This window comes from Primulina huaijiensis, chromosome 16 (genome assembly GCF_012295235.1).
Source record: "Primulina huaijiensis isolate GDHJ02 chromosome 16, ASM1229523v2, whole genome shotgun sequence".
NCBI lineage: Eukaryota > Viridiplantae > Streptophyta > Magnoliopsida > Lamiales > Gesneriaceae > Primulina > Primulina huaijiensis.
Window position 1 is genome coordinate 14,426,717 of NC_133321.1, and position 70,781 is coordinate 14,497,497.

At 33.8% G+C, this 70,781-nt stretch overlaps 9 protein-coding genes across 12 annotated transcripts in view; 6 read left to right on the plus strand and 3 right to left on the minus strand.

Annotated features, from left to right (window-relative positions):
• Window positions 1-733: 733 nt before the first annotated feature.
• Window positions 734-7,043, minus strand: LOC140961733 (serine hydroxymethyltransferase 2, mitochondrial-like). Its single transcript, XM_073420405.1, has 16 exons — window positions 6,812-7,043; window positions 6,669-6,719; window positions 6,509-6,595; window positions 6,213-6,334; window positions 5,701-5,777; window positions 4,754-4,878; window positions 4,569-4,661; window positions 3,715-3,807; window positions 3,417-3,614; window positions 3,077-3,181; window positions 2,936-3,001; window positions 2,638-2,715; window positions 1,791-1,902; window positions 1,595-1,705; window positions 1,291-1,457; window positions 734-1,040 (listed from the first exon to the last, which is right to left on the minus strand). The coding sequence occupies exons 1-15, from the start codon at window positions 6,896-6,898 to the stop codon at window positions 1,312-1,314; spliced, it is 1,551 nt and encodes a 516-aa protein (XP_073276506.1). The 5' UTR covers window positions 6,899-7,043; the 3' UTR covers window positions 734-1,040; window positions 1,291-1,311.
• Window positions 7,044-7,859: 816 nt separating this feature from the next.
• Window positions 7,860-19,007, minus strand: LOC140961486 (uncharacterized). The gene is made up of 12 exons (XM_073420041.1): window positions 18,903-19,007; window positions 18,141-18,306; window positions 17,312-17,394; window positions 17,068-17,143; window positions 16,919-16,986; window positions 16,730-16,814; window positions 11,115-11,236; window positions 10,873-10,956; window positions 10,260-10,406; window positions 9,626-9,734; window positions 9,397-9,516; window positions 7,860-8,278 (listed from the first exon to the last, which is right to left on the minus strand). The coding sequence occupies exons 2-12, from the start codon at window positions 18,229-18,231 to the stop codon at window positions 8,205-8,207; spliced, it is 1,059 nt and encodes a 352-aa protein (XP_073276142.1). The 5' UTR covers window positions 18,232-18,306; window positions 18,903-19,007; the 3' UTR covers window positions 7,860-8,204.
• Window positions 19,008-22,510: 3,503 nt separating this feature from the next.
• LOC140962097 (gamma-secretase subunit APH1-like) lies at window positions 22,511-26,211 on the minus strand. The gene is made up of 6 exons (XM_073420963.1): window positions 25,983-26,211; window positions 25,718-25,873; window positions 24,744-24,829; window positions 23,662-23,787; window positions 23,191-23,318; window positions 22,511-22,847 (listed from the first exon to the last, which is right to left on the minus strand). Exons 1-6 carry the CDS (start codon window positions 26,093-26,095, stop codon window positions 22,701-22,703), a joined length of 756 nt encoding a protein of 251 aa, XP_073277064.1. The 5' UTR covers window positions 26,096-26,211; the 3' UTR covers window positions 22,511-22,700.
• A 2,580-nt stretch (window positions 26,212-28,791) lies between these two features.
• LOC140961578 (protein farnesyltransferase/geranylgeranyltransferase type-1 subunit alpha-like) lies at window positions 28,792-33,707 on the plus strand. Of its 4 annotated transcripts, none has more exons than XM_073420206.1 (6): window positions 28,792-28,987; window positions 30,054-30,352; window positions 31,432-31,541; window positions 32,652-32,772; window positions 32,939-33,034; window positions 33,124-33,707. In XM_073420206.1, exons 2-6 carry the CDS (start codon window positions 30,110-30,112, stop codon window positions 33,541-33,543), a joined length of 990 nt encoding a protein of 329 aa, XP_073276307.1. In that variant the 5' UTR covers window positions 28,792-28,987; window positions 30,054-30,109; the 3' UTR covers window positions 33,544-33,707. The 4 variants fall into 4 exon arrangements, with proteins under 4 accessions (XP_073276307.1, XP_073276305.1, XP_073276306.1 ...); XM_073420204.1 differs by having other exon boundaries at window positions 28,800-28,987; window positions 29,217-30,352; XM_073420205.1 differs by having other exon boundaries at window positions 28,800-28,987; window positions 29,800-30,352.
• A 921-nt stretch (window positions 33,708-34,628) lies between these two features.
• LOC140961755 (membrane-associated progesterone-binding protein 4) lies at window positions 34,629-39,754 on the plus strand. Its single transcript, XM_073420437.1, has 8 exons — window positions 34,629-34,821; window positions 34,933-35,009; window positions 35,184-35,255; window positions 36,078-36,115; window positions 37,015-37,058; window positions 37,417-37,463; window positions 38,575-38,749; window positions 39,308-39,754. Exons 1-8 carry the CDS (start codon window positions 34,720-34,722, stop codon window positions 39,473-39,475), a joined length of 723 nt encoding a protein of 240 aa, XP_073276538.1. The 5' UTR covers window positions 34,629-34,719; the 3' UTR covers window positions 39,476-39,754.
• A 1,971-nt stretch (window positions 39,755-41,725) lies between these two features.
• LOC140961051 (uncharacterized) lies at window positions 41,726-42,287 on the plus strand. Its single transcript, XM_073419373.1, has 2 exons — window positions 41,726-41,881; window positions 42,090-42,287. Exons 1-2 carry the CDS (start codon window positions 41,726-41,728, stop codon window positions 42,285-42,287), a joined length of 354 nt encoding a protein of 117 aa, XP_073275474.1.
• Window positions 42,288-47,013: 4,726 nt separating this feature from the next.
• Window positions 47,014-53,465, plus strand: LOC140962108 (tubulin gamma-1 chain-like). Its single transcript, XM_073420972.1, has 12 exons — window positions 47,014-47,241; window positions 47,782-47,982; window positions 48,124-48,235; window positions 48,455-48,855; window positions 49,656-49,709; window positions 49,774-49,878; window positions 51,170-51,244; window positions 51,326-51,370; window positions 52,369-52,497; window positions 52,844-52,945; window positions 53,020-53,097; window positions 53,254-53,465. The coding sequence occupies exons 1-11, from the start codon at window positions 47,113-47,115 to the stop codon at window positions 53,086-53,088; spliced, it is 1,422 nt and encodes a 473-aa protein (XP_073277073.1). The 5' UTR covers window positions 47,014-47,112; the 3' UTR covers window positions 53,089-53,097; window positions 53,254-53,465.
• Window positions 53,466-57,156: 3,691 nt separating this feature from the next.
• LOC140961052 (uncharacterized) lies at window positions 57,157-57,753 on the plus strand. Its single transcript, XM_073419374.1, has one exon. It carries the CDS (start codon window positions 57,157-57,159, stop codon window positions 57,751-57,753), a length of 597 nt encoding a protein of 198 aa, XP_073275475.1.
• A 12,440-nt stretch (window positions 57,754-70,193) lies between these two features.
• The window catches only part of LOC140961166 (oligopeptide transporter 4-like), a 5,304-nt gene continuing 4,716 nt past the window's right edge, over window positions 70,194-70,781 (plus strand). The window contains exon 1 of the mRNA XM_073419484.1: window positions 70,194-70,748. Within this exon, the coding sequence (XP_073275585.1) occupies window positions 70,212-70,748 (537 nt within the window). The 5' untranslated portion in view covers window positions 70,194-70,211. The remainder of the gene's footprint in view (window positions 70,749-70,781) is intronic.

Genomic DNA, 70,781 nt, shown 5'->3' on the forward strand with positions numbered 1-70,781 from the left:
AAGTCACGCCAAGCCAAGTCAACCGAGGGTGAGAGAAGTGCAACGCACCGACCAAGCCCGTGCATGGACGCAAATGGTGTATTTATGATGCACTTCTCGCTTCACACGTACACATCCTTGTGATGAGTCCTTCTTTACATGACTAGTAAATGGTGGTTCGATGACGTGGAGGGTGGTGACATGGCACAAGGTACAATAAGCGTCGATGTGGAGGTGATTGGATGATGTGACAGTCGACCCGGTGCACTAGGACGAGTGATGTTGCAATGTGGATTGTGAGCTAGAGGGTCGTGATGAATGGCTGTGATGTTCAAGAGTTGGTGCAATCAGGACCTTTGGATGAGATCGAATTGGCTAAATTGATCTAGATCAAGAAGATGAAATCTGTACCATTAGATCAAGATGACTATTGAGATTTGATAGATCTAGAGTGTATCTAATGAAGGTGACCATCTTGAAGTGATGTGATCTCGACCATTCAATTCAAAATGGACTAAATAAATTGAATCTAATCAAATAATGTGATTCAATTGTTGTAGCTCATTCAATTCAAAATGGACGCACTAAATTGAATCTAATCAAATAGTGTGATTCAAATATTGTAGCTCACCAATTGCAGTGCGATCTACACCATTAGATCAAGATATGTCACTAATCTAATTGATTTAAATGATAAAGACAATCAAGTGTATATATTACATAAATGTAGAAAAATAATTAATGATAACAACCATTAAATAAAATGATAAACTATTAATATCGTACTCATTCGAAATATCTTTGACATACTATACACTAAAATTTCAAAAATATAATTCTTGTTTCAAAAATATAATTCTCATTTGAGTTCTATAAATTACTTTAAATTCTTTATCTAAATTATTGGAACAGAAGTATTTTTGTTCATTTCATGAAATTTTATTGATTATTCAGAATGAATAACTTGGTAGTGGCATAAGTGGTAACAAGTCCCCGTGATAAAGACTTGTTCTTGAAGATGCTTAATAAAGGAGTCTAGGCCTCTTGAGCAACAATAAAATCTGCAAAGTAAAGAAAAGGGTCAATTCTGAAAAGGTAAAAAAAAAATAAAAATGAATCAACACTTCGCAGTACACAACTCTCATCTCTCATCGACACTTCGCAACATAAAATAAACCGATAAACGCTTAATTTTTCTTATAGGAAATGGAAGGCGCTATGAAGTAACAAGTCGACAGTTAACGGATACTCAGAATCCAGCAAAGAAATTTTTTGGATGAGCACAAGCCATCGCACAAAAATGGCATTTACCTCGTGGATGACCGATTGGTTTCACTCCTTGTATTTCATTGTCTCTTTCTCAAAACCAATTGTAGGGAATTGTTTCGCATAATCTTCAACTTCCAGACACAGCTTTCTGATTGAAGATTGATGAGGATCGGACTGCATAGACGTCACAAAATCCTTTAACTTCGTTCCTGAAGATCGTGTCAAAGTATATATTAGAATTAAACTAAGATAAATGGGAAAACTCTGGTTACATTGATCCATTCCTGACATGTATGTCGATCTGAACAGAAAGGGAAAAGGTAGAGAGAATAGCAGAACTATGAACCATTTGTATCAGCCTTAATCTTGAGGGCTAACTTTACAGCAGCATCAAAGAACTCTGCAACTTTTACAAAGTCTTCTTCAATGAATCCCCTTGACGTTAGAGCAGGAGTTCCTATCAGATGGTAAGGAGCTTATCAAGATTTTTTTAAGTGATTACAAATCAAATGGCTGCTGCACAATAAATGCGAAAGACGTACCCATACGAATCCCTCCAGGTACCATGGCAGACACATCTCCAGGTACAGTATTTTTATTGGCTGCTATATGTACAGCCTCCAAAACCTTTTCCACTCGTGATCCATCAATACCCTGTACAAATGAAGATCACATCCCAAAACATTTTAGATTTGAAATTTAGACAAAAGGATGTAGAGGAAAGGGAGAAGTCATAGAGTTACTAGTCCAAGAGAACTTTTTAGAGTAGTTAAATATCATGACAAAAAGATGAAAAACTTCGGATAGAAATTAATAACATTTCACGTTGTCATTTTTTGAGATGCATTTCATTCTTAGTTTTTTTAAGCTCCATAAAAAAAAACCAAAGATATTCCTCTGTGTTTACTTTGCTACCATTTAAGATAAAAAAGAGCCTCAGAACAAAAAACAAAGCAAAACAAAATAAAGATTAGCGCTGATTAAACATGGAAAATATGCAATCCAATATGCTGGCACAGTTTTAAGGATTCTCCTCAAAATTATAACATAAAGAGCTTGTAGATCATTAAAAGTGTAGTTTGTTGATTGATGTCGTCATGTAGTCAGTGAAAGTACAAGTGAAACATTATTTAAGACAAAATCAAAGTTTTTTTTTGAAGCTGCACGTAAAGATAGACTGCAAAGAACAAAAAGAAAAGAACAATAATGGCTGTTAATGTGAATCCAACCAACAATAGTTCATCATTAGCACAGAAAGTGAATCCAATGTACTCATCTAAATAAAATATACAAAAGAAAGAGAAGATTTTCCAGCTTAGCTAAATTAGAGCAATTATTCGAAAAGCCAAAAAAAATATCACCTGAGGAAGATCAGGAATATGTTTATACCTTGTGTCTCAAATTCACCAAGACGAGATGATTATCAGTTCCACCAGATACAAGCTCATAGCCTTTCTCTAACAAAGTCTATAAAGAAATATAAACTTTTGGTTGGAACTTTGATACTACAGGCATACTAGCACATAAACTTGTTCAAAATATAATCTAATAGTTGGAATCAAATTTGACACTATCAAAATGCACCTATTCCAGAAGACTAGCTCGGAACCTATAGACGAATGAGATGTTGGAGGTAGGCAACAATCAACATTGAATGAAACGAGAGTCTACTCTATGTTGGTGTTACCTCTGCAAACTTTGAGCAATTACCAAGAACCTGCTCCTGATATGCTCTGTATTCTGGTGTCATGGCCTGCACTTAAATAATAAACAAAAAATTAAACAGTCATTTTTTATAAAAAATCTAATGTGAGGAAATAAAATTAACCTGTCTTAGTGCAACCGCTAAGGCAGTTATAGTGTGATTGTGAGGTCCTCCTTGAAGTCCGGGAAACACAGCTTGATTGATTTTGTCCCCATAGTCATACATCACCTGTTAGAAAAATCATAAATGTAAGTATTTCTGCGCTATGATTCTAAGAACTAAATTTATTAATCGGACTGAAAGAATTAATCTGCTACTCCACTTGCATAACCGCATTCAGAGAAAGGGAAACAGAAGATAACGTTGGATAAACATGATATACAGACACTCTTGATAGCAAAAAGGAAAAAAGACACGCAGAAGATGAAAGTGGTGAAAAAGAGATTCTATTTGAAAAACACACTTCTTGTCCTTGTTTGTTTGTCTCTTTCACTCCTTTCCTAAAGAAGATCATTGCTCCACGTGGCCCGCGCAAGGATTTATGTGTTGTAGTTGTAACTACGTCAGCGTACTCAAATGGTGATGGGATGACCCCACCAGCAACCAGTCCACTAATATGTGCCATGTCAGCCAACAAGATTGCCTTTTGCTTGTCACAGACCTGCCAAATCATTTATTATTATTACAAAATCGGTCGATTAAATAAAAATGAAAAAAACTCTGATGAGCATTTGGGAACCACATTCATTCATCAAATTTACCTTACGAATCCGGGCATAATCATAGAGACGAGCATAAGCACTTGCACCAGCAACAATCAATTTAGGCCTGAAAAGCACTGCACTTTTTTCCAGCTGCAGTGTCACAAATTGACTCTTATACAATGAGAACAGGATCAAAGAAAATCTCGAGGAACAGTTAATTTGTTTTACAGTGCCAACAGCTTGGTGACAGTATTAAACCAAATAACAAAGATTAAACATGCAGATCGTGAATGACAACATTATAAATATTGCAGATAAATCTGAAATGTGTAGCCTGGGATTGAAATAAAATGAAAAATGCCTCGAAGATTTCAATCTACAATATCTCTCTCACGTCTTCACTCAATATACATGGCATGGGTTCATGCTACTAACAAAAATCATTGGAGGGTTCAACCACAAAAGAATATCAACAGTCATTGCCGTATTTAACGAATATTAATTCAATCGAATGTACAATTGTAAAGGAAGAGTAGAAGACAATTTTGTGTAAAGTATGCGGGAGTATGGGGGTAGAGAAGACGCAAAGGTAACAGATAATGATTATAACACATCGCTTGGAAAATTGAAATGTATTTGATACTCCCATATGATGACTGTGTACTTGAAAAAAAAATGAATAGAAGACGAATTGGTATTGATGGACTTGAAAGTCATGATTTGTGACAGGAAGAACAATAATAGTTAGTTTAGCAGCAGCACTAACAAACACATGAAATGGTTCAGAATCCATCCATGTGCTTGGTAAACAGTAATGGCATAAACAGAAATGACATTTACCATATTTTCGGTCAATCAATAAAGAAGGCAAAGTGCCTTCAAAGCAACTTTTAAAAAACAAACTGAGGAACCTGGTCATAGTCAATATAGCCTGTGCTTTCATCCAGTCTGTAGGGCATTGTCTCAAAAAATATAGACACGGCACTTATTTTCTTTGTGTCAGTCTGTAACACAACCATCAAATTTAATTAAGAGTTGATGGAGGAGACTCATACATAGCATAAGTCGATTCCAGAAGTTAAAGAAGTGGAAGCACCTGATAACCATGTGACAAATGACCACCATGTGGAAGATCAAGTGCCATGATTCTTTCATGAGGTTTCAGTAAAGCGGTATAAACTTGAAAATTGGAAGGCGACCCAGAAAGTGACTGTACATTCACTGTAAAGATAAAGTGCACAATATATATGATAATAGCACATAAGGCTACAGGAAAAATAAGCTGAAAGTAAATTATAATTGGCTATACTAGAACAAATTCTTGTTTTAAAGCCATTGAAATTTCAAGCTAAATTTCATCATCCAAACAATGGTTGGTTAGAAGCTTGGTTGGCATTGGCAATAAGGGTTTAAATTGAGAATCAAACAACAAGCTTCGTTTGCGACAACCATCAACAGAAATTAAAGGGAATAATTATATATGGAGTACTAAATAGATTCTTATACAACTGTGCAGTGGAACCAAGAACTCACAGTTCAAAATATAAATTTAGAAGCATTTGTTTTCAATTCACTCTGATCTTCCAAGTATGAATACTTTTGATTGGTCAACTTAAATTATGTAAGCCAAAGAGAAATGTTTTGAATTGTTAAACTCAATGTTCTTGAGAGAGGAAATAAGGTCATAAACCTGTGTGCTTCAATTTTTTTAGCATGTTTATTACCACTGAAAACACAGTACCCAAGGTATTCTCAACATAATTCAAGCATAACCACCTATATAAAAATTTGGTGAATATGATTCTTTTTTGGGGTATTTTATTTTTTAACCTCGGTCAACCTTTTTTTAAGAAAATGACCTCCTCAAGTATATTTGAAATACACTTGAGGTGGTCATTTTCTTTAAAAAATGGTTGACCGAGGTTATTTAACTAATTTCCCCTTCTTTTTGTCAATAACGAGGGAATTCTTAGTGTTTTGCTCAAAGTGCGAGTTTACTACATGTTTTAAGTTACTATGAAATACAAATAAAAAAGAGCAAACCTCCCCATTTTTCAGGATCCAACTGAAAAGCTTCTAAGGCACGCTTCTGGCATAAAGTCTCTGCCATGTCAATGTACCTTAAAATATATAAATTCAGTACCGGTATAAAAATAATAGCAAAATATACTTGTCGATCAACCTTGGGAGCATTTATGTTGATCATTAGTGGATTTAGTTTTGAAATAATGAGGTGTTCTACCATCAAATTTAAGTAGTCATGGATTTTGTCAGAAAAAAAGATTTTGAAAGTTATTAGACACCAATGATCTATGCCGCACTTGAAGTCTTGAACACATGCCTCATCTTCAAGCTTATAGGCATTGGTGAGGCATACAGTCGCATGACGTTGTCCGTCAATTTCACCAATCAATATGCATGCGGATATAGTCGGTGTTAGCCAGAATGTTCGTGTTTGGCAAAAAATAAGTCAATAGTTAATATACGTGTGCTAGTAGAATACTCATTTAATAAACTATAATATTCTTAAGCATGCAAAATGAAATTAGACATACTCATTTCCTCCATAATATCTGGCTCCAGGATACCCTTCACTGTATTTGTTAGTCATAACAGATCCAACAGCTTGCATAACCGACAATGATGTAAAGTTCTCAGATGGAATAAGTTCCAGTCCCTAAGATAAAAACATTAATTTAATCTAAGCTCGATATAGCAAAAAAAAAAAACAATTTTTTTCCCACAAAAGCACATCTTTACAAAACGAACTCAATAACAATATGCAAAAACAGAAAAGACACACACAAAAAGATACATATCATTATGTATCTAAATTGAGAAATGCGCATACCTTCCATTGCCTAGCCTTCTCTAGCTCAATAATGTCAGCAATCTCTGGATCCACCTCTTCCAGAGGCGCATTCAATTGTTTTGTCCACTGCAGAATCGAAATTTGAATTAACAAAAAAAAAAAAAAAACAAGATCTAACCAACTCAGATTAAAAAATTACGGTAACACGGGGACTCTGCTTCTCTGCCACAGCCTGATTCGACAAAGTCGACTGTTGAAGAAAACACCAATAAAGACAATATCAAAATAGGTAGAATAAATGCAATCGCAACACTTGAAGAATCAGATTCCACGAAAATGGACCATGTAACAACGAAACGAGGTGTTGGAGAGCGGACGCAGGGGCTTGATGGAGGAGAGCCTTCTGAGTGCCATCGCCGCAGCTGCCATTGCTTTTGCCAATCACTTTTCGCTTCTTCCAATCGCTAGTGCTGATTATGGGGTGTTTGTTTGGAATCTTTGCTGTACTTCGAAGCGACCGAGAGAGAGAGAGAGAGAGAGTGTGTGTGTGTGTGTGTGTGTGGCGGAGTTGGTGGGGGAGATGGCATACATACTGTACACTCAACTTTTATTATTATTATTGAAATGTTATTTTATATGATTAATATTTAAAATTATTAAGTGTTATTATTTGAATAATTATTTAAAATTAATTTTTTTCCTAAAAAATATTATTAATAAAAATAAAAATCATATATCAATAAATAATATTTTTAAAAATTCAAAATTTATATAATTTATTAGATAAATAAATTTGGATTAAAGTTTTAATTATGAATCTGTTAAAAATATTTATACAAAGTTCTAATTAAGATAAATGATAATAATAATAATAATTTATGGATTGCTACAACACTATTTTAAATAGTTGAAAAATGTTATATTATATAAAAACACAAAACTAACAATCATAACCAAAATAAATGAAATTAAATAAATAATGCATAAGGCCAAGATTTAAATATCTTTATATGCATGAGGCCAAGATTTGGTATTTCGTCTGGAAATTTATTCTATGCCAGAGATCTTTGATAAGCGACATCTCTGTATATATATTTTTATTATTATAAGGTATACTTCTTTTTATATATAAACAATTTTTTTAAACTTATGCGTAATCCAACAACGAGAGGCAATGTTTGATTTTAATTCCCCAAATGCATTTTTCTTTTATTTCCTCAAAATAAAATAAAATATCATCATGTCCTCGAAAATATATTTATATTAATTTATAAATTTCTCAATAANAAAATGAAATGTAAGAAAGAAAGAAGTCCAGATAATTCAGTCCAAAATCGACAATAACAGAAATATAATATTTTTAGGCACATGACTGTTTAAAAGAAGTAGATAGAAAATGGCAAATTTCATAATACTGTTCCACATGAACATTTAGCACTTCAATGGGAAACCTGGTGTCAAAATTTCGTAACATAGTCAGTCACATTCAAATCTAGTGCGATATTAGCTGGGGTAGCCTAAATTCATTACACTGAAAAACAAAAATTAATTGTTTTCAATGCTGTTATAAAGATACACTGAGCACAAAACCTGAGGGAGTTGGAGTATGGGGAAACAGGGGATACCATTCTTAGCTGTAAACCGGATAAAATATTCACATCTCCGACTAACGCGAACTTGTTTCTGAGGATCATTTACCGTATACTTTTTAATGACAAGCAGTTTCAAACAATAATCATTGTAAACTACTTCGAGCGTTTTGTTTTGTCAATGATTCCATGAACCTGTACATACACTTATCCAGCAATCCTGTCAGACAAACCATGTATACCATGAAGAAAGTTCATTAGTCGCAGATTCATTCCACAATCATATCAAGAACATCTTGGTAGGTTTTATGTTCAGAAATGTATTGTTATGATTATCTCCATACAAAACCAAAAGGAAACTCAATATTCTTTTTGTAAAATTCCCAGGAAATTTTTTAATTTTCTTGACATTTTCAAAGGAATTCTGAATATTTCAGATATCTCGTGTAAATTTTCCAAAATTTAAGTGGATGAAAGAAAGGTGAAAAGAATTTTGTTATATCCATTTGACAACCAAATGTTTCATCATGAGACAGGATACTCAATAAAGTTCAGGTAATACATACGTTTGGTCCCCACAAGACATTCACATGAATTGAACATTAAATTTATAAACATTGTATATACAAAGAAATTTCTTTTGAAAAGAAAGAATTATGTCTAATTAAGTTAGGGTGTCATCCACGGTACAACATAAAAGAGCAACTGGGGGGGTGGGGTCGAGCCTAAACTCCGACTAGAAAAAAGAAGCCAGGACCAAAAGTGTTGCCATCAGAAAATTTGCATATCACAAAAATACTCAGGGATGATGACATTTAATATTGGTGCAGATTATATTCTCTCTATAAAGCTTAGCAAAGCATCACTCTTTTTCCTAATGGGGTAATTGAGGCTCGTCCTAATTTACCTTTGCCTGGCTTTTCATCCATGTTGAATCATCAACTCACGCTCAAACGTAGATTTTGAGATGGATGGGTCAACTAATTACTCCAAGTTCCAAAACTAAGTCAATTATTTAAAATTAATTTGCAGCTATTCATAAGTTCAGTCTGTTAAGAAACGCAACTCTAAAACTCAACCAAGAAATACCAACTACATCAATATTTGAGTCAGATTACCGCATTCTTGTATGTAATCGATACACGAACAAAGACAGTCAAATATGGCTTATTGTCGAATTCTAGAGCACCAGTGCAGAAAAGTGTTCGGGAAATGGTTAATTAGTTAAACATTCAAACATTTTCCACAATTTAAATCCTATCCAGAATTCCAGATAGTATCTCAGTAATTAGGGAACATCTAACTGGAAAGGACATAAAAAGAGAAGAAGAAACGAACCTGTCAAGGCAAATGTACCACCCAGCACAGCACAAAGACGTGTAACAAAATGCAGAAAACTACGGCGTTCTTCCCTAATTGTCACGGTAATTGGCGACAAGTCATACAAAAAGTAAACAGCTACAGCCGAAAAAAATGATATCAGTCCTCCAAACAATGAAGCAGATAATCAGAAGGAAAAAAGAATGGAATGAAGAAGGTGACACATTATTAACTGAACAAAACTTACCAGGCCACATCTTATCGACCTCAGTAATAGGAGAAAAGTACTCGGTGACAGAGAATTGATTTGTGGACAAAACTTTCTTTGAGAGATACTTGTATTCAGTTGGAACAATCTAAATCATAAGAAAAGCAAGATACTCAAAAGGGAGGACAAGAAAGCAATTGTCAAATTCGAATTTAATCACAATGTAGACCAACAGCTACTATGATATCCTGTAAACAATTTTACGCCAAGCTTTACTTTGTCAAGATATTATGATTACCCTGGTTCATCAAACTCGAGAAACTTATACTCGAGCATAATACAGATGGTATAAGCGTAAAACTGAAATAAAAACTTAGGGATATCTCTAATTCCAAAGAGACTCTCATTATTGGATCAAAGACACAATTAGCCAGTTTGAAAGTTCTATTTACAGATCATGAAAACAATTGGTACTAGGAAAGAGGACAATTTCTCTTTGCATAGGCAGCAATGTAGCCCTGAGGTTAGTTCGTGGAGCACTATTGTAATAAGGATTCAAACCATGTCCTAATCCACTCAAAAGCATGTCATACTTTTATCAACCACACATCAGCATCATGTAATAAATGTTAAAGTCTTGTAGTCGCATCAAAAGTGAGCCACAACTCATTACCTTTATATAGTACTTGAATGTTCCACTTGCTGCGTGCAAAATTCGTACTGTATCATCAAGTGGGTTGTGTATACCAGGATATTTGGGCCCAAAAGACAAATCATGAATCATATGACTCACATTGACATGGGAAGCACCTTCAAAAATCTGCAGAGAATCAACTGGAGTAAATACATAAATCTACCTGAACAGAGTTAAGTAAATTTCATTACTATATAAATGCCAATATATAAACTCCTGATCAATAAAGCCAACTGCAGAACATCGGTTTAGAACATTCAAACTTTTGCATGCAAAATATTGGAGTAACGACAATGAAGAAGGCATAAGGCATATATGAAGAATATGCACATAGTCACATCTAGAAGAATGAAGTCTTGTACACTTGGTCACATCTGGAGAAGGCACAAGGAATGTACGGAGGGAATATATAAAGCATCTAGATCGTTGCTTCCCAGATATTTTCGAAGGTTTCCAACTCATCTCACCTCCATGAGTCTAATCATATTCTTCGGAAACATCATCTCTACCAGCATGGAAGTATGATTGTTACTTTAAGTATGTTAAAAAATATTTTCGGACACTCGAATTTAATGATAAGCTGAGCACTTACCATCTGTGCAACAAAAATATTCAATCCGTGCACAGAGATATGGAAGTTCCCAGCAACCCTTTGCACATCTAAAACCCCGTATACCTGCAATAAACAATAAATTAAAGGAACAAACAAGGAGTGGATGTCAAATCGAAGGTCTTTCCTCTATCATTGTATTCTACAAAATTAATAAACTAGCATGCACAGGAAGATTCTGCCAAGCCACTAAAATGAAGCAGAAACTGAAAGAAAATGCATACCCGACAACCTTCGCCAACAGATATAGCGTGCTTCACCTTTTTAATTAACTTATCAGCATCTTCGTCGAGACTGTGGGGTTTAACTTTGTGGTCAGATTCTTCATGGTGATCTTTATCGTCATCTGATAAAAGATATATATAGAATTGTGTCACAAGTCCATTAGCATGATGCCCACAGTACTTCACGAATAATATATGCTCCATATAGTAACACTTTTACTTCTATTAGTATAAGCAGAAAATAAATACAGATCTAGCACAAACTAAGTCCTAATTAAAACAATGAAATTGGTGTGGTAAACAAATTCGGGGAGAAGGATTCAATGCATAACAAGGAAAAGAGAAACACGTTACAGAATCTTGCCACGCAACAATAACTAATAAATAGAAAAAAATATTAAGTAATTTCTCGTTCCAAGCTTCACATACTGCAATTACATTTCAGATTGTTAAAGTTAATATTAGACATTAAATGTCGATGCATGAGGCAAAACAAATCCCCTTTTTTATAAACATTTTTTTAATGAAAATTACTTTCATTAAAAAAAAGGGTAAAAAGTTTGCGTTACAACTATACTGGACATCCCCAAGAGATAGACAAATAACACAACAAATCAAAAACTAGAACTTAATTAAAGCTACAACAATACATGGGCTATAACAAGACATGCACCATATCGTTTGAAATCGGTATGGATCGGAAGACGTGAATTTGAATTTCCTTAATTATATCATCCACCATCGGCTTAGCATGCTCAAACATGACTCTGTTACGCATGTTCCATATCTGATAAACCGTTGCTGCAAGTGCAGTAATCCTCATCTTCACTATAGTCGAATTTCCGCCATAATGATTGCGAAATGCCCTAAAAATAGCCAGTGGAGAGGCCATAATTTTCTTCATGTCAAGCCACTTCCTTATCCCATCCCATATGCTCTTGGAGATCCGGCATTGAAAGAATAAGTGAGAAGCCGATTCATCACCTGATTGACAAAGCACGCAAGTTTTAACACTAACAAACCCCAATCTATCTCGTGTGAGTATTTTCCTGTGTGCTAGCTAGCAACCAAAGAATAAATCAATGATTAGGTAACACGCAGGTTCTGCTGAGAAGAGGTTTCCAAAGCCATTTCCCACTTGCTTGAACAAAAAAGTTATAAGCCTTCGATAATCCCCCATTCGTGCTAAACCAACTGTTAAGTCTATCCACTGCAGCTGTTACCGAACCATTAGAGCGCCCGATTTCGTCCCGGATGGATATAATCTGCTTAATCAAAGGTGATTCATCTTTATGTCAACCCCAATACCAAACACCACCAAAGCAACTGTAAATATGATTAACCCACCTAATCCAAATACTATCTTTCCTCATGTGGATTTTCCAAAGAGTTTTTGCGATCAGTGCTTTGTTCCAGGCTTTGAAGTTTTTCAGCCCAAACCCTCCATCGGCTAGTGGTTTGCATAATTTATCCCAAGCAATCGGTGGGTGATTTGTTGGCCACACAAATTTTCGACATATCGAGTGAATGGAGAAAATTATGCAATTCGGTAGAAGCAATATAGATGACCAAAAACATTTGACTCCTTGAATTACTGCACTTATCAACTCAAGTTTGCCAGCATAAGATAAAGATTGTCGAGGCCAAGAACTAAACTTTCTGTCAATGTTGTCCACCAGAAGACTGTAATCCGATGCTCTTAATTGCCTCGCCGCAAGAGGGACTCCCAAATACCGAAATGGCAACTCTCCCGGATGAAATCCGGTGATATCAATGATATCATGTCTTACATTTTCCTCAATACTAGCCATATAAATATTAGATTTCAGCAAGTTAACTCGAAGGACAGCCATATCACCGAATTCATTCAAGCATCGCATAATCATTCGAACACTTTGCGCATCACCATGAGAAAAGAGTAGCAAGTCATCCGCATAAGCTAATTTTGTTATTCTCAAGTTCCGACACTTCGGGCGAAAGCCGAAATTAGGATATCTAGACATGCGTTTAAGTGATCGCGAAAGAGCTTCAAGGCACAAAGTAAACAAGAATGGGGATAGAGGGTCACCTTGTCTCAATCCACGTTTGCCATCAAAGTGTCCGTGATACTGTCCATTGATCATATTCGAGTAAGAAGTTCATGAAACACATTTCATAACCCAACTAATGAACCTACAAGGGAAGTTCAGATATGTTAACACCTCCTTTAAAAAATACCAATCGAAAATGTCGTATGATTTTTTTGTAGGTCAACTTTCAAAGTGCATCTTGGTGAGCCACATTTACGAGCATATTTCCTCAACAACTCTTGAGCTAAATGAATGTTTCCACAATGGATCGGCCCCGAATAAATGCCGCTTGAGCCCCATCAACTAAATCCCCCATCACTCCTCGAAGCCTGTGAACCGAAATTTTAGAGATGAGTTTATAGAAAACAGTACAACAAGTGATGGGGCGGAACTCATTAATTGAAGAAGCATTAGTAGACTTTGGAACAAGTGCTATGACAGAGTGATTCCATTGCTTGAGAATGCGGCCTGTCGCAAAGAACTCAATGACTGCTTAACAAACGTCTTCCTTGATAATGTTCCAAGAACGCTTGAAGAATAATGATCCAAACCCATCAGGACCAGGCGCTTTATCATTCTCTATATCATGTAGTGCTCCCTCAATTTCCGCCATTGTCACGAGATTTGTCAAACCACTCCACTAATGCCTCGATAGACAAGGTCCCGCCCTTATCGTCTCTGAATCCACCCGTAGCCTCTCTACTTTACAACCCAGAAGTCCCCCTAGTAGAACTCAACAAAACATTGCGCTATTTCCCCATGGTCCATAGTCGTATTTCCATCAGCTGTTTGAATTGCAATAATTGCATTTCTCTTATTATTCCGTTTAATCAAGTCATGGAAGAATTTCATACATCAGTCCCCTTGCTTCAAGTAGTTGATCTTCGCTTTTTGAGCAATGAACAATCTTTCTGCTTCCAGTAATAATTCATTATTCCTACGAACCTCTCTATAATCATCATCCATCACTCCCGATTACAACAAACCCATCTGCATAATTTCAAGTTTCTGTTTTGCTGCACTAGCACGAACCGAAATGTTACCAAATTGTTTCCGATTCAGCAACTTCAGTGGCTGCTTTAGCCCCTTAAAAAGCTGTTTCAGACGAAATTGGGCAGTACCGTGACCATAGAAGCTCCATTAGCCCATTTGTTCTTCACAAGATCCATAAAATCATCACTAAGAGCCCACATGTTAAAGAATTTGAATGGTTTCATTTTCTGTTGACAAGGTTCAAGTATCGAAACGAGACTAACCGTATGGTTGGAGACACATCCCGGAGCAATAAAAGTAGCAAAACCATCAAAATTCAATGAGTTCCAGCAATTATTAACAAGGACACGATCCAATTTGCTACAAACCCTTGGGCTGAACCAAGTAAAATAACAACCAGTAAACCTCAAATCCAACAAGTCCAAAGAAGCAACACAATCAACAAAGTCTTGAATTTCATAATTCTTAAATCTCAATCCCCTTTTTTTCTCATCTTGTGACAACATGTTGTTGAAATCACCCACAATTGTCCACAGCAATGAACATGTGGAGCCAAACAATTTCAAGTCTTCCCAAAGAGTTCTCCTTTGTACAATAGTATTAAAAACATAAACAAAGGATGCACAAAACACAATTTTAGTCTTGAAGCAGTCTATACGGACATGGACAGCTTGTTCAGTGCATCGAATTATATTGACATCAACCTTCAATGGGTTCTATAATACAAAAATACGCCCCTTATTATTAAGCAAGAAATTGTGTATCACTATCATACCTTGGAACCGAGTTCTCATCAAGTTCCTCAGAGCTTCCTCATTGAATTTTGATTCTAGAATTCCAAAACCATCTATATTCTGAGTGCCCATCATGATTTGGACAAAAGAACAATTATGGCAATCCTGATAATAAATTGTTAGGGTTCACACATCAAATGACATATTCGAGGGTTTTGATGCCCATTATTTGGACGAAATGATGGAATCAACGCAATGCGGTCAAAGACAAAACTATACGTGATTCAAGAAAGGCCAAAATAAACAAGGATGCTTGGAAGTTTTATGTGCATTCAATTCCACAATTAAATCAATTTGTTAAGGGCTAAATCTTATTTTAATTATTTAGAAAGACCTTTATTTATTTAATTTTTGTCCCTTAGGTTTTCTAAAACGAATTGTATAGACTAGGCTAATAGTATTTTTAAGTCCGTTATGGTTGTTTTAGTTAGCAGATGCATACATAAATGCAATGGGATGAAATTACATAAGAATTGGACATTGTTTTATAAACAAAACCATGAGAAACAAGGGATAGTAGTTTTGCCGATGCCACAAATTATGTCTTGCTTAGAAGTCAGTTATTATCTTTCTTTTTTTTCTAGGATTTATTCTCCTCCTAAGTCATTTGTGGCTCGAGGGAAAGGGAGAGAATGATGTGCAGAATAACAATAAAGGTTGTCCAGGAGTTGGGAAATGGTATAAGTTCTCATGTTTTAATAACTATTAAATAAAATAGAAAGGAAGTTGTTACGTTGAAGAGTTGGAATACCAAACATTGTTGAATTCACACTACACACACCGGGAAGAAATACCCGCCCCATACCCGTTTCTTTCGGGTTAGGAGCCCCTAAACCGAACACATGGGGATCAAATCTCTATCCCCGTCCCCGTCTCTGCTTCAAAAATAGTAATAGAACGGGGACAAAGGCAGGTTAGGGGAATAACAGAACTCGAACTTATTATTATATATATTATTATTATCATCGGGGCGAACCCGAAAATTAGTCCCCAAACCCGCCCCGTTTCGAACTTTCCTCGCAGGGCCTCGAACCCACGGAGAAAATTGTCATCCTTAGTTCACATAGTCATCATCGAGAAAGTAAAGAAAAACCTGAGAAATGATTGAATGGGTCAGGTCCTTAGAACATGTAAAGGTAAAAGGAAAGTCCTGATACTCGTAAACATGAAAATCATTTCCTCTCCATCAAATTGCCTAATTTCAGTAGAGCTGTAGTGAAATAGTTACTAAAAGATTATTTGAATCAGCCTTAATATTTGTTACTAATTTCAAAACATGGTGAAAGTATCACATGCCATCATGGAAACAGGAAACCTAATAACAGCAGAACAAAGAACCTCTCCAAAACTCTAATTTCTAATAAGATTCATGTAGTAAAACCGTCAAACGCCCATTTACTTTTCTTGTTCACGCTTATAAACTAACAAGATAATTAAGGAGGTGGTTGGTGGCGGAGATGGCTGGAGGCGGTCGGAGGCAGGTGGTGGCTGATGGTGGAGGACCCTTAAAACCAAAAGTAAATACAAAAAAAAGTGAGATGTTTTTATTATATCTACGGTATTTAAAATTGATTGATTTTACTGGTTTTTAAAATTATTTGACTTTGATAATTGACTAGAATTTTAAAATAATTGACGGGTCTGTCTATAGAGACCACCTTAGACAAAGGTAGGGTGATCGAGGCCACCTACCGCCTAGGCCACCATTTAGAATACTGGATAAAAGTAATCTTAAAAAAAAGTTCCCAGACGAACTAACCATGCCCGTGAGATGCATGTTCCTTCTCCACAAGGTCTGACAGATACTCTGAGCCAATAATTTGGCCATCATGATTCAAGCGAAGCTGCAAAAAAAAAAAAGAGGTAATCACAATCAATGGCAATTGGAAACATGACAAAAATATCTCACAGAGAGATGTACCAACGAATAAACATCTAGTAAACTGACCTTCCATATATTTGTGTCAAGATCGACTTCGTGCTTCCCCGACATATCGATAGCGTCAACACTTAGAACTACAAGAATCATAGAGTTTAATAGCAGATGGCTAGTATCAATAAAAACCATAATTCCAAACAATGTGTATGAAGGCTAACCATCACAAGGCAGAGATGGGAATGTCATATTAATGTGGATCGGAAGTGTTTCTCCACGTTTTAAGTCAACAGCCATCTGCCAAAGCATAATATGCATATTAAGAACCGACAAAAAGTTGTGTGTATTGCAGATTTACATGCAAGAAATATGTAAGGTATTGATAAAAATAAACTCTTTAATGATAGTACACAAGTAGCGAAGTACATAATTGAAAATGTGGAACTTGAGAACAAGAAAACTAACCTCATGCACTGTATCCGTTGAAAGATAAAATGTCAACTCATGCAAGAACAATGTAGCCATGATGACTAGTCCAACAATGGAAACTAACAAGAAAAAAAGAAACTTTCTTAACTATTCTTGTCACGGAATTCAATAGACAAACATTGTTTAATTATTTTGAGCCCACATCATTAACACTTGATTTGATAACAAGCAAGTTGAACCGTGTGAACCAGAAACGAACAATTTTTCATTGAGTTATTAACATCTCGTGGTTTATAATCTACAACCATCATATAAAAAAAACTTGATGACCGTGATTGACACATCTGTACTGGGATAAAAACAAGGCTTTTAAGCTAATAAAGGTAGATGTAATAGCTTGAATAACAAGCAGTATAATTCCAGATATTTAAACCCCTGACCAACACACAAGCAAAATGAAGCACCAAGTCTTGAAAGCACAACATCGAGCTACACTTCATACTGCTTGTGAGGGACCAAAGACGTATCTTCCTTGATTTGCATAGAAACTATTGGGTTTTTCATCAGACGTTCGCAAATGCTGCCTCCCAGTATAAGACTGGCACAATGCACCAGGCAATATGGATCTTTTCCCCCACTTGCGACCACCATTTGAATGTTACAAGACCACAATAAAAAACATATTCAAAATCGTATTTGTTTTGATCTCACAAGGCCTCGATTCTTAGGGAATATATTAACTGTAATACTTTTTCCTTCGGGGATTAAATTCTAATCCTTAAACGGCTCTCCCTTTACAGCTATAAACAACAATAAAATAGCAGTAAAATTTTATATGGAAAAAATAAAGAACCGAAAAAAATACCGAGGGCCCCAGATTTCGTCTTCTGTAGCAAATGTTCTTCAGCGCGAGGAAATGCATCAAGACTTTTCAGTACTTGTTTAAAATTACCCATCTTTTTGTTGTCTTTTAACCTATCTCCACTTAAGCCAAGATCCCCCCAATGAAAGAATCATGCAATCACCGCTCACTGTACAGAAAAAATAAATACAGAAATTCTGTCAAAAGACATTCCAAATTCAGAATTAAACAAACTGTGTTATCATTATCGTTTAGATCCATTTAACTTTGTCCTCCCCCACCCCGACAACCTAACAACATGAAATAACCTGCTCAATGCATGGAAAGTAGAAAATTTTGGTCAACCAAACATTCTGAACACCATAAATTAACTTGGCATCATTTTGTATCACTATTTAACGCTCCCCGCACCCAAAGAAAATACAATGTCCACGAAATTATTAGCTTATCTCCAAACCAATAACAAGAATAAAAATAATAATAATAATAAGGTGCAGGGCCAACAACCAATGTCATACTGGAAATCGAATCAATTTTCCATCGTCTTTTACCTATACCAAATTAATAAAAATAAAAAATACGAACAACCAGTTTATTGAATAGACAGAAATCCAGTCAACAAACAATTCGGAATTCGAAACTAAATCACTATTCATAATTTTCTATGTATATTCAACCCTAACCTTTTTCAGAGAAGAAATTGAAATCAGTATACTAACGTATAACAACAGAGAAAAAAACTGCATACGTAGAGAGAGAAATCACCTTCTGTTGGAGAGAGAGTCGACGATCTTCGCCGGCGATGTTCAGATGGAGAGCGATTGAATATGGGGTTTTTTTTAAAAATATTATAAATTAACAACTTCTAAAACTCTGTAAAGCTGATACAATTTGGGACAGATTCAAATTTTTTATTATTATTTTTTTTTTAACTTTTTTAAAAAAAAATAAAAGGGATATCGGTGACGGTTAACAAAAACCGTCGCTATTAGCGACGCTCTAACAAAACCCGTCGCTATTGACGACTGTTTTACAAAACACCGTCGCTATTAGCGACAGTTTTATTACCGTCGCTCTTGGCGACGGTTTTATTACCGTCGTTATTTGCGACGGTTTTACCAAGCACTGTCGCTATGTGCGACGGTTTTACCAAAACCCGTCGCTATTTGCGACGGTTTTACTAACAACCGTCGCTATGGCACGGATTCAATTTCCACCACCAGTCTGCCACGGATTCTGAGTCCGTGGCAGAAAACCACGGATTCAATATCCATTGACCCGTGATCTTTTTTCTGCCTATTTAAATGCGGTGATGCTCTTCATTTTATCACCGAAGCCAAGCAACTTAGGAGCAAAATTATTTCTTTCGATCACCGAGCATCGAACATTCTTTGCAGCACTGATCTTCAGACTTTTCTATTTAATTATTAGCGTAAGTCTTCTGTATTTTTCAGAATATTAATAGCGTAAGTCTTCTGCATTTTTCAGAATACAATTAAAATATAAAAAATTATTGAAATTACCTTTTCAAATGTCGTTGTACGGAATTTGTAATTAAATCATCTACCAGAGTTTAAACAGAGATTCGATTTAGACTCGACGCAATTCTCCCAAATTCTGATACTCAGCACAATTCTCTCAAATCAAATTCTGAATTACTGAGACTCGGCACAATTCTCTAAAATTCTGATATTCGACAGAAAACTATCAAATCAAATTAGGAATTCAGATAATCACACGATCGACACAATTTATAAAGGGAGGAGAATCACGGATTCTTTATAACTCATTCTTATATTAAATTAAATTATTTATATTAAAAATACTAACCTTGAAATATTTTCAAAAATCAAAAAATCATATTTATTATTTTTTTAATATTCAAATTATTTTTTAATATCGCGATTAATATTAAAAATATACTATTTAATTAAATTATACTTAATCATATAATGTTAGTGAACAAAATTATAATTACATTAATATAATATAAATAATACAAACAAAATATTAAAAAAATTAATTAAATTACCTTCTCAGACGTAATTATACGGAACTTGTAATAATATCAATGGACGATGCTAATATCTGAAATAAATGACAAGTATTATAAAAAAATTACACAAAAAAATTACTTCTTAATATATAATTATACTATACATAAAATTTCACGTAAATATAAAGTCCGTAATTTATATACACATTATAATTCCAATAAAACAATTAATATTATAATTATTGTAATTAAACTAAATATAGTTATTATTATTATTACTTAAAACTACTAGGATTAAATTAAGTATAGTTTTTATTATTATATCACGTAAATATAATTATTGTAATTATTGTAATATTATATCACGTAAATATAATTATTGTAATTATTGTAATTGTTGTAGATATAATATTACATCAAGTAAATATAATTATTGTAATTAAACAAAGTATAGTTAGTAAAGACGGTGCTGGAAAGAATGTTTGATGCTCGGTGATCGAAAGAAATAATTTTGCTCCTAAGTTGCTCGGTTTTGGTGATAAAATGAAGATCATCACCGCATTTAAATAGGCAGAAAGAAGATCCCGGGTCAATGGATATTGAATCCGTGGTTTTCTGCCACGGACTCAGAATCCGTGGCAGACTGTCACGGATTATTTGAAACCGTCGTGCCTTAGCGACGGTTTTTGGTAAAACCGTCGTACATAGCGACGGTTTAGTTTTAAATTGTCGCCAATAGCGACGGTATTTTTAAACCGTCGCTAATAGCGACGGTGTTTGGTAAAACAGTCGCCAATATCCCTTTTATTTTTTTTTAAAAAAGTTAAAAAAAAAATAATAATAAAAAATTTGAATCCGGGACAGTATGTCCCGGATTGTACTAGTTTTACAAACTTTTAGAAATTGCCACATTTTTACAATAGTTTTATTATTTTATAATATTTTTAAAAAAAAACCCTTGAATATGCGTGATATGGCCCAAATAAATTTGGGTGTGTAATTAGCCCAAATTTATAAGTTGGAAAGCCCAGTCATATTAATATCGAGTCTGATAATTTTCAAGTGGATGAATAAAAAAATTGTATTTAATAAAAATAATAGGTCTTACGTGATATAAGTCGACTCGATTCATACCCAAAATGAAAAATAATATTTTTTTACATTAAAAAATAATAATTTTCATGGTTCAGGTTGATTAAGAGATTTGTCTCACAAAATGACTTATGGGACGGTTTCATAGATTATTATGATCACAATTTGTAATATATTTATGCATTCTGTTTGATTCATAGGATGAAATGATGATGAATGCAAAATATAGAGATGATATAAAAATCGATATCTAAATACATAATAGATTAAGGGGTATTTTGCTTTTTAATCACGGTCAACTATTAGCTCAGATTTTACAAATGATTAATCTATAGGAAAATTTGTAAAATAACTTCGATCTATTCACATGAGGAGATCGTTTTCTTAATTAAATAATTGATCGAAATTATTTTACAAATCTTTCAATAGATTAATCATTTGTAAAACATGAGCCGACACAAGATAAAACAAATCTCTTTTATCATTTGCAACAAATATTGTCTGGTGATAAGTGTCATGGAACTCATTGTCAGGCTATTACTTTCTGTCTCGGTTTTATTTCAACCGTAACCTATTTAAAATATATCTCATATATTATTTCAATTATTCGGGTTATTTGTATTAGTAATTATTAAATTTTTTATAACTAAATTATGTTATATATTTTAAAAAATGCGATATAGATAGAGCAATTTCCAGATAAATCCTCAAGGTTGTGTTTAACTTCTTGTTCCATATCAATGTCTCTATTCATTTTTCCTTGTGTAACTCTTTCTTGAGTCCGAGAATATGATATTACCCTCGAAAATATTTTAAAACTCAATGATAGAGGTATATTATTTGATTTTTAAATATAAATTTGTTGCAAATTATTCTATGTATCTTTGTTATTATTTTTCAAGAGAGATTTGTTGATACAAATGATATCAGTTGATAAGGAATTTTTTTGAAGTCGAAAATACATTTATAGTTTTTATTCTAAATTTATAATGTCAATATTATATAATGTTTTAACATCCATATGCATATTGAAATGTATCTATTTATAATAACCATTTTATAAATTTTAAATTATGTTTAACATAATAAAATATTTAATTCGAAAAAAATCAAAATCGTTCAATCCAATCCGATATTGTCCACCCCTAAGTCCAACACGGCGTCTACTACTAGTTAAGGATCCAAAAAAATCATAAAGGGAGGCGAGGAAGGACTGGGAATATAATTCCATGCTAAAATTTGATGGGGTAAAACTGATAATTGTAAATAAAATATGTCAACTTTCATGAACCAGGGCATTTGATTGTGTGGTACACAAAAAAAATCTAGGACATATATGGAATTTACAGTCCTTTCAGCACACCAAGGTATATCAGATGCCTGAGATTGATCGTTTTAGAATGCGACCCTCTAAAATTAAAATATAGGGTACTATTCTACAGCAGTCGAGAGAGGAACCTACTTTAAGTTGGAGGTCAATCGGTATAAGTTTCTTGCCTGCTTCGGTCCTCGGGCAGTCTCCTCCAGACCGTTTTCCCACAATGTACCAAAGTGAATATTGCCATGACATAGAGCAGAGGTATGCCAACAATGCAGCCCCCGGAAGCGAGATTTATCAATGTCTGTTGAGGAGCCAAAGTTAGTTAAAAGTTTCAAGAAATACAGTTAAGTCTCCTGCTACTGACTTCAAATTTCACAAGATACTTTTTGTGTTAAGTTAAAATAAGCTTGATCAACGGACTTCCCAGGAATCAGGATGACACGATTCACGTTATGATCGACAAGCAGTTAAATAGTAGAAGAGTGTTTGATAAATATGTACAATCAGTTAAATAACAACAATTTTTTTTCATAAATGTTGTTGCACGCGCACACATGCACACATATATTGCCAAAAGAATTATAGTTCAGATGCCACAAGTAGATTGATAAGTAAATATTTATAAGGACGAGAATAGTCCTCACAAGCATTCCTGAAGCAATATGAACAACAGGAACAATAAATTGGTCCATTCTGTTTCCTTCTGAGTATCCACTGAATGCAATTACCATTGAGAAGGTGTGGATTGTAACAAATGCAAGAGCTATGGTTGCTGCAGACAAAAAATAAATAAAATAAAATAAAATTTCCAGCTGAAAGAAACCATGTGGATTGACTTGCTTGAAGATAAAATTTATCGATCGGAACATTGTCAAATGAATGTCGCTAATTAACTAACTTCATCTTCAAATGATTTTGTTAAACGAACTTAAAGACTGTCAACCTTGGTTGTTTAAATCATCATGACATGTCACATCATTTTAGGTCCGATTGGATTAAGTGAAGGCCACATGCAACTGTCTTCAACAATAATAGAAATGATAAACTATTTAGGTTTTAATGACATAGAATATATCGTTTAAACCAGGTGGTGTTGCAAGCAACAAACTACTTACCAGAGACCAGGAAAAATGGCATATGTGAACATTTTTCTACATAATATGTTGCTGGTCCAAATGCAGGAGTTAGAAGGCTAACACAGAAGAATACAGCATGCGCCACACCATGACCCATACCACCAGCTGCAAATCAGGTGTGTTAGACAAGCATTTAAAAATAGAAATTCAGAAAAACTAACAAGAAACTGAATGCATCATAAGGATTGTCACAACAGCACAACTAATTTACAGATGAGAAACCTTTGCGCTGCAAAAATCTGAAAAAGGAAGACAGTTTCCGGATTCAGTTCTTTAAAAAACCAGCACCATCTAGTTCAGAAAGGTGTTCACCCCAAGTGCAGGCCACCATGACCAGAAAGAAGCACAAGATCACATACACGTGTTTAAAAAATCAGCACCATCTTGTGCAGAAAGGTGCTCACCCCAAGTGCAGGCCAGCACCATGACTAGAAAGAGGCACAAGATCGCATACGTGTGTACCTTGATCCTTGCCTAGCGCCTTTTATGCCTTTGACAAGAATGTGATCAATGAAGTTCAATTTTATTTTCTTATAATCAATAGCTTATTAGGACATTGATTTGAATACTTGGGGATGTGCACGATGCCTAGAAATTGCATAGACGTGTACCTTGTGCCTTGGCTAGCGCAACGGAAGCATTTAAGATAAAGAATAATAAAAAGTAGAGAAAATGTGAACTTAGCTATTGAATGAGCCTGCCGATGTTTTAACCTAGAATTTGAACCATTTTATTCAAGGAATTATTGTGTATTTTATCAATTGAACATTTAAATTATGCACTATTATTTTTGGATTTTGAAACATATTTTATTCAATTGATGCTTTTACAAAATTATTAAGTTTTTTTGTCAAACTGAAACAATATGATTTGTTTAAAATCATGTTTAGGAATTTCATTTGAACTTTAGTTTTTTCTTTATTTTAAAATTGAAAAGATTTTGAACATCAATTACTAGTTTAATTATTCAAATCAAATTTAAGAAATTTATTCAGGGTAGGAGGGTAACTACCAAACTCGCAGATATATGTACATCAGTACATGCAAGTTGCAACACTTACCAAGAGCAATTTGCATTTTATCTGTAATAAAAAGCCGAGGCTTAGAGACCCTATCAGCAAAAGCATCAAGTATATCTTCCATCTTCCTAATAAAAGTCCACATAACAATGAATAAATATTGCAAGACCGATGATTATATCAGAGATAGAAGCCAATTAAAGAAACAATGCACAAGGAGCAGAAAATAGCAGCTCCGTAGATCTTTTTGGAGCATATCCAACTTAGAAAAGCTGGAATAGGTTGTCATTCATTAATCATTATCATGCCATTGTTATGCAAATGGAAATCATATAAATGGATTGGATTCAATCATTCAACAAAGACATACCCAAAGTGAGATATCAGTTTCGAAGCCGATCCAAATTACAGGTGGATGTAACTGGACTTTCAAGTGGAGTAGTAAGTAGTGAAGTTCTGCATGGATGTATATGATTCCAAGAACCATATTGATAGATTTCTCCAATTCGATATATTTTTGAAATAGAACATTGTAGCTATCGTGGTAATAGTTGCATCACTTGAATTAAACTTAAAAGAAGACAAATATGCATAGAGATTGAGGTGTGAACGAGCAAGTCGGATTTTTTAATCTTCGGGCTCATACATATGATAATGAATTTTACAGTCAGGTTGAGCCACTTGTTGAACTAGTTTTATCACTTTGTGATTGATTTAATTCAACATCGAGCACAAATAAAAGCATCCTACATTATATCATGAGTAGAGGAATATGTGGCATAAAATTTTAATGACAAAGATAGGTACATGCTGTGATATTTAATCCGTATAAATTATATTGTATACATTCAATGTAAATAAATCATGATGGTTATACCATTCTCCTCGACTGGGTAGTTAGTTTTCAAACCATTACGAAAAATTCTGAGCTCGAGCAGGACAACTCACAGCGCAACATTCAATGACCCATTATCAGATTTTTAGCCTTGGACGAATAGTTGATGAATCACACTTACTGGTAGAGTCTCCACAGAAGCAGACGCAGGGCTTCCTGAAAAGCTACAGAAGAGAAAATGAGGACAGCGTATGGCCAAACAGACACTGCCTCAAACGGTAGAAACGCTCTCCAGATTGCCGACAACGCAATGAGACTCACCAGCCACGCTAATGTACTACAATAACCAGCATAAGATAAATGAGCAATCAAATGCCAAACTGGTAACCTATCATTCCACGCGATACACAAAGAATACATTCAACCAAATTTTTTTTTGACGAAACCTGGACAGAAGTGTGAGTATCAGAAAGGGCTTTTGGGAAATAACGGCGACGAAGAGCGAAATAGATGGCCCCAGGGCTAACAGCACGTACCCAGTCCCCGCCGCCACCGTCATCTTCCTTCGCGGCCTGCTTCTCCGACTGAGATACTAGAACCCCTAAAAAAGATAATTCGGGGAAATTAAGCGTACATAATTTAAATAATATCGAAAGAAATGTTCTTGCTATTAAATTTGATTTATATGATAATTTTTATTGTGTATAATTTTTTTTAGGAAAACATATAAATTTCATTAAATTTGAACCAAATCAAAAGTTACATATTTGCTTATATGTAGGGCAATAGTTCTCATACCTTAATATTTTCGCTTTTGCCTTGTGAAATTAAAAAACGACCAACTATATGGGTTGAGCATCTTGAACTTGAAAATACGAAAATCTCGATCCGAGATGGTGAATGGATGATGGTGAACGGATGATACTTTATAACATCATCCTCGGCATGTTGAAGTGAGTGGATTATTGATTTTGTCACATTGTTCGCGTTGGTGGATTGAATGATTTGGTGGCAATTTTTTTAGATTCATCATCATCTTTCCCTTATTTCCATAAGTTTTGCAAGATAAGTTGAAAAAATTACATCTAAATACAAAATCTGAGTCATGAACACTATTTATTGCTCGTTCCTGGCTACTACACCTATTCTCATCGGATAAGTCCTCGGCATCGTTGCCGCATCAACATTGATCCTGATGGTGGTGCAAGCCATTAAGTAGTTGGCGAGTCAGAAAACGATCTCATAATAATCTTGTTTTAGATACTACTTTCTCATGTGTCATCACTCTGCCATCATAGACAAGTTGAATTCTTTCTACCCAAATGCTCTAGGATACCATTGCAAAACAACCTAAATCATCTCTCTTCTCATACAAGATTACTCAGTTCCAAAGATTCACGAAAGATCGAAGTTTAAATCGAGATAGTAACAGACATAAAATCGACCCCGACCACACTTCTTTCCCACTTTGACATATCCAGAGCGTGAAAACTATGCTCTTGGGTGGTGTCAATGGTGATGCCATGTCCTGCCAGATGGAGATCCAGATAAGTAGGTAAAATTGCATGGATAGTCTTACTAAAGGCCACTGTTATTAGCATTTTTATAACATTTTTATCCCATATTAGATTTTGCAAACATACGATGGATTATGCTCCAACAAAGGCATCCACAAATGTTGTGATGGGAAATTATTTAGCTTTTAATAGTATAGCAAGAAAAGATTCAAGGTAATTACGTGTCATTATGAATTTTTGATAAGCTGTCATCAACATTTTAAGTTTTCAAGATAAAACACATGATGTGCATGTTTGTATACAACCGCCTCTGCATTAACAACACCCTGATGTCTTTATGAAATTATAACTACTTCATCGTCGACAAGTATCGCCATTTGCAATCTCCTTAGAAATCATGTCCATGAATCAATGATTTCCTTATTAACAACGTCCCACACAATTGGAAATTGGTGAAGATTTATGTCAAGTGTCGTAACCACAAACAAGACATTGTCATACTTTCTTTTCATGAAAGTATCATCAAAGGCAACAACTTTTCTCATTAATTTGTATCACTTAGCACATGCACCATATGTCAAAAACATGTATTTAAAAATATAATTATCGTCGATCTCTAAATCCGTCGCACTACCTGGATTTATTTCCTCAGCCATCTTCAACTAAGAGGGAAATGTACTAAAACTCTCAATAGGATCGCTCCTCATCACGTTAAGGGCTAGTTATTTACCTATCCTAACCTTAAAATATGGAACATCAACACCTTATTAAGCATAGCTGTCACATTGATCTCGATGTCGATATAGTCTATTGGCCTCTGAAATTCTCTAACAACAAGGATGACACTTGACCAGAAGTAGCATGTCACTGTTTTCTATGTTTATGAGTCAAGTCGCAAGTGTGTTTGTTGCAATATGTGCGAACATCAAAACGTGATTAGTCTTCCTCCATCTTTGCAGCGCAAATTCTCCAAGTACAACTATCATATATACGTCAGACATAATAAACGGTTTTGTTAGATTTGACTGTTCTGAATTCGAAAGACAGAAACTCCATCAAAGGATTCATCACGGTGCTCGAGCTCTATTACATTGTGATCAATTTACCAATAACATAAATCATCTCGACAATCACGAACTTGGATTTCTGTCACATGAGTGTTCGTAATTAACAATGTTATCAATAATAATAGTATTAATATTGATGTTCTCAGTCCTTACAATATCACTTATTTCATTAAAATGGTGCAATTCAACGTTTTATTCTTTTTCTACCTTCGTATGAAGCACAATGTCTCATATGTGGACCCCCAAAGATCAGATACACACAAAATTTTAATCATCAATAATATAAAACAAGATATTATTGTAGTTCAGAACAATTAACAAATAACTTAATTTTGATTTATTCATATAATAAGATATATACGTTAAGTATCTCACACTTCAAGTATTTTATCGCACAGTTGTCTATTGTGATTATTTCCCATTTACCACTTTCATGTGGAGACCATTTGCAAATAGCATGTTCATCCCTTATCCACTTTTCATTTATTGAATAACAATAGTAGTGATCAATATGACCAATGTTTTCATAATCGCAACGGTGATTGAACCGGTCTATAAAAAAATGATCCAAATGATCAGACCGAAATACTGTTTTATTATGCAAACTGGTAAATAACGCACATGCGTTGCTTATGTAAGAATAAAGTTGGAAGAAAANTATTTATTTATATTCTAGGACTGGTTTTTTACATAGGGCTCACATCTACCAAAGAAGAAATCCCTTCACACTTTCATTCCATCATGTCATCTTCATCCATCGACAGAGCATCCGATCCGTCTTCTTTCTCTCCCCTGTTTCCCTAACCCTAACTTTCGAATTTAAACGGAAAATCTGCACAAACGACGAAAAATCGCTACCATTGAGAGGTAATTCCCTGTTTTCGTTTCTTCAAGTTATGATTTTTAGTTGGATTTAAACTTCTAGGCTTAGTCTGGTTAACTTTCTATAGTGTGAATTCATTGTAATCTTGTGAGATTAAACGGAGTTAGGTAATTGTGAGAAGCAACCAGTTTACAGTTTCTGTAAAAAGCCTTAATTAGGTTAACCATTCGACTTTTCCAAAATATGTTATTATTGTGATTTCTTCTCCTGTAGCCCTATGCGTGGCGACCGAGCGAAGCATTTAAGATAATGTCTGTAGAAAGACCTGAAGAAATATAAGAACGTCACTCAATTGATGGTTGTGTTGTGGTCGCTTTCAGGCACGTTTTTGTTTAAAAAATTTCTTGTCTACTATGCTTGGATAATTTGCTTGACGAAAAGTCATTTGAAAGAGACAGTATTTGTCCTATTCTGTTAATTATGTAGTATGGGCCGTATGGCTTGTCTGTATTTTTAAGTCGGGGCTATGTGTCAACTGCCAACCATTGTAGTTGGTAGATCTTGTTATCTCGTGTTATTATAATTACTAATAAGTTGGGCTAAGATTGAACTTCCATGAACATTGTATTTTTAAGTTGGGGCTATGACGCTATGTGAGAACTTCCAAAATTGAGAAATGTTAAAAAGAATGGTTATAATCAAGCTAACCGCTTGGATATACAAGCTGGTTGTTAAGTTGATTGAAGTCTCTGACTCTTTTCATTTTTGTTTCTTGTTAAATTCCATCAATTAATTCTGCTGTCAGTAGCAAATTTATGTATATATTTTGATGAAGATTATTTATTTTCACTTGTAGTTGTCAATGCTAGAAAATAGATCGAGTATGGACGTTAATGATTAATTTAATTGAGTTTGCTTTTTGTGTGATGACTGATTTGTAGTGCTCTCTTAGTTGCTGGAGAGAATTATCAATTTAATTGTGAGAAAAAACTTGTTCTTGCCATTTCGACAAAAAATTGAGAAGGCTATTTTCTTGAGGAAAAAAATCAGTTATTTCGGCTACGATCGTAATAGCTGATTTAATCGGTTAAGTTTGTTCGGTTTTAATAGGGAAGATCGGTCGATTCGGTTGATCGGGAAAAAAAATTGGTCGGTTCGTTTTGCAAATGAGTCGGAAAGTCAAAGTAGAAAGCCGTATGCGTGTACCCATTTGCCTGAGGTCTGAGTGGTCCGACGTGCAGCCCGTCCCGCAGGACGATGGCCCGAACCCGGTTGTGCCGATTGCGTACACGGATGAGTTCATTGAAACCATGGATTACTTCAGGGCCGTCTACTTGGCAGATGAGCGATCGCCTCGCGCGCTTCAACTCACTGAGGAAGCTATTTCGCTTAATTCCGGGAACTACACGGTAACAGTATCATTGTTTTTTCTTTTTTGAAACAGTATCATTGTTTTCAAGACAGATTTGAATGCAAAAAATCTGAAATTTACGTGAATTTCGGGCTCTTGACTCCAGTTTGGATAATTTTAGACGCAACGTTTCCTGGGTTATGCACTAATTATTGAATATTGTTTTTAATTCTTTTTACTGAGCTGCAAATTAATGGGATTTCTTAATTTTCATCTATTCCACGATATTCCACCTTATTGCGAGTCTGATAGCACATTGATGCTTTATGGGGGTTAAAGATCCAATCTTTATAATCTTAGGTTGGCTGAAGACGAAAAATAAACACAATATTTGTTGTTAAATGTAATTGATGTACAATTCATGAGTTCAAACCAGAGGTTGTGACCATGGCCTTCCGTCGCAGAGGGCATTGCGGAGGCTGATGTTCTATTTCCATTGGCATTTCGCAGAACGGTCATAGTTATTGTTGAGGGATATTTTTTAAATAAATATAGAAATAATTAAATAATGAAGAAAACTTTTAATGGAAAAAAATTGGGAAAAAGTTGAAAAAATATAAAAAAAAACGTTCCGCAATGGTTGCAAAATTGCAGTTCCATTCCGCAACAGCCGCTAAATCGGCGATGTTCTATAAAACATCGTTAAAGTTACATATCCGTTTTATCTTGGAACTTTGCCGCTAAATCGGCGATGTTCTATAAAACATCGTTAAAGTTACATATCCGTTTTATCTTGGAATTTTGTCGGGGCGGTTGCAATTCCCGTTACATAACGCCCGTTTCGTGACTGGGTCGGCGAACCATCATGTAACCTTTTTTACTCATATTTTGAGCTGCATATGAATGTGTAAATTCGTGGTTTTTTTTAATGACTCAGTTTACATGATGTTGTACAAATTGGAACACATGATATACCTTGAATAACTCCATTTATTATCTTGGCTATAGAATGGAAGAATTTATACTAAAAAACTTACAAATGTAGTGTTACTCCTTTCGTAGCACTACAATCTATGGACTGTGTTTATATAAGTTTTTTCTTGGCCGTCCTGATTGGTGGGTTACTTTTTCTTTCAGGTATGGCAATTCAGGCGTGTAATACTGGAGGCACTTAATGTTGATTTGCGTGAAGAATTGGATTTTGTTGCTAGTATCATCAGAGACAATTCCAAAAACTATCAAATATGGTGACCAATATTATTTATTTTTCCAAACTTTCCCTATAAATTCGTGCTTTGGTAGATGCTTAGGGGAGTACAAGTTGCGAATCTAAAATCTGATTAGGCAGGATTTTTTCGTTTGATTTTATGTTCCATACCTATTTTAAAACTAGACTCGCGTTGAAATTTTCTTATAATCTTTTAAGTTGAAATTGATTGGATAGGATCAGTTGCACCAAACTGAAATTCTTTCTCGTACTTGGTGCCTGGGAGATTATATTGGATTTTTTTTTCACGCTTGAATATGATCTCTACTTCCGCTAGTATATAATCAATACCTTCTAGTTTCTGCGAGGATACGAACATAACTACTAGTTCAGAAAAGCTTTGTGAATGTACGTCAAGTGTATTCTGCATTATGAAAGTTGCTGCTCTATGAACTAGAAACTGAAACACTTTGGTGAGAATAAGTCTTTAAAAAGGAAGATCATCATTGATAATTGTTGATCTTTAAGTCGTGCATTTGTGCATTTCTTCATGCATTCAATGTGACAAAGAAATCATGGGACAAAATTTGATTGTTTTTCTTGTCTTAAATCTCCCGAAGTTTCAGTAATTCCTTAGTGCAATTGCGAGCGAGTCGCATAAACATGGTGGTGGGATGCTTTCATTCTGTTGAAGCATCCTAAAACTAACAAGTGTTTAATCCTTCCATGTAGAGAATTTCATGAGAAAGAAATTATCAAAACTTACAAGTGTTTAAGCCTTCCATGTAGAGAATTTCATAAGAAAGAAATGATCAAATCTTTGGTCGTACCGTTCAAAGTCTTCCGAGGTCCTAAGCAAGGAAGAGGGGAAGAAAAATAAGAAGAAAAATGAAAAAACCATTTATAGGTTGAGGATGATCCCGATTAAGACTTGACATTAAGCATTGGATAATTAAAGTAACATTTGATGAGTCCATTAAAATCTGGATGAAGTCTTGTTTGAGCCAGGTCTCAGTCCAAAAGGGTCTGATTGAACCAGGGAAATGTAAATTTGGGTCGGTCTTTTTTAATTTTTCAGTTACAGTTACGAGTATATGTTTTAGTTTCTGATCCTGATTTACTGCACGGGTTTCAATGGCCACGATCTTAGGCATCACCGACGGTGGATTGCTGAGAAACTTGGGACTGATGTTGCAAGCAAGGAACTTGAAATGACCAAAGAAATTTTCTCTCGGGATGCGAAAAACTATCATGCTTGGTCACATAGGCAGGTGGGCTCCTGTTCGCTTACCTCAGTTTTTATGGCTGAAAACTATTCTATTCATTTTTTTGTATTTCCGTCTTAGCAAATTGGTAACATCTCGTTGTTAGGCTTTGTTATTAGCTGTATGTTTATAGATTACATCTATGCTCAAGAATGGAGATTTCTTAATGCAGTGGGTTCTTCAGGCCCTTGGAGGATGGGAAGATGAACTTGCCTACTGTGATGAACTCCTTGAAGACGATATTTTTAACAACTCCGCTTGGAATCAGGTTTTTTCTATAATTTTAATTTTAAAAAGGGTTATTTCTCAGAATGACACTTTTAGATTATATGTTAATTGATGTTGGTTTCATCACAGAGATATTTTGTCATAACAAGATCTCCTCTCCTGGGAGGGTTGGAGGCCATGAAAGACTCTGAGGTTGCTTATGCAGTTAAAGCCATTTTAGCCAAACCCGAAAATGAAAGCTCTTGGAGGTATCTTCGTGGGCTTTACAAAAACAACTTATCATCTTTATCTGAAGATCCCCGGGTGGCATCAGTTTGTACAGATGTTCTGAAGAGCAAAAGGGATTATGTCCAAGCATTGAGCATGGTTTTGGATCTTCTTTGCCATCGCTATGAACCAAGCGACGAGTTGAAAAATTCCATCGATGCCATTTCCCCGGATTCTTGTTCTTCGGATTCGAGTTTAGCTCAGAAAGTGTGCTATATCTTGCAGTTTGTTGATCCCATGAGAGCTAATTATTGGGAGTGGCGCCAGAGCGTTTTAGTTTGAAATATTGTGTACTCTCACAAGGTTTCCCCTGGATTTGATATCTTGGTTCTTATGGTTGCAGCCATAATATTATTACTAGCTTTATTTTGCACGTGATGCGTGCATATTAACATTTTTTAAAAACACAATTTAGATTATATTTACATTTAGAACTTTTAAAATGACCTTTTTTTAATCATAAATTGTTATGTTATTTGTAATTTGATATTTAGAATTTAGAAATATAGATAAAGATATTTTTTTATTGAGATATGATAGTTTTAAATGGATACATATTTATTAAAATAAGATTTTATATTATTTTTATTAAATAAGAATGGAATTTTTTTTATTTGGAAAGGGATGCATTTTTTGTTCACCAAACAATATACAATGACTATGAATTTATTTAATCTAATCCTTTCAATTTTAATAATGTCGTATGTACGGATTATTATTAGGAAAAATTGGTCAGTGTGACATACTAACAATTGTTTTTATGTTAGATAAGTCACTTACTCTCATCGCGTGTGTGTATATATATATATATAGTTTTGATATGTCGTCGTGTCATTCATCTATTGAATATGATTAAGTATATACAAATTTTACATTTAATAATTGAGTATCGCATCATTAACAGACACAAAAATGAGCACGATGAGTAAGCAACATATCAAAATATATATATATATATATATATATATATGAAAATATATTTTGTTTTAAAATTTAATTTAGTTATTATTTATTGAATAGATTTCTCGTGAGACGGGTCAATATCATCGATAAATATATTGAAAAATAATATTTTGAATTAAAAATATCATTTTTCATGTGTTGAGTTGGTCGAAGATGTTTTCATACTTCTTTAATATATACGATGTATGTCTTGTTCTTACAAAAAAATAAATAATAAATTGTAATAAGTTCTTGGTAATTTTAAAAACAATAAAGACTTGATAAAAGTAAATCTATTCTCGATCTTAAAAAAAGTAGATAATAAAAATCTATGATCAAAAATTTTAAATTTAATATAATTTCTAAATTTTCGAAATGAAAGAAATCCAATAGATGAAAGAAATAATATATAGTAACCATAACCATTTGTATCGAGTTTAGCTCGACTCCCCTTCAACATTCAGCAAACGAATCGGCAATTCCTCGTCTCTCATTCCGGTTTTGCTGACCAGGAGAATGCGTTGGTCCCCCTTTCTCGGGATCCCAGTTCTTTTAGCTGTCATCTCCTTCATCGTCTTCAAATTATTCCCCAACTCTTCCACCGATCTTACTACACCTGTTAGTTAAACTGGTTTTTCTTTTGGCTGTTTCTTCTTATTTTTATCCAATGTTTACAACCTCCAACAGTCGGGTTTTCACTCTGTTTTTGTTTTCAATCTTAATGGGCAGAGATTATTCACCGTGGAAGATTTGGCTCCTTACAATGGAACTGATCCAGGGTTGCCTTTACTTCTTGGAATTCTGGGGTACTTCTATTTTCTTTTTCTTTTTTTCTTGTTTTTAGCTCGCTGTATTTGATGGAGTCGAAGTTTGATCATTGATGCTCTTGCATATGTTCTTCTGTCCTTTTTGATGATTTATAAAATGGGTCTGTTTTGATCATTATCCTTTTAATATGGAGTATTTTTTCAATGATTTAGGTCAGTGTTTGATGTGACTAAAGGAAGAAATCATTATGGTGCTGGAGGAGGCTACAACCATTTCACCGGAAGGCATGCTGAATTCTTTGCCCTTCATGATACAGTTTTTATTTTCTAAATTTATACCTGTATCGCTGCTAATATCTTGTCGCTAAGTAGGAATGTATGTGTATGAGTGTATCTGCAACGATATATTGTGCTAATGATGCATCCCCATGATCAGTATGCACTGTGTATTCACTCGAGTTTCTGTTAATGTCTACGGATTTGTATGTATGCTTGTCTTTTTGTGAGTACGCGTGCTTTTTATATGTGCACTTAATCTAGAATAGTTGATCTTCGTATTGCTGATAGTTTTGTGTAGCCAAGAAATTGAGAGTGGTTGAAGAGGATTCTGTTAACAGTTAGGTTCATCAGAAACAAGAATGTCAAACTCATAAATAAGTGCATGAGGCACTGCGTATGCATTCATGTAATTGCTTTTACCAATCAGTTTTAAGTTATTAACTTTCATCATAGCTGCAAAACAGTTGTCTTGGGATGTTTGATTTGAAAATTGTTTGACAAATTTGTGAGTACACATATTTTAGCAATGTTGTATCAATTGCAAGTGTATCACACTTTAAATGCTGTGAGGCTTTTATTTCATCATACGGCATAAACCACTCTAGCATATGACAGGAACTAAAGTTGATGTTGATGAGAAGTTACACCTGCCCCTAATGTCAGGTGTAGCTGCTCTGTCCTTCAGATGCTATAATATCTCTTCTCAAAGGAAATATGTCTGGAAGTGTTTCAATGTTGTTCTTTTTTTATGATCATTTTTCAATTCTGGTGGATTTTTGCTTTTCAACATTATCGAATCTCTTTTCATCTTGATGATGATTTTCTTAGGGATGCCTCACGTGCATTTGTTTCTGGAAATTTTACAGGTATTTAACTTAAACTATGCATTTCAACCCCTGTCGTCTTCTTTTTCTTCCTGAGATTTGGATGATAGTTCAACTTATTTCTCATGTATCCTTGTACCAACAAATAAAAATGCGTAATTCCATTCCCGATCAGATAAATGTTGTATTTGAGCAGGAGGACAAGATAAGATGTTAGCAACATATAGTACCATTTGTAACCACTTTCTTCTTTTGCTCTTGTTCTTTTTCTTGTCCTTGTCCTTGCATCCCATCAAATCCACTAATTTATGAAAACAATTGACAAATGCTCAGAACGATTTGATTCTTCTCAATACAGTGACTTTCTGAAGCATTCTCACATTTAGTCAGTCTATATTTATATAATTATCACCCTTATGAAACCACCGTCACTTGCATTAAAAAAATACATTTTGTCAATTTAAGACCTTGTTTTGGTTGAAAGGTATATATATATACACTAAATACTAATAGCAATAGCTAACTCATCCACGGTAAAGTACCGTAAATATAGTATAGCAATAGTTAACTCATCCATGATAAAGTACCGTAAATATATATATACGTATTTTATCATGGATGAGTTAGCTATTGCTATTAGTATTTAGTCGTGTACTTTGTGTAAGATGTAGACTTTGTCGTTTTTTCTGGTGCACTTCATGTTCTCCATCATGGATGAGTTAGCTATTGCTATTAGTATTTAGTCGTCTACTTTGTGTAAGACTTAGACTTTCTCATTTTTTCTGGTGATGCACTTCATGTTCTCCATCTCTTGGGGACAATGAAAGAATGTAGCCTATAGCTGACTTCCGTGATAAAAAAAACCCACCAAAAAGCTCTGTCATCACATCGGTGCCTTACTTTAGTTTGTTCTCTATACTTTCTTTTTCACATATAAGCAGGAGAGGGACTAACGGACACACTGCATGGTTTGTCTAGTGCTGAGGTAATTTATGCTCTAACATGATTATCTTTTCAAGCTTTTTCATTTTGCATGTTGTGATCATGCTGTATTTTAACTTACAAGCATGTTGCCTCTGACGATCTCATCACTTGAAAAAGTTTGTCTGGGAATCTGTATAGGATTATACAAGAGTTCAAAAGTTTCATTCATTTAAGATTACTGATCTGCAAATTTCTTTCATCTTTTGCCTCGCATGCATACCTTTTTACCACCATGCTGTTGTATACTTCGACATCTATTAGATATGAGTTGTCCCATGCATCATACTGTTTCTTGAACTTGTCCTTTTTCTCCTTCTCTTGACTGTCATTGTTCCATCTCTGTAATTAAAAATTTATAGGTGAAAAGCATTGTTGAATGGAGAGATTTCTACTTCAGAACATACACGTGAGTGATGTTTCAACCTTTCTTTTTAAAAAAAAATAATAATAATTGCCGTGTGTGCTTTTTTAACTTTCCTTTTCAAAAAAATAATTGGCTACTTTATTTGGTCAGTAACGGTATTGCATGTTGTATGCTTATTGATTATTCAGATAATCATGTATGTCATTTTTCTATTTCGTTGGCATTTGTTTTTCTGGTTAAAGTCTAGTGAAGCAAAACTTAAGAATTCAAAATCAATTGACTATCTTCTTATAGTTTACTCGGGGATGCAAATTTTCCCCCGGGAACCTGTAATGGGGCAAGTTTGGGGATTTGAAGCAAATTGGAGATGGGTATGAGAATGTTATACTCATCCCGAAACCTTTCCGAAGTCCTCGATAATAATATCATCACTAATAATAATAATAATGAATTTTCCTAATAATTAAAAAAAACTCAAATTCATAACATTCAAATATTGTTCATGATCCGACTCGTCACCTCATGATAATTATGCGATTTCATTTTTTTGTTTATTAAAACTATGAATTACAAAAGTTTATATTGTTCAAGTAATATTAGTAGTTATATACGTAATAGGATTATTGTATGAATATTTTTTAAGTGAATTTGAAGACTTTTTTAGTTAACTAAACCGATATTTGAAGCGGAGATGGAGATAATGTTTAATTCACGTCAGGTCGGGGATGATGATGACAAATCTGGCTCACTTCGTTATCATTTCTAGATTATTTTGAAGCGATGATGATGACTAGGATGAAGATTTAATGTGCGCGAAGTCGGGATGAGAATTTTCAGGCCAATTAATAAAATCGGGTATGGAGACTCGACAGAGACTTAATCCCCACAGAGATTAAATGGGGAATCTCCGATTAGAAAAAACGAGGATCAAATCCCGCTCTGTCCCATCGTCGTCCCCAAGTTTCTGTGTTTTTTATCAGTATGAAACCAAAAGTGCCACAGCAACAGAACTTATACATCTTTTTATACAACATGCTTAAGGGTTACTGATGAGACGTGACTTCAATCTATATACCGTATTTCGGAACCAATCAAATGAAACAAATGCATAGTTTGCTCAAGTTAGTTTGACATTTCCCTCGACTTTTGACAGATTTGTCGGTAAGTTAGTTGGTCGCTATTATGACGGTGAAGGCAACCCCACAAAATACTTAAAAGGGGTCGAAGCAAAGGCGGCTAGAGGTGCACAGCTGCTTGAAAAACAGAAGAAAGAAGAGGCTAAAGTAGCTAGCTGTAATTCAAGATGGAGTCAGGAAGAAGGTTCAGAGGTATGACCTCCCTTTATCTAGTTATTGGCATTGGAATGAGCCAGTGTTCTTATTAGAGTGCATTTGTGCATTTCCTGCTAACAGTTCACATAAGGATAATTCTGGTACATAAAACATTTAGCAATCACAGGGCTCATAACATTTGAGCTTTATTATTATGTGGTGCACATGAACCGGGGGCCATCCGAGCAGTGTTGGACCCTGCCTATTCAAGTTCGACTCCCAAAAAATTGAGGTTAAAACAGTGATTTTTGAATAGTATCAACAAAAATATCTTGAGCTCAACTACCGACTGGTGCTTGAACCTGAGAAATTGTACTCGTGCTCAATCGAGTTGCTATTTGAGTTAAACTCAAACTTGATGCCATTTAAGTCGAACTTTGATCAAGCTTATAATCATAACTAGGGCTAGCCCCCAGCTCATCATTCACGTTGGTTGGTTTCAACCACCTGTCAGTTTTTAAGAGTTAATACCCAAGATTCCTTTGTTTATTTACTTTATATAACGATCGAGTTATGCGTGAATTGGTGTTTCTGAACTCGGACTAATTATTTCAGGTATGGTGCGATGATGGGTACCCGAGGTTAGTTCAGAGACCAGAAGAAATAGCTTTGACTGGGAAAATGAGCAAGCGTTGTGCTTGCTTTAAAGAAGATGAACTTGGCCAGGCCGGTTTGGAAGTCTACAACGGATGCGATTATTTAGCCAAGAAATGTCGACTCTAACCACGTGATATATTTTTGAATTCTTTACCATTTCTTGTTTTCTGCATAAATCAGAACGCTTAGATTGAACGGTGTCAAGAATTGTGGTTTTAGTTAGTCACTTCGTATTATCAATTATGTTTACATGTTTGTGTTATGCTTCGAACTTGAGCGTAGAGAATTTATTCCCAAGTCAAATTGATCTGTATACAGAAATTTTAGCAATATGATATCCGTGGGATTTTGAAACTTCTGAGCTTGGAATCCAAATTTAAATAAATGCATTTGTTCTTGAATTTACCATAATTATTTTTAAAAATTGCCACAAGCCAAGGTTGATCCAATGATTATTAATAATGTGTTATTTGTGTTTTCTCTTGTGGACTAATGTATCATATCACGTCAAAAATTATAATGATTGGATAAAGATAATATCTCAAAAATATGAGCCGACTTCTTTTAGTACTGTGTGGTTTAGGGACGAACCAAACAGAAGTCATGGGCATGTGAGGTCCGGGGGCCGAAGAGGGCAGGGGGTGAACGGACAATGAGCGGCTCCTGGCAAACTTCTAGACGAAAGAAACATGAATGAACCGATCTCACACTGGAAGGAGAGAGATTCCAAAAGCAGTTTATGTATGAGACTGTGCAGTTGAGAAATGTTTAAAAGATTTGATATGTACTACTAATATAAAAAATATACATCTTCTTTTCGGAAGCTCGTCATATAAGAACTCTAAAGTTAAGCGTGCTTAACTTGAGACAATTCTGAAATGGGTGACCCCCTGAGAAGTTTCTTAGGGTGCGTGTGAGTGATAACATAAGCACGCTGAAAAGACTTGTCTTGGTACAGTGGAGACAGTCGTCGAATTTTGGGGTGTTACACCATCTGTATAGTTGCTAAATGGTTTTCATGGTAAAAATATAGTAAGTAGTTTCCTTGAATGTGTGAAGTTATTTTGATATGTCGTTCATTCACCGTATTCATTTATGTGTTTGATGTGACATTCACATATTAGATATACAATTTTGATTTGCTTCATCACATCCAATATATGATGTCACTTTAGCGATGAACACGTTAGACGGACATCATATCAAAATTGATACAAATATTAAGTCATATTTGTTATAGATGAGATATTGTAGATTATTATTGAGATAAGATTTGTATTTTTATCATGTTATCAACTATTCAAACTCTGTAAATCTGCTCTATAAATAGAGGTATCAAATGATGAATAAAGTATTCCAAATCATTATATCTTCTCTATACTCTCTACTATTGACAACACGTTATCAGCATGAATGCTCTTCAAGGTAAAATTTATAAATAATTTATTCTTTATCTTGTATGGATGCTCTCGAAGAAGCACAATATTTAGATTTAAATTGATGCTCTCGAAGTAGCACAACTTTTAATTTTATGTTGATGCTCATGGAGTAGCACAACACAACTTTATGTTGATAATATTGATAGATCTATGAATAAAATATAGATATATAAGATTTATCAATATTTTCAAAGAATCTTGATCTAAGATCATAAAAATCCATCAATATCTATGAATAATATTGATATAAAATATAACGTTATCATATTCCTGAAGAATTTAGATAAATGTTATATGTTTCAACCATATTCTTGAAGAATAGTGATTCAATGTAAATTATAAATGTATTGTTGTTTTGATTCAAGCTTTCTTATCATATCTTGGTTTGCTCGTTTAAGATTTATATTATTTGAATTTCGATGATTTAATCAGTCGTTAAAATATTGTGTGAATACAAGTATTTGATAGATTTACGACAAGTTTTGAGTCGATCACAACACTATAATTGATATTAATTGGATAAAAAAAATTTACTATTTTTTTCTTCACTTTGAAATTAACTGGCTCCTATGTTAGTAGTTACTTGGCGAACAAGGTGATTTATTTGTCAACATTCGAAATTTGACATAGATACATAAATTATTAATTGAACACATCTCCATGTACACCAAATTCGATAGACTACATGGTATCATGTGTATTTATATTTTTAGTGCACAAATGAAGACTAGATAATGGTTAGATAAAATAATTTAATATTTATGTTCATTGATGTTAGTTTAACAAATAGAATAACAAAATTTCAAGATTGCATAGTAAAAGTGGTAACATGTGTTATCATTGCATAATTTGTTATAATATTTATTTTCAATAATAGTAATACAATTTTACTTTATATATGTCATAATTCTAATTATATAAATTTTTTTAAGTTGCAATGGCGAACATCACCAAACTTGAATTTGAAGCACTTGACTTGACTGGAAAAAATTATTTATCATGGATTTTGGATGCCGAGGTCCACCTTGTCTATATGAATTTAGGATATACAATCAAAGAAGGAAATGAAATGTCCCAGCAGGACCGTGCAAAGGTACTTATTTTTCTTCGTCATCACCTCAATGATGGGTTGAAAGTCGAATATCTCACTGTGAAAGAGCCACGAGAGTTTTGGAAAAATCTAAAAGAAAGATTTGACCATCAGAGGACAGTAGTTCTCCCAAGAGCTCGATATGAATGGATGTACCTACTGTTACAAGATTTTTAAGTCCGTAAGTGATTATAACTATGCATTATTCAAGACTAGTTTCACACTGATACTCTGTGGAGAGAAAGTCACTGATCAAGACATGTTAGAAAAAACATTCTCCACTTTTCATGCATCAAACGTGCTCCTGCAGCAGCAATATCGTGAACGAGGATTTCGAAGGTACTCTGAACTCATCTCATGCTTACTAGTTGCTGAACAAAACAATGAGCTGCTCATGAAAAATCACTAAATGCGCTCAATTGGATCAACACGATTTCCTGAAGCAAATGGAACTACATTTCCTGAAGAACATGGAATTTCATTTCCTGAAGCAAATGCTAATTGTACTCAAAATCATAATAATGAAAGTCAACGTGGACGTGGACGTGGACGTGAGCACGGGCGTGGGCGTGGGCGTGGGCGTGGCCAAAAAAGATACTATCAGCAACAAAATGGAAAAAAAAACACAAAACAAGTCACTATCAGTGGAATTCCAATAACGAAGAAGCAACAGAGAAAAGTTCCAAAATGTATGAAGAAAAATGTTGTACATGTGGAATGGAAGAGCATTGGTCTCGTACCTGTCGTACGGCAAAACATCTTGTGGATCTCTTCCGAAACTCAATCAAGGAAAATGAAAAAATTGAGATGAATTTTGTGGACAATGATGATCCAATTGATATAACTCACTTGGACGTCTCTGATTTCTTTGCTCATTCATATGGAAATATAGATAATTTGATTGATGGTGATGTGTTAGAAAACAATAAATAATTATTTTTATTTGTCTTTTTCCTACTTTGAATTTCTATTATTTTTTAGGTTATCATGGTTTCGTTTTTATTCTGATGTTCAGTTCATATTTAAGATTTGTCGTGGAGGTTTATTTTGTTATTCAATAAATGTTTGTATTATTATTCAATAAAATATTTCTTTTGAAAGTCTTACATATTATCATATTTAGCTTATTGAGTTATATTTTATTTTAAATTAATGATGATATGTCATGATAAATGCTTAGCAGATAGTGGTACAACACATACCATTCTTCAAAATAAAAGGTATGTTTTTGGAGTTAACATTAGCTGAAAATAATGTTACAACAATATCGGGTGCATAAAAAATTATTGAAGGTTATGGAAAAGAAAAAATCATTTTACCAAATGATACAAGCCTATATATTGAAAATGTTCTATATGCTAGCAAATCCAATATAAATTTTGAATACCTTTGCATAACATCTATTATATCTGGCCTGAAGCAGATAAAAGAAAAATTATGTGCACTCCCTTCTAGAATGTATTTTACAAAAATAAAAACATTTGAAGCAAACATTGTCACAAACCAGAAGTTTGTTGACCAACAAAGCTTCAAATTATGGCATGATCAACTTGGTCACCTTGGAGCAACAATGATGCGCAAAAAAATAATAAACTCACATGGACACCCTTTAAAGAACTAGAAGATTCTTTTACACAATGATTATCCATGTGTATCTTGTTTACAAGGCAAACTAATTACAAGACATTTACCTACAAAGGATTATGTTGAAATCCCAACCTTCTTGGAGAGAATTCATGGAGATATTTGTGGGTCTATATACCCACCATGTGGACCATTTTGATATTTCATGATATTGATTGATGCGTCTACTAGATGGTCACATGTTAGTCTGCTTTCAACTCGAAATATATCTTTTGCTAGATTACTTGCGCAAATTCTTAAATTACGAGCTCGATCCCAGACATTTAATAAATATTGTATGTCAATAGAGATTTCAGTTGAGCATTCGGTTCCCCATGTTCATACACAAAATGACTTAGCATAGTCATTTATTAAGCGTTTACAATTAATTGCTAGACCAACTGATGAGAACAAAACTTCAATCATCGGCGTGGGGCCATGCCATAATACACGTTGCTTCATTGATTCGTATAAGGCCAACTAATTATCACCAATACTCGCCTTTACAACCTGCTTATGGTTGAGAACCTGATGGTTCTCATCTTCGAGTATTTGGTTGTGCAGTACAAGTTCCTCTCCCACTTACACAACGAACCAAAATGGGCCCACAACATAGACTTGAGATTTATGTGGGATATGATTCATCATCTATTATTAGATACTTGGAACCTTTAATAGGATAGTTGTTTACTGCGAGATTTACAGATTGTCAATTCGATGAGTTAGAATTTCCAAATCTAGGGGAAATAAAGTTGAATCCCAAATAACAACAAAAGGTTTGTTGGAATGAGAAAACACTATCTCATTATCATCCTCGAAACAATCAATGTGAGCAAGAAGTTGAAAGAATCATTCACTTGCAAAGAATCGTAAATCAATTGTCCGATGCTTTTGTTAATACAAAGAATGTGACAAAGTCACATATACGTGCAGAGAATGCCCCTGTAAAAATTGATTTCCCCGTAGGACCAGCTACTATTCAACCTGCAAATGAATCTAAAATACGCCAGAAGCGTGATCGACCAATTGTTTCCAAGGATATTGTACCTCGAAAAAGAAAGGTACAAGAGAAAGAAAATTCAAAAGCTCCCAAAGAAGCAATCTTGGATGATATGGTAAGAGAAATCAATAAACCAAACTTGGATAATATTATTCCTGAAGAATCAAATTCTCATGAAAATAATGAGATTTCAACAAATTATATATCATCTCAAAAATTTTGGGATCGAAATAACACAATTGTTGACAATGTCTTTGTCCTAAATGTCGCCCTTGACATCATACATAATGAAGACCCAGAACCACAATCCGGTAAAGATTGTCAACAAACAGATGCTTGGCCAAAATGAAAGAAGGCCATAAAGACTGAATTAGACTCACTAAAAAAACATAAAGTGTTTGGACCTGTAGTACGAACACATGAAAATGTAATCCCGGTAGGATACAAATGGGTTTTTGTACGAAAGAGGAATGAAAATGGTGAAATTGTAAGATACAAGGCCCGACTCGTAGCCCAAAGTTTCTCGCAGTGACATGGAATTGACTATGAGGAAACATATTCACCTGTGATCGATGCCACTACTTTTCGATTCCTAATCAGTTTAGCATTACTAGAAAATCCCTGAAGGATTCAAACTATTGAAAGGAAATGGTGAAGCACCCAAGGCTATGTTATCAATAAAACTGCATAAATCCTTATATGAATTAAAGCAATCTGGTCGCATGTGGTACAATTGTATTAGTGAATATTTATTAAAGGAAGGATACACAAATAATGATATTTGTTCATGCGCTTTTATAAAAAGAACATATAAGGGTTTTCCAATTGTGACAGTATATGTTGATGACCTAAATCTTATTGGCAATCTAGAAGAGCTTACTAATAATGTCAATTACTTGAAAAATGAGTTTGAGATGAAAGATTTAGGAAAGACAATTTTCTCTCGGATTCAAATTGAACATTTACAATAGGGAATATTTGTTCATCGATCATCATATACAGAAAAAATATTAAAACACTTTTACATTGACAAGTCACACCCATTAGCATCACCAATGTTTGTTCGATCACTTGATGCTAACAAATATCCTTTTCGACCACTTGAAAATGGAGAAAAAATCATTATTCCAGAAGTATCATATCTAAGTGCGATTGGTGCATTGTCATATCTCGCAAATTGTACTCGCCCAAATATATCATTTTCTATTGATCTTTTAGCGAGATATAACTCATGTCCAATCCGAAGACATTGGAATGGTGTAAAACACATATTTTCGTTACATTCGTGGTACAACTGATATGAGATTATTTTATTCGACAAAATCAAAGTCTTCTTTAGTTGGATATGCAGATGCAGGATATCTTTCTGATCTATATAAAGCTAAATCCCAGACAGGTTCTGTGTTTACACGAGGAGACACTGCTATATCATGGAAGTCGGTGAAGCAATCCTTAACAACGACATCTTCAAATCACTCTGAGATCATTACAACGCATTAAGCAAGTCTGGAGTGTGTGTGGTTGAGATCCAAGACACAACATATTCAAAAATCATGTGGGTTGCCAACAGCCAAAGATAGCCCAACAATAACATTCGAAGATAATGCTGCTTGCATTGCGCAGTTAAAAGGAGACTATATCAAATGTGATAGAACAAATCATATTTTACCAAAGTTTTTCTATACACATGAGCTTCAAGAAAATTGTGATATTGACATCCATCAAATTCGCTCAAGCGACAATATAGTTGACTTATTTACAAAGGCATTGCCAACTTCAACATTCAAGAAATTGGTGCACAAGATAGGGATGCATCCGTTGAAAGATCTTAGATGATTGAGATCGGAGGGAGTATCTATTATCGTACTTTTTTTTTTCCTTCGTTCAGGTTTTTCTCATTGGGTTTTACTGAAAAAGTTTTAACGATGCAACATTTGAGCTCCCACATCTCTTAGAAGTAATTTGTTGAGTCGATAATCATCTAAGGGGGAGTGTTATAGATAAGATATTGTAATTGATTATTGATATAATATTTGTATTTTATCGTGTTATCAGCTATTCAAACTCTGTAAATATGCTATATAAATAGAGGTATCAAATGATGAATAAAATATTCCAAATTATTCTAACTTCTCTATATTCTTTACTATTCACAACAATATTTAAATAATTTAAATCAGCGAACAATTCAAATTATTATTCAAGAAAAAAATATTATAAAATAGCATAAATTTAGCAATGAACACATTAAGTGGATATCATATTTAAATAATTTAAATCAACGAATGATTTAGATATTATAAATCATGAAAAAATATTATCAAATAGCATAAATTTTAAAAATGAATATTAACGTACATAAATAACTATTCGTTAAAAATATAATATATCTTTTTTGGAATAAAACTGTAAATTTTTTTTTTTTTTTTGCGGACTTTGCGTAAAGAATTAATCTTTTTTAAATAACAAAAATGAATAATAATTTAAAAATAAAGGAAACAGCCGCTTCCCCCTTCCTGTGCAATCCATAAACCACCATCTTCCAATTGGCCTTTTACCAAAAGCACACTTCAATTGCAAAGTAAAACCCTAATTGCATTTTTCTGTAAAAATGCCGAGGGAAATCATCACATTGCAGGTGGGACAATGTGGGAATCAGATCGGGATGGAGTTTTGGAAGCAGCTCTGCCTCGAACATGGCATCAGCAGAGAAGGAATTCTCGAGGACTTTGCTACCCAGGTTCGTTCACCACTCCCGTGCTTCTCACAATCTTGTACTTTTTATGCTTTGAAGGCTCCACGTAGAGTTCTTTTTTGGTAACTGCTCATCATTTCACCCGCAATGTGAGAAGGTGTATAACGATTGTTGGTGCGGTGAGTAGTGCTTATTTATTTGTGTGTTGATGGCTATTTGCTTTCCGAAGAGCGTCTTATTACCTATGGGAATTAAAATAGATTTGTAGTGTGTGATACAGTCAAAATACATAGGACACCTGTAATTGGAGGCTAATTTTTCAGGCAACGGAAAGGGGTCAAATGTATGTTATATTTTTTTGTATTTTCTAATTTTCCTCATGGATTGTGTTAGATTTAGTACGTATGTGTGCTGTGAAAGTTACATGACTAGCTCCAGTTCTTTCTTTAGTTCTTTCTTTATTGAGATGTTGTGAGCAGATTCTTATCTACGTACAGATATCTGTGGCATCATATCGAGATTTGATTTTAATCTAGCCACAGTCTTGGTATAATGTTCTGACGAACTAGTTCTCTAAACATACAGGGAGGTGACCGTAAAGATGTGTTTTTCTATCAAGCAGATGATCAACATTATGTACCACGTGCTGTACTTATGGATTTGGAGCCTAGGGTGATTAATGGAATACAAAACAGTGAATACAGAAATCTCTATAATCATGAAAACGTATTTATTGCAGATCACGGAGGGGGTGCTGGAAATAATTGGGCCAGTGGGTACCATCAGGTTAGAAACTTTTTTAGACTTTGATTGATTTATTTATTTCTTTATTGCTACCTTACTTCCTCATTTACTGAAAAATTTGGACGCCTACTGAATTTTCTCATTGTTTCGTATCATTGATGCAACTGGCATCGTTTTGATTAGGGTGAGCAATATGAGGAGGATCTAATGGACATGATCGACAGAGAGGCGGATGGCAGTGATAGTCTCGAGGGTTTTGTATTGTGCCATTCTATTGCCGGGGGAACAGGCTCAGGTACTTGACCTTTTTTATATGAGCTTGTTTAAGTTCTTCCCTTTCAGTTAGAGCAATTATAATGTTAATACCACAGCACAAAAAGATATTGGATCATTAGTTCACGACCGCTCTCTCCCCCTTCCACCCTTGATTTCAATGGCCACATGTCTTCTGTTACAAAGTTATTTTCTTTTAACTCTGCTGATTATTGCAATGATTTTTAAATGCTCCATGCAGGAATGGGTTCTTATCTTTTGGAGACTCTTAATGATCGCTATAGTAAAAAACTTGTCCAGACGTACAGCGTGTTTCCTAACCAAAATGAAACTAGCGATGTTGTCGTTCAGCCATACAACTCTCTTCTGACGCTCAAGAGGCTGACACTAAATGCTGATTGTGTAGTTGTTCTTGATAATACTTCCCTTAATAGGATTGCTGTAGATCGACTTCATATTTCAACTCCCACCTTTGCCCAAACAAATTCTCTAGTTTCTACCGTCATGTCAGCAAGCACAACAACCTTGCGCTATCCAGGATACATGAACAATGACTTGGTTGGCCTCCTTGCTTCATTGATTCCTACTCCTCGATGTCACTTTCTAATGACAGGATATACACCACTTACAGTAGAACGCCAGGTCAGATATCATTGGCTAATGTTGTTTAGAGAGATTGTTTGGTTTTTGTATTCTGTGACAATCAATTAAGCTATTTCTGTTGTCTCCTGGAAAGTTTTCATGGTGATTTAGAGCTGGTTTTGCTTGATTTATAAGTTGTTTGAAACACCTTGTAAGATGCTTAGGAGTTTTTAAGATATTTGAAAGTGTTTGTTAAATATTTTAAAATGATCTTATACAAAGATCTTTTAAAATATACAAAATCTTTTAAAAAAACGTGATGCCACCCAACTTATTTTCTAAGATCCCATGAACTTTATTTAAACTAATTAAAATAAATTCAATATTTATCCTTCTATCCAATATTTTCCTTCATGCTCTTTTCCCTGACCATTATCAGTATCTGTTAATGATCAAATTGAAATTTTTAGTGTTGACCGCGTAAGATTGATGGTTTTAATTTCCTTTGATCGGTTACTAGCTTATAGATCTCTTATAGAAAGTGTGTTATGCATAGGACCAAAATTTAGAAAGTGTGATTCTTGGAAACTTTAATTTTGTAGTGTCGGACGCTGTTTAAGAACACCTCACACCACAAGAAATATTTCTTCGGAACTCATATTCATCAACCAACATATTCATCTTATTTAATACATTATATCTATTATATTGAACAAGGCGAAATATCAAAATTCATCTCTTTGATAGATGACAACAGATAAGGTATCATATCTGATTTCTATTATGAAAGACACTACTCCAAAAAATTCAGTACACCGTTTTTCTTAAATTTTAATCGAATATGATCAATTTTTTGGCAGGCTAATGTCATTCGGAAAACTACTGTGCTTGATGTGATGAGAAGACTTCTTCAGGCAAGAGAACTAAACATCAATCTGTTATACATTTATGCAGAAGTTCTAATGATATCCATTGCAGACAAAAAATATCATGGTTTCTTCTTGTGCTCGAACAAAAGAGGCAAGCCAGGCGAAATACATATCCATCTTAAATATTATCCAGGGAGAAGTGGATCCCACTCAGGTATTTATCTATAATCACCATAAACTTCAATATGAGGTTTTATATACTTTTGCTTTTGACTGCGATTTTGGTAGACAAGTCCTTTTAGTTATGAAAAGTGATCGGTACAAATGGTTAATATAACATTTTGCATACAATGCAACGTGGATCCATATCCATTGATAGTGAATATTTCCAAAGAATTCTACTTAGCCAAGAAGCACGTACCAAACTTTCTGCTGGTTTCTTGTTGAAGGCCAAATTTTCACATTTCCCTCTAAGTAGAAACTAGAAATTAGTGCACTTTCAAAAACGGTTTCTTGTTATCAATATTTATTGTGTCTATCAAGTTCAGAATATTTTTATAAAAAAAAATTCCATGACGATCTTACTGGAAAATTTTCTAACAAATACTTGCTTAAAAGTAATCCAGTACTTAAATAAAACCCTTTGTTTGTGAGCTTTTGCTTTAAATTTGTATTCCCTGTGAACAAAAGGCCTATTTTGTGCTCCATTTGACCTTCTCGACTTGACTGAGCTCATACCTTCTCAACTTTGGTATGATAGAATGTTTCGATTATGGTAAATGGGCATCAAGCTATTGTTGAAATTTGTTAAAATATTGCATGTCCAAAAGGTATAGAATTTCAGTCGTGTTATAATTCACAGGGGAAACTTTGAGGTTTTATTTCTGACAGAGATTCGTTAGTGTGGGAAATGCACTTCAAGAAACTTAGATGAGCCTGCCCATGTGATTTTTCAAAGGCATATGTTGATAATATGTTGTTTCAAACTTTTGACTTCTGTAGCCATGATTCAAATCAACTATCACCTGGCTCCCTATGCGCGTGTGAAAGAGAGAGATATGACCATTGATTTGCTGAACTTTGCTCAGATATGTAAAGTAATGTGTGGCGCAGTTTCACCCACATAATTTTGCTTATTTTTTGCAACTAAAGGGCATTTAAAATTGACAAAAGTTACGCGAACAAAAATAGAAATGAAATTGCCAGTAACTTTTCCTGTGAGGGAGAGGATTGGTTTGCCAAATTTGAGTAACTTAGTGTACTCGAAGAATCAGTACTTGTAGAAACACTCACATCCTAATTGAAATGGATATGGTTATCCTAGTGTCTTTATTAATCTTTGTGCTTCTATTGCAAATGCATTCTTGATTGTGCACTGTGGCTGTACTTAAATTGGATGATGATCTTTAGAGGATCTAGTATCACTTCTCTGTTTTATATTTTGTTTTCCTATAATTTTCAAAGGTTAATGTACTTATGAATTATGATGTATGATTTTAAAACAGGTTCATGAAAGTTTACAGAGGATTCGTGAAAGAAAGCTAGTTAATTTCATAGATTGGGGCCCTGCTAGCATTCAGGCATGTTTCACACTTATCAATTTGTGTTTGATTTATTTTGTCTTTGAGTTGCATTCTTTGAAACAATGTAATCATTGACAGGTTGCTTTGTCGAGAAAATCTCCTTATGTTCAGACTGCTCATAGGGTAAGCCTTTTCTCGTTTAGTTTCCTTTTCTCATCTCTGAGGAGTTGAAACATTTTGAGCCGGCATGAACCTGGATGTTAAATTCGGTTTCATGGTTCTCGTCCAGGGGCCAATCTCATCTCACCTTATGACACATGATGAATTTGATGGAATTCATCAGCTCAGTGTAGTTGTTAATGTGCCTTTCTTTTCTTCTTGTATGCTCTATGTTCTATTCCTGTGACTCATGGCTTGTTAAATGATGGTCTTCATGTCAAACGTGATAAAATGTCGTCGGAGAAGAAACAGCAGAATATGCACTTTGGACTTTCTATCATAGGTTTTTCTGTTCATTGATGCAAAACATTGTGAAACCATCATGTCCTGTTTGTTTGCTATTGGTGATTGCTTGTGTACAGACCTCCTTTCAGCAAAGCAGCTTTGGCGAACTTTGGTAGCCTGATTGGTTTATGTCTTTCTTCTTTTGATTTTCTTCTTTGATTTTGTAGATTTTACCCATGTTATTTATGTTTTATAAGTCAAGTTGTTTTGTACCTTAGCCAAGATTTTCTGAGGGTGTTCATGAATTACTCCTTGCACAAGGTATTAGTTCTAATATTACGGGATGATATATTAAGTTGAAACTGGTTAAGGTTCGTGTTTCTTTTTCTTTTCTTTCCCGTTTTCTTTATGTAAATTCATTCTTGTGTTTTTATCACACCATGTGAGGTGCTACATAATTTTTTGACTTTTTTTTTAAGATTGTTAATTTGTTTTCAACCCTAGAGATTGCATCGAGTTTCAGCTCATTCTTTATCTGAGCGTGAGAAATTCAATGCTCTACCCGAACTTGTATTCCACCTTTTAAGTCCCCTTTTTGCTGTTCAAGCCTTTTCTACAAAGCTCAGACAACTTGTACAGTTGCATTTTTATTATATGCTTTTCATATATTGATTATTTAAAGCAGCTTATGATTTGAAAGACTGAGCAACATCACAATATGCTCCTTTCGAATTTAGGTTAGTGGTCTCATGCTAGCCAGCCACACTGGCATCCGCCACTTATTCTCCAAGTGTTTGAGCCAGTATGAGAAGCTGAGAAAGAGACAAGCTTTTCTCGACAATTACAGAAGTCACCCAATGTTTGCCGTAAGTTATACCTTATCTGCCTTGGGGCTATTATTTGTCCAATTTTTTGTAACCTATATTTCTTCTGGGCATGATTGCTCTTATTTCTAGCACTTTTATTGACTGAAAACAACTGCCTTCTTTGTACATTGTGGCTTGAAGATATTAAAATATTTAATACAAAAAATTAATCAAAGAGAGACAGATGTGTTCTTGTGGATTTGCTTCTTATTTTTCAAACCTCTTGTAAAACATGATTGAACTGTTTGAAAAAGATATCACAAGACTGTGTATACGAAGATTTTCCAGAATTTTAATTTCTTTTGGCAGTCTGCCTTATTTATGCTCTGCTGTGAACAATTTTCAGGAAGATCTTTCAGAATTTGATGAATCTAGAGACGTGATTGAGAGTCTTGTTGACGAGTACAAGGCGTGTGAGTCCCCAGATTACATCAAGTGGGGAATGGAGGTAGCTAGTCTTTATTTAATTGTTTACTACATTACTTATCTCAGCTACTGACTTTAATATTTTTACACTCGCAGGATCCAAACCATGTTCTGTCTGGGGAAGGAAATACCGGCGGGACAGTGGAGCCAAAATTAGAACTGTGACCTTACCAGGTTTGATTAATATTAACCATTTGGATTGCATCTCCTCTTTGAGCCTATGCATCTCTAATAGCTTGTCTTTCTCAGATGGCATATTTTCTCGTTTTCAAGATTGTTCATTATTGATTATTTTATTCTGATTGAAACTTTTTTTCAATTTCTTGGCAGATTTTCGCCGGGGAATGTGTTTCTGCTCTTAGAAACTGTGAGAGGATATATTGCAAGTCTGAAATTGCCTTTGTGCTAATATTTTTTGTAAATTCTCTTTGTATTGGTTGTGGAAGAAAGCTTCTTTCTTCTTTTTTTTTTTTTGAGCGTACAACTATGTTATTGTCTGCACTACTAACGAGACTTGAGCGTTGACAAAAGACTTGTTTATCTGGGCAAATGAATTACAAAGAAACAACTAAATCTACTAAACTAAATTAAAAAAACTACCCGTAATCAACAAGACTAAAACTTGAGACAAACAAGTCTAAGGACCTCGACTTTAATCATTGGATCAAGATCGGCAGGAAGAAAGCTTGGGTTATTACGTTGAATCGTGAATTATGGTGTGCATGTGTTTAGTTGTTTTGTGTTGAATGAATTGGGACAAAGCTATGTAGAAGAAAATGGCGATAAAATAGTACAATTACTAAATGAAATTACAAGACAACTGTAATCACGTATGAAACAAAATTAAAGTAAATAATCAATAAATTTCACAAGAGTTGCGTTCAAGCTATCTCGAGTTTGAAAATTAATTTCTGTCAGGTCAATCGTCGTATTTTACGTACCTGAGTCGTTGATGATCGTTAGATCTATATTGGGTTAATACTTTCAACGTAAAATTCCGTAAATCGTGACAGAATGATGACATGTTTAATCAATTGTTTAATTTAATATTAAACAGACATTTATTTTTCAGGATATGGTGACAAAAAATTAGTGGCAATCAAGTATAAAGTACTTTTTTAGGCGAAAAAATTAGGTACTTGAATGTTATCTATCACTTCAGAGTTTGGAATGAATGGAAGTGTAACTTAGAATGCTAGATTGCTAAGATAAAAGCGAAATATATAGTGAAAATGCTTAAACAATTAGATTTAAGTCTGCGAAATCATTGAAATGTAAAAAATTGATTACATTGAAATGTAAAATATTGATCAATCGTAACCTTAACCTTTAAAAATAAAGAATAAATTTTAAAAATAATTTTAAAAATTCGAAAATTGAAAAAAAACGAACTTTTAAAAAAAATTATGAAAAATCATCAACAACCATATTTTGAAAATCCAGTTATATTCCTATAAATTGACCTCATTTTTCAAATTGCGTGTTTTTTTTAAAAAAAAATTGCATTTGAGTTTTAAAATTTTAATTTCTACAATTACATGTGCTTTTATTTTGTTATTTTATGTTATGTGTACTTTTCTTTTATTTTGAATTTTTTATTCCATATAAATTTTTAAAATTACTTGTAAGTTTTAAAATTTTAATTATGTGAAAGTTTACATTTAATTTTGTTTGCATTTTTATTTTTTAAAATATAAATTATTTTAAAAAAATTAAAATTAATATTTCAATATCACATCTGCAATATAATCTTACCACTCGAAAATAATGAGATGAAGTTATCGACACCGACATCACCATGAGATGAAGAACATGCTCTTAGTTTTGATTTAATGGCCATATTGAATTTTTCGAACTGTAAATCGAAACTTTCTGGTTTTGATGATCACGTTTTTGTTGGGTCGATAAATCAGAGGATATTATTATTGATTTTGTGCTTCAGTAATATCAATTAATTTGAGAGTGCAATCTTATTCTTTTAGTGGAGTAGAATAAGATTAATAAATTATTTTGATTAATCATGAGTTGATTGGATCAAATTAATTTATTGGAGCTTAATTTAATTGAATCCGACCAGGTCCCTCTGGTGGCTCTAATATAAACTCGGATAAATTATATGAGATATAATTTATGGTATATGTGGGATAAATTTATCTGGACTATTGTATTGCTTGGAAGTTTATCATCTAAATCTTCTAGATATGGTATAAAATATTCTGTCCATTTAAATTTATATTTTAAAAGATATCATCATTATCTTTTACGTTACAAGATATCACAAATATATTATATATATGTGATATTGTAACAAGTGACCACACACAATCCTACGTTTAGAGTTTGAGAGAACACCGGAGAAGGCTTGGAGGTTTGGAGCGTAGATCTAGTGCAGAGAAAGATCGAAAAACACGCTTCAAAGATAATCTCTAATTTCTGTGTGTTGTAATTAATTAATTCGTGTTAAATACGTAGAACAATCGATCCTGTGAAATAAGAGAAGATTGAAATCACAAGAAATTAATTTTTGTGATCCGATCTTCTCGATCTTGGCTAACATATGGTATCAGAGCCACGGGTTTTGATATTATTTTGCGTATTTCGAATTAATTAATTATTTATGCATGTTTTAGTTTAAAGCGGTGTTAGATTTATGTGATTGTGGTTTGAATGGAGTGATTTATTTAATTTTTGAACAGTTTATGAGTTTTTGGTGAAATTGTATTTCGTATTTTCGAGTCTGTAACCAAGGGGGTGGATTACGACTCCATGTTTCCCCTTGTTTATTTTCGTGCAAATTTTTTTTTTGTATTTTTTCGAATTGGGCTTTTCTGCTTCTGTTTAAAAATTGGAGGGTCGAATACAATTTCAATTAAAACTACAAGGACTACACGGAAATTTCGTCCAAAAGATTCCAGGGACCAGAGTGCATCTTCTTCAATCGTCAGGGACCTGTTCTGTAAATTCTGAAAACTTCCATGAAAAAGCAAATCTGGATCGGAAAATCTGAGTCACGCGGCCGCGAGGATGAGGAGTGTATGCGAAGGTGGTTTACGGTCCATCTCATGCGTCGTTCTTCACGGTGGAGCGGACGCGGAGGAGATGCAAAAATCATCTTTTTTTTTGGCGTTGGATCTGGAAAAATCGGGCTTCTATTTTTCGATTTCGAATTGGAAATGGTGTCTCGGTGGTTTTCCAGTGACTGGCGCGGTGGAGATCTTCACGTTCGCAAGTTTCCGGCGATTCCAGCAACGGCGGCGGCGTTTTTCTGTAGGGTTGAAGATGGATCGCGGGTCTGGGTCACGGGTTCGGGTCATGGTACTTCGGGCCGAATCCGGAAAATTTTTCTTGGGCCAAACCAAATTGCTGGATTAAAAACTTGGACTGGACACATTTTTTAAAATTTGAAGGATTGGGCCAAATTGGGTTCAATTAGATCTTTATTATTTTTTTGTGTCTAGGTTGGGCCATAAATTTGTTCTTGCTTAATTATTGTTTTAATTGTAAAATTACANAGGGTAAATTTTAAATAAGCCCACGGTCTCCCTTATTAGTCCATTAGTAAGAATATATGTATGCCTTGTGCCAATTTTATTGGTCTCCCTATAGGAGGGCTACATTGTTTTGATTACTTGATTGGACCTATTATTTTATAGTAAAATTAATTGTGACCACCCTATAGGTGACATAATTAATTTGGTACTTGATAAATAATTAATTTAAGGGTATACACTTAAGTCAATGATATTGTGAGAATTTCCTATAGAATATTTTTACAATATCTTTTGATGGCCAAAATCAAGCAATACTAAATTGATATAGCATGAGTTGCTAGATATATTGAATTTAGTGGGAGGGTCCCAGCCTAGCTATAAATAACATGTTTTTTCCTAAAGAAAAAATTATGTATTTTGGAGTTTTAGGTAAATTGCAGAGTTGTAGTAGTTTTTGGTATCTACAAATGCATTTCATGCATAACACATAATTTTATTTATTGCATTGCTCATTTAAATTTATTTTAATTTCAGAAAAATGACTGGAAATTCACTGTCTATGATATTAACCAACAACCAACTAGTTTGAGACAATTACATTGACTGGAAACGTAATTTTTTGATTGTCTTAACTGCGGAGAAACACAAGTTTGTGCTCAATGAACCCTGTCCATCAGTGCCTACGGCGGAGTCCACACTAGCTCAGAAGCAGGCTTATGATTAGTGGATCAGTTCTGATGAGATGGCCCGTTGCTACATTTTGGGATCCATCTCAAATGTGCTGCAACAGAAACATCAGAACATGGACACTACTACAAAAATCATGGATAGCCTCCAAGAAATGTTTGAGCATCAAGGACGTCAGGCACGACAAGCAGCCATTAGAACCATTATGAACATGCGCATGAAACCTGGGACGTCCGTGAGAGATCATATGCTTGCATTGATCGCTCTGTTTAACGTGGCTGAGGTGTTAGGGGCTGAAATCAAATCAGAGACTCAGGTTGACATGGCACTTGAGACTCTCCCTGAGATGTTCTCACAGTTTAAAGTTAGCTATAACATGAATAAGCTAAATATGTCCCTGACTGAGCTGATGAAGGAACTCCAAAATGCTGAAAGTGTTCTTAAGACTAAAACTGGTGATGCATTTGTTGTTGCTTCTGATGGGCCATCTTATTCCAAGCCGAAAGGTAAAAATGGGAATAAAATGAAGAAGCCCAACAAGAAGGGTCCACAACAAAATGAAAAGAAGGTCAAGGTAGATGGCAAGCCTAAGGGAAAATGTTTCCATTGCGGGGAAAGGGTCATTGGAAGAGAAACTGCCAAGGATATCTAGCTTCCAAGAAGCAGGCTAGTGGTAAGTTATCTTTTATTGAGTCTTGTTTAGTGGTTGATTCTACTGATACTTGGATTGTAGATTCTGGGGCCACTAATCATATATGCAATACTTTGCAGGGGTTCCAAGTAACCAGAAGTCTCAATGAAGGGGAACATACTCTAAGAGTTGGCACAGGGGCTGTGGTGTCTGCAAAAGCTGTTGGGATTGTTTATCTTTATTTTTCGAATAATAAACATTTGGTTTTAAGACATGGTTATTATGTTCCGGAGATTACTAGAAATTTGATTTCTGTTGCTTTATTGTTAGACAAGGATATTATGTCCATTTTTCACAAATGGTGGTTGATACTACCTTGAATAAAGTCCTTATTTGCAAGGGACATTTGAATAACGATTTGTATGTCTTAAAACATGATGACAGCTCTTTGCATCACATTGAATCCAACAAGCGAATTAAATTGTCTCCCACTAATGAAACTTATTTGTGGCACTTGAGACTTGGTCATATCAACCTTAATAGAATTCAACGGTTGGTAAAGGATGGTCCTTTAAGTAATTTAAAGGTGGAATCCTTGCCTGTATGTGAATCCTGTTTGGAAGGTAAGATGACTAAGAGATCTTTTAAATCTAAAGGACATAGAGCCAATGAAGTTTTGGAATTAGTGCACACTGATGTATGTGGACCAATTAATGTACAAGCTAGAGGAGGATTTGAGTATTTCATCACCTTCACTGATGATTACTCTAGATACGGTTATGTTTACCTAATGTCCCACAAATCTGAATCTTTTGAAAAGTTCAAGGAATTCAGAAATGAAGTGGAAAAACAATTAGGTAAGAGCATAAAAACACTTCGATCAGACAGAGGTGGCGAGTATCTATCCAATGACTTTAGAACATACTTATCAGATAATGGGATAATATCCCAATTGAGTGCACCAGCTACACCTCAGCAGAATGTTGTCTCTGAAAGGAGAAATAGGACTTTGTTGGACATGGTTAGGTCCATGCTAAGTTTCTCTAAGCTCAGTACATCTTTTTGGGGATATGCTATCCAAACTGCAATATACTTATTGAACATGGTTCCTTCTAAATCTGTCTCTAAGACACCTCTTGAATTGTGGAATGGGCGCGTGCCTAATCTAAGACATATTCGGATATGGGGATGTCATGCTTATGTGCTAAAGAGAAAGATGGATAAAATGGAACCTAGATCAGAATTATGCATGTTTGTCGGATATCCTAAGGGAACAAGAGGATATTACTTCTATAGTCCTCAAGACAAGAAGATATTTGTAAGTACAAATGCAACCTTCTTAGAGGACGAGCACATAGAAGAAAGTGAATCAAAGAGTAAGGTTCTTTTGGAAGAGATTGCTAAATCATCTACTCCAGAGATCTGCACTGAACCTACTCAGTTTGAATTCACATTTCTACCACCATTAACCACTTGTTTCCAAACAAATGAAGTGGTAGAAGACATTGGTTCCAATGATCGGTCACCCCATTATATCCAAATGGAGAATGAAGGAAATGATCAAGAAGAGAACTTAAGACAACGACAATCAATACCAATCAACCAAAAACCTCCACAACTTAGACGTAGTGGGAGGGTCATTCGACCACCTTCTAGATACTTGCTCTATGGAGAATCGTTTGATGCGGTTTTCATTGAACAAGAGGAGGATCCTATCACGTACAAAGAAGCTATGGAGGATGTTGACGCTGACCAATGGAGGAGTGCCATGGAATCAGAAATGAGATCCATGTACACTAACTCCGTCTGAGTTCTTGTAGACATTCCTGAAGGTGTGAGACCTATAGGGTGTAAGTGGGTCTACAAGAGAAAGAGAGGAATAGACGGAAAAATAGAAACCTTTAAGGCTAGATTGGTAGCCAAAGGTTTTAGCCAAAGAGAAGGAATCGATTACGATGAAACCTTCTCACCTGTGGCTATGATAAAGTCTATTCAGATCCTCTTATCCATTGCAGCTCATTTTGATTATGAGGTGTGGCAAATGGATGTCAAGACAGCATTTCTTAATGGAAATCTTGACGAAACCATTTATATGGTACAACCAGACGGTTTTATTCACAACGGTCAAGAGCATAAAGTATGCAAACTGAAAAAGTCTATTTATGAACTTAAGCAGGCGTCTAGGTCTTGGAACATTAGATTTGATCAATCTGTGAAAGATTATGATTTCGATCAAAATCTTGATGAGCCTTGTGATATAAGAAAATTTTGGATGACAAGGTGATTTTTCTTGTGCTATATGTGGATGACATCCTACTTATTGGGAATAATGTAAGGGTGATGACATCTGTCAAAAATTGGTTGTCTCAACAGTTTGACATGAAAGACTTGGGAGAAGCAACTTATGTTCTAGGTATCCAAATCCTGCGGGATAGGAAGAACAAACGGATTGTTTTATCTCAATCTTCATATATTGATAAAATATTGGTGAGGTATGCAATGCAAAATTCCAAGAAAGGTCAAACACCTTTTAGACATGAAATTCAATTGTCAAAGGACCACAATCCCAAGAATCCAAGTGAAGTGGAATACATGAAAAGAGTTCCTTATGCTTCGGTTGTAGGAAGTCTTATGTATGCTATGCTATGCACTCGACCAGATATTTGTTATGCAGTTGGGATTGTAAGTAGATATCAGTCAAACCCAAGACCAGAGCACTGGATTGCTGTAAAGCATATTCTCAAGTATCTTCGCAGAACTAGAGGGTATATGTTGGTTTATTCGGCTTCAGATTTGGCACCTGTGGGTTATACTGATTCTGATTTTCAAGCTGATAGAGATTCTCGTAAATCCACATCAGGATCTGTGTTCACATTGGGTGGTGGTGCCGTTGTTTGGAGAAGTATCAAGCAATCATGTATTGCTGATTCCACAATGGAAGCGGAGTATGTAGCGGCTTGTGAAGCAGCAAAAGAAGCCGTTTGGCTGAAAAAGTTTTTGCTAAGCCTTGAGGTTGTTCCTGCTGCATCAAATGTCATTACTTTATATTGTGATAACAGTGGTGCAGTGGCAAATGCAAAAGAACCAAGAAACCATCAGCGTGGAAAACACATTGAACGAAAATATCACCTAGTGAGGGATATTGTTCAACGAGGAGACGTGACAGTGTGCAAGATAGCATCTGCTGAAAATCTTGCTGATCCTTGCACCAAAAGATTAACTGCTAGTGCTTTTGTGGAACATATTCAATATATGGGTGTACTAGACATGACTCATTTACTCTAGGGCAAGTGGGAGGATAATGAAATAATGTTCGATAGTATGATGCCCATCGAGTACTTTTGTTATATGTTGATGACATTTTGAAATTAAAATTCATTTATTTGTTTAAATAAATTTATTTTGAGCAATGCATATGTCCATTGGATTGTTGTATTATTATAAATTGAGTGTTTAAGTTGTTAAACACAGAAAGATTCAATTTGTAATTCAATCCAAAGTTTTATTGTCCACGATCGGTAAATAAATAAGGACAAATTATTTTGATAAGATCGTCTCAATTTTATTGAAGCCTATCTTTGGTTTGGTATTAAAATTGGGGATACATTTTGTTGTATTGGACTGGACCACGTTACATTTGAATTTGATTTGACCATACTAATTCAAATCACCAGATTGTCGTACATAACACCTTAATCTTGAGCGGATAATGAACTTTGATTACTAATTTGAAGTTCTTTGATACATCAATGAGTGAGACCAAACTATTGGTCAATATCTCGATGTTTTGGGAATCAAAGTGAAATAACAAAGAACATATGTTCGTAATATGGAATCTGTCACCTAGTCAATAGGTGTGATCATAAACTCACAAGTTCTTCTAGAAGACAGTAAAATCTGAGCTCAGTAATTCAACATTCTTGTTGAATTAATTATGTGATGTGATCACATGGGACTGTCAGAGAGAAGATGAGGGTTGAGAAGTTATGAATATCTGATATAGGTTATATGGTCATGATACCCTGTTTTAGATGTTCTAATTGATCGACAGGGGTGATATGTTGGATCGATAAATCAGAGGATATTATTATTGATTTTGTGCTTCAGTAATATCAATTAATTTGAGAGTGCAATCTTATTCTTTTAGTGGAGTAGAATAAGATTAATAAATTATTTTGATTAATCATGAGTTGATTGGATCAAATTAATTTATTGGAGCTTAATTTAATTGAATCCGACCAGGTCCCTTTGGTGGCTCTAATATAAACTCGGATAAATTATATGAGTTATAATTTATGGTATATGTGGGATAAATTTATCTGGACTATTATATTGCTTGGAAGTTTATCATCTAAATCTTCTAGATATGGTATAATATATTCTGTCCATTTAAATTTATATTTTAAAAGATATCATCATTATCTTTTACGTTACAAGATATCACAAATATATTATATATATATATATATATGTGATATTGTAACAAGTGACCACACACAATCCTACGTTTAGAGTTTGAGAGAACACCGGAGAAAGCTTGGAGGTTTGGAGCGTAGATCTAGTGCAGAGAAAGATCGAAAAACACGCTTCAAAGGTAATCTCTAATTTCTGTGTGTTGTAATTAAATAATTCGTGTTAAATACGTAGAACAATCGATCCTGTGAAATAAGAGAAGATTGAAATCACAAGAAATTAATTTTTGTGATCCGATCTTCTCGATCTTGGCTAACAGTTTTCGGATAGACTTTTTTATACATGAAATTTCCTCAACCGAGATAAATGTATTATCTTTGGTAAATCCAATGATCATGAACCCTGTATTTTTAACAAACAATGACAATTGGATCTCCTTACTTACTATAGGATTTCAACAACAAATTTATCTAGCATGAATTTTCAATTGTTTTTTATAGTATATTTGGATAAACTTGTGAAAAAAAGTTTTTTTTTATGAGTAGCTGAAATAGAAATTTATAAGTTATATTTCAATAGCGATTTGATAGTTGCTATGCAATAAGTAATAAAAAAAACAACTCTATAATCAATCCCAAAAATGTTAGAATTTTTTTCAACAAAATCATGTTTCTACACATTTATGAACATGATAAACAATATGAGGAAGCAGATCGAGCGTTACTTCCAGTCATTGAATAATTTGTAAGTTCTCTGATTTTTCTCTGATTGAAGCCTTCTAAGCACTCCAACACTCTCTGTAGACGGTGTATTTTGTTCTTATGATGTGTGCTTAGGGACCTCAATCATCAATATTTATAGGCCTCTCATACCATCAATGAGTGATTGCGATAGCCTTTTGTCAAAAGAAGAGGCGCATGCATGTCTCAATTTTCTAAAGTTAAGGCGGCGTATGTATATTTTGTCAAAAGATCAAGGCAATGGTCGTCGCCATTTCCTACACGTTTATTCTTTCTCTGATATGGGTCACTTTTTCTGACATTCTCCCACTTGACCCATATATCTCATTTATCATAGGAGAAAACAAAACACATGAATCATGGATGTATGTTCTATAAAAGCGAGTATTATCTTCCATGTAATACAATGCATTATGTATCTCAAATTTGTATAACTGAATGAATAAACCCTATGTTTATGAGGTCCAACTTTATTGATATTTCTTGAATAAATGAATGTTTGCACAATAAATATGAGAAAAAATCAAATCATAGTTTCATTAATTTGTTCTTACAACAAAATTACATAAAGGAACCAAGTCTCGTTCTTTATGCATTATCCTTAAATTTCAAAGGTGGTATGCCTTTAATCAAAGGATCTGCAATCATCAATTCAGTGTTAATGTGTTCGATAATTAATATTTATATTTAACACGTTCTCATATGGCTAAATACTTAATGTCGATGTACTTGCTTCAACTATTACTTTTGTTATTTTTAGCAATAAAAACAGATCTGAATTGTCACAATATATTTTTAATGGCTTAGATATATAATCCATAATTCTAAACCTCGAAATGAAACTCTTCAACTATACATCATGTGAGGTCGCCTTAAAACAAGCTACGAACTCAGCTTCCATAGTGGAAGTAGCAGTCAATGTCTGCTTTGCACTTCTCCAAAGTACAGTTTCACCAGCTAGCATGAAAATATATTCTGAAGTGAATTTTCGTGAATCAATGCAGCCGCGTAGTCTGAATCAGAGTAGCCAATTATTTCCAAATTCTCAGTTAGTCTGAACATAAGCATATAATCTTTGGTCCCTTAAAGGTATCTCATCACTTTCTTTGCAGCTTTCCAGTGGTCTAAACCTGGATTACTCTGATATCTTCCCAACATCCCAACAACAAATGCAATATCAGGTCTAGTACAAACCTAAGCATACATCAAGATTTCGACAGCAGAAGCATAAGGAATGTTTTCATTTGTTCCTGCTCTATATCATTTTATGGGCATTGGCTTAAATTGAACTTATCTCCTTTCACAATGAGAGCTGTACTTGGTGAACAATCTTTCATCCGATATCTATCTAAAACTTTGTTGATATAGATTTCTTGAGATAGACCTAGAATACCTCGAATTCGATCTCTATGTATCTTAATGCCAATGACATAAGATGCATCACCCATATCCTTCATATCAAAGTTTTCAGAGAGAAATTGTTTCACATCATATAACAAACTCTTGTCATTGATTGCAAATAATATATCATCCACATATAGAATAAATAAACAAATCTTACTCCCACTGACCTTCTGATATATAAATTGATCCATGATATTCTCTACGAATTCGAATGAAGAGATAATATCATGAAATTTCAAATACCATTGACAGGAAGCTTAGTTCAATTCATATATAGATTTCTTAAGCTTACATACCAAGTGCTCATCATTACTAGAGAAGAATCTTTCATATTGTTTCCTATAAAACTCTTCCTCTAATGTTCCGTTGAGAAAATCTGTTTTCACATCAATTTGTTGTAAATTTAAGTTAAAATGTGCAACTAATGCTAGAATAATACGGAGATAATCTTTCTTAGATACAGGAGAAAAAGTCTCCTTATAGTCGCTTACGTCCTGCTGAATGACTCCTTTAAATACGAGTCTTGCTTTATATCTTACAATGTTGCCTAACGAGTTTTTCTTTGTTTTGAAGACCTATTTAAATCCAATGGCTTTTACACCATTAGGCAACTAAACATGATCCCAGACTCCATTAAATGACATAGAATTCATCTTTTCTTTCATAGCATTAATCATAATTTTGACTCATTACAACTCATGACTTGTAAAACCGTTTCAGGATCATTTTTGGTTCTAATGTTAAAATCCGATTCTTGTAAATACACAACATAATCACTAGATATAGTTGATCTTCTATTCTAGTAAATCTCCTCATGTTGTTTGGTTGATCAACAATTTCTTATTATTCTTCATTAACAACTTGATCTGCCGGATTTCATCAGCGATTTGTGGAACTTCAGCGAAAGTTAGAGCCAAAGTCATATATTACGTCCGATCTTCAAATTTCAAGTTTCATACGCAAAACTTTCATAAATAATTTTTTTTTTCAAAATTTCATGATATCCGATTTTTAGAAAACAAATATTTTCAAAGGACAGATATTACTGCTCTGATACCAAATGTTGGAATTTTTTTCAACAAAATCATGTTTCTACACATTTATAAACATGATAAACATTATGCGGAAGTAGATCAAGCGTTACATCCGACCATTGAATAATTTGTAAGTTATATATTTTTTCTCCGATTGAAGTCTTCTAAGTATTCCAACACTCTTTGTAGATGGTGTATTTTGTTCTTATGAGGTGTGTGCTTAGGAACCTCAATCACGGGTATTTATAGGCCTCTCATACCATCAATGAGTGATTGCGGGAGCCTTATTGTCAAAAGAAAAGACGCATGCGCGCACATCTCAATTTTCTAAAGTTGAGGCGGGATACGCATATTTTGTCAAAAGATATAGGTAATGACCGTCGTCATTTCCTACACATTTATTCTTTTTCTGCTATGAGTCACTTTTTCTTACAAAAAACTCTTATGATATCGTCTTATGAGTCAATTTTATGATACGAATATCTTATCCGACTCAATCATGAAAAATATTAGTTTTTATGTTAAAAATATTATTTCTCACTCTAAATATAAATTAAATTGAATCATCCCATTAATATAGATTCGTAAAACTGTCTCACAAAAAATATACTCATTACCAATATATATTCGCTTTGTATATATGCAGCGACATATATAGGCATATAGCTATGTGCAAAGTTGAGTCGTTATGAGGTAGAAAAATTTTAAAATTATATAATTTTATTTATAATTGTTTTTAAATTTTTGTAGCAAAAAAACATGAAAATATTACATTTTGGTCCACATAAAAGTATTATTTAAGATTTTTCCCATTAGATATCAAAATCTCGTTTATACCTCTGTCTAAATTGTGTGGTGGAGAGAGATCAAGAGTCCATTATGCATTATCTCTTCTTAATTTGTAATTAGATTAATTTTTTTTTTCATTTTTGTTGTCAACAAAAATTAAAAATATAATTTCACTTTAATTATCAATTTCATGTGTTTGCGGCTCCATAAACATTTTTTTATGACATGTGAATCCGCGATTGCTAGTTTCGATGCACACTGAGTAAACATCGTATGACTAGAAAATCAAGTATTTAAGGTGAAATAATGACCACAAATGGGGCATGCTATAAAAATCAAAAAATAAAGTAGAAAGTAGAGTTTACAAACATATTACATTATAAGTTGCACATTCGTTTTGTTTTTACACAAATTAAAAAAATAATTAGAAAAACAAATCGTACAAAAAAATCACATTTTAACCATATTTAATTAATTTAAAAAATGGTCGCACATTTTTCAATATTTAGTGAGCATGTATATCGGTGAAAAAAGACAAAAAAAAATGATACTAAATATAAAACCTGAACTATATATTTTGGATAATCCAGGAAAAAGGAAATATATATAATTGGAACGAATAGTGTAAGATCGAATGTTTGTTATTTTACCCAAAGTTATAGCTTGTGGTAATAGTGCAACCCAAAATTTTTAAATTGTAAAGGAGCTCAAGCGCCAAGTTTCAATTGCTCTACCCAATAAAAATAAGAGTGCTGCTACATGTACATCCATATTTGTATATCAATTTGTACAACACAAAAAATTCAATTTATCAAATTTTCATTATATATGGAATACAAAATCTCGCGATATAATGGTTGTAAATATCGCTGTAACGATATATTGGTTGTACCTTTAGCATTATTCTAAAAATAATTACTGCAACTCGACAATATCTCATTCAATAATTGCATGCCTTGCAATAAATGAGAATCAAATATATGACTTTGGTTCTAATATCAATCTTAAGACCAAACACTCGTCGTTTTATCAAAAAATTACAGCCGTTGATAATTGTGTAACTCAAATATTTTAAAATTTAAAGTAGCTCGATCAAGTTTCACGTTTCGATTATTTTATCCATAATTGACTACTAATATATATTTTTATATTAAAAATATGTTTTATATAATACATGAAGAGATAAAAACATAGTCCAACCAGTTGAGATCCAAGGTTTAAATCTAAAGTGGAGCATGGAATCTTCCTTGATTAAATAAATAGCCCCAAATTTATCTTAATTTATCTCCATTTTCAACAAAGAGAATGATAATTACATTTCATATAACGTTAAATGTACTCCACTTGAATTTTTTAATTTATTTTCCGATAAGTTATCGTCATTCATTACTTTTTTTATCCATTCATGTTTAATTTGTATGTTTTTTTATATTTTTGGTTTTTGACAAAAATAAAAAAATGCAAATTACATGAACAAAAGTACAATTTTCTCATATTTAAATAATAAATTTTATTTTAAGATACTAAGATTGTTAATCTCCATTTTTTCTAGACATTATAACTAATCGAACGAAATTAAGTTTAATGTATTATAAAAAAAATGTGATAAAATATTAAAACATTCACAAAATATCTTTTGATTTGAAAAAAATTAGAAATAATACTTATATTAATTTAAACAAAACATCTTTTGATTTGAAAAAAAAAATAGAAATAATGCTTATATTTATTTTAATTTGTGTTTTATTTTATATTTACTGATATTTACAAAATTAATGATCATTTTTATTAGTTTTTTTTTTTAAACAGGTAGTTTTTGGCAATCTGATTTAGTAATTGAGATTCATTAATAAAGTTACTTAAAAACGAAAAAGGTTAACATTATCAACAAAAAGTAAATATATAATATATTTATGAAATAATGAAGTATAAATACCAATCTCATTTCAATCATTTCTTCGTGGCCCCGACCCACAACATATCATGTTCATTAAATAAAGAAATAAATAAATATATATTAAGGAGTATATATTAATTTTCATTCCTATTATAAATTTATATCTTTGAAATCAACGCTTCATATGTCTTTCTTCCTCGGATTTCACATCGACATTCTTATTTAATATTTGACGATGTTCCTCGGTATATAAAATAAAACAGACAACATTTTTTTAGTTGTGAGAGATAATTGTCATAATTATATATCTAATTTTAGATTTTATCTAAATTCAAGATTTTGATGTCAAATTAATTACAAGTAAACCGCGATGATGTTTTACTTTAGCTTACATTTTAAATCATTTTTCTCCGTCCCAATTAAATATGTTTCATTTTTTCGATTGCCTTAAATATGTAGTTCATTTTCTACATTTAATATCATTTTTCTTATTTTAAATAATAATCTTTTATTAATTATAAGTATTGAAAAACTTACAACTATTTTTAAATGAATAAAATAGTATTACATCATTTTAAAGAAAATGTGATGAAAAATTAAATTTAGTTTGAGATTTTATGATTCTATATTTTTTATATGTAAAAAATTTCGTTGGCACGCATCCCCAAATATTTAATGCAAAAATAAATGAATATTAATTAATTCAGACATGCTACATTCGAGCAAACCAAAGGTGGCGTGGTTCCCTAGTTGCTGTGTCCTGCTGGGCTCCTGCTGTTAATATTAAATAAATGTATTAATTGTTTTTTTTTTTTATTTATCTCCATGCCATTTCTTTTCACGTAAATAAAAAAAATTATTGGAAATTTTAATTTTAAAAACAACTTTCAAATTATATCGTTACTTAACGAGTGATTAATGAAATAATTTGTTCTATTTCCAATAGTTAGTTAATTAGAATATCTCAAATTAAATTTATGTATATTAGGAATATTATAGAAATAATATTTTTAAATATGGATATATGTTTATATATTTGAGATAAACAAAAAAATTAAATATTCAAATAACCAAAATATCATCATTTTAAAATTCCCAACATACCTCTATCACATAACTTATTCTAATTTATGAAGAAATTACAAAACAATTACACAATTAAATAACCAAAATAAGACTATTCAAAAACGAATTATAAATAATTTTATAATAAAAATAACCAACAAAACATTTAATCATAAATTAATTTCGATTTAAATCTGGCTGTACTAAAAATATTTGTATGCCTCATTAAATTCTTATTTGTATGCTTCAAGTTTGAACATCTGGTTACATAACTTATTGAGAATTCAACCAAAGTCTCGTATTGGAAATATATGAAAAAAATAACAAGTTAATAATATAAAAAAAATTATTTATTGATGTAAGTCATTTTGAGTAAAATCTAAAAACACATTCATGAAAATTTTTTATACGTAAAGTAGACAATATTATTTCATCGTACAACATAATAAATATTAAGTTAATTAATATATATCATTCCATTCTCGCATATGATAAGTTGGTTTAGTTATTATAAAATTGTATCTTGTCTCGTCTTTTTGGCAAAAAGATAAACATTCATCGTTTGATTTTGATCAAGAACTTTATATATTCAACACGATGATTATGCAACATCTTACTATAATCAAATAGCTATCTAACATAATTAAGATTTTTGAAAATTAAAAGAAAATACACTCTATAATTGGTTAATTTCACTTTTATTTTTAGTATATAATATTATTCTATATATTTAATTTTAATATAACATTAAAAAAATTTGAAAACACGACAAAAAGTAATGTTCTTTGATCCTAATTAAAATTAAAATCATCTTTCATAAATGCATGGTTTGACTTATTCTTAAAATTAGAATGTTTTTTCGTAAATACATCGTTTGACTCGTGAAATGAAACGATAAACGACGAGTCAATATTTTTTCTTTTTAAATTTATTCTTTATTAAATTTGAGTGAAAAAGTAAGATGATGCAAGAATTTGGAAACTTTTCGACCCACAATACTATTGGAAAATAAAGATAATTATTTAATTTTTAGAATTTCGTAGTGAAAAAACAAACAATGCACATGCACACTGCGTTCCATATATATTCGTACAATATATATCCATTGAATCGATTTCCTCTCAGCTTTCCTCAAACATGGGAACGATGGAAATCGAAGCTCCCCTCACAAACCCATCAAAATTCTTCGAGAAAAACGACGAAGCAGAAGTCGAAGAAGACGAACTTTCACCCATCGAACAAGTCCGGCTGACGGTGCCGACCACCGACGACCCCAAACTCCCCGTATGGACTTTCCGAATGTGGGTTCTGGGGATTTTCTCCTGCGTCTTCCTGTCTTTCCTCAACCAGTTCTTCTCTTACAGGAAAGAGCCTCTGATCATCAGTCAGATAACCGTGATCGTGGCATCTCTGCCCATCGGACGGTTCATGGCCACCGCCTTGCCCACAAAGATATGGGTGGTCTCGGTCCCTGTGTTCGGGCCGAAGGAGTTCACCCTCAACCCGGGCCCGTTTAACATCAAGGAGCATGTGCTGATATCCATTTTCGCTAATGCCGGGAGTGCTTTCGGGAATGGGCCGGCGTATGCTGTCATGATTGTGGATATCATAATCGCTTTTTATCGAAGGAAGATATCTTTTCTGGCTGGATGGCTGCTCGTTATCACCACTCAGGTTCTGTTCGAACTTTTTTTGTTTTTGGAAATC

Excerpts from the sequence above, each read along its gene's own strand:
- LOC140961052 (XM_073419374.1), top strand. The coding sequence starts at position 57,157 with ATGGCCCGTTGCTACATTTTGGGATCCATCTCAAATGTGCTGCAACAG.
- LOC140961486 (XM_073420041.1), bottom strand. The coding sequence starts at position 18,231 with ATGGGTAATTTTAAACAAGTACTGAAAAGTCTTGATGCATTTCCTCGC. Across the intron at positions 16,815-16,918 it reads TTGACACAAATATATGGAAG|CTTCGCTTGAATCATGATGG; the intron begins GTCAGTTTACTA and ends TTTTTTTTGCAG. Across the intron at positions 9,735-10,259 it reads CATTCAAGTACTATATAAAG|ATTGTTCCAACTGAATACAA; the intron begins GTAATGAGTTGT and ends CTTATGATTTAG.
- LOC140961051 (XM_073419373.1), top strand. The coding sequence starts at position 41,726 with ATGGCGAACATCACCAAACTTGAATTTGAAGCACTTGACTTGACTGGA. Across the intron at positions 41,882-42,089 it reads CCCAGCAGGACCGTGCAAAG|ACTAGTTTCACACTGATACT; the intron begins GTACTTATTTTT and ends GCATTATTCAAG.
- LOC140962108 (XM_073420972.1), top strand. The coding sequence starts at position 47,113 with ATGCCGAGGGAAATCATCACATTGCAGGTGGGACAATGTGGGAATCAG. Across the intron at positions 52,498-52,843 it reads GAAGTCACCCAATGTTTGCC|GAAGATCTTTCAGAATTTGA; the intron begins GTAAGTTATACC and ends AACAATTTTCAG. Across the intron at positions 52,946-53,019 it reads ACATCAAGTGGGGAATGGAG|GATCCAAACCATGTTCTGTC; the intron begins GTAGCTAGTCTT and ends TTACACTCGCAG.
- LOC140961578 (XM_073420206.1), top strand. The coding sequence starts at position 30,110 with ATGAGTCGGAAAGTCAAAGTAGAAAGCCGTATGCGTGTACCCATTTGC. Across the intron at positions 30,353-31,431 it reads TTAATTCCGGGAACTACACG|GTATGGCAATTCAGGCGTGT; the intron begins GTAACAGTATCA and ends TTTTTCTTTCAG. Across the intron at positions 32,773-32,938 it reads ATGCTTGGTCACATAGGCAG|TGGGTTCTTCAGGCCCTTGG; the intron begins GTGGGCTCCTGT and ends TTCTTAATGCAG.
- LOC140961755 (XM_073420437.1), top strand. The coding sequence starts at position 34,720 with ATGCGTTGGTCCCCCTTTCTCGGGATCCCAGTTCTTTTAGCTGTCATC. Across the intron at positions 37,059-37,416 it reads ATGGTTTGTCTAGTGCTGAG|GTGAAAAGCATTGTTGAATG; the intron begins GTAATTTATGCT and ends AAAAATTTATAG. Across the intron at positions 38,750-39,307 it reads GTCAGGAAGAAGGTTCAGAG|GTATGGTGCGATGATGGGTA; the intron begins GTATGACCTCCC and ends TAATTATTTCAG.
- LOC140961733 (XM_073420405.1), bottom strand. The coding sequence starts at position 6,898 with ATGGCAGCTGCGGCGATGGCACTCAGAAGGCTCTCCTCCATCAAGCCC. Across the intron at positions 6,596-6,668 it reads AGCAGAGTCCCCGTGTTACC|TGGACAAAACAATTGAATGC; the intron begins GTAATTTTTTAA and ends TCGATTCTGCAG. Across the intron at positions 3,615-3,714 it reads ATTATGCCCGGATTCGTAAG|GTCTGTGACAAGCAAAAGGC; the intron begins GTAAATTTGATG and ends ATGATTTGGCAG.
- LOC140962097 (XM_073420963.1), bottom strand. The coding sequence starts at position 26,095 with ATGACGGTGGCGGCGGGGACTGGGTACGTGCTGTTAGCCCTGGGGCCA. Across the intron at positions 25,874-25,982 it reads ATACTCACACTTCTGTCCAG|TACATTAGCGTGGCTGGTGA; the intron begins GTTTCGTCAAAA and ends TGGTTATTGTAG. Across the intron at positions 23,788-24,743 it reads TAAAATGCAAATTGCTCTTG|CTGGTGGTATGGGTCATGGT; the intron begins GTAAGTGTTGCA and ends CCTGATTTGCAG.